The sequence below is a fragment of the Physcomitrium patens genome, chromosome 22, assembly GCF_059467195.1.
Source record: "Physcomitrium patens ecotype Gransden chromosome 22, ASM5946719v1, whole genome shotgun sequence".
NCBI lineage: Eukaryota > Viridiplantae > Streptophyta > Bryopsida > Funariales > Funariaceae > Physcomitrium > Physcomitrium patens.
This window is the reverse complement of record NC_143431.1, coordinates 4,082,399-4,145,357: the sequence shown is the minus strand read 5'-3', so window position 1 is coordinate 4,145,357 and position 62,959 is coordinate 4,082,399. Positions and strand designations below refer to the sequence as shown.

The 62,959-nt window shown below is 31.5% G+C and overlaps 1 protein-coding gene and 1 long non-coding RNA gene across 6 annotated transcripts; both read right to left on the bottom strand.

Moving 5' to 3' along the window:
• Positions 1-3,269: 3,269 nt before the first annotated feature.
• On the bottom strand, positions 3,270-5,633 carry LOC112275270 (uncharacterized). Its single transcript, XR_002967672.3, has 3 exons — positions 5,336-5,633; positions 4,433-4,720; positions 3,270-3,872 (listed from the first exon to the last, which is right to left on the bottom strand). It is a non-coding gene; the product is annotated as an uncharacterized LOC112275270 (long non-coding RNA).
• A 23,782-nt stretch (positions 5,634-29,415) lies between these two features.
• LOC141044780 (uncharacterized) lies at positions 29,416-31,146 on the bottom strand. Of its 5 annotated transcripts, none has more exons than XM_073530327.2 (2): positions 30,389-31,145; positions 29,416-29,958 (listed from the first exon to the last, which is right to left on the bottom strand). In XM_073530327.2, the coding sequence occupies exon 1, from the start codon at positions 30,765-30,767 to the stop codon at positions 30,408-30,410; it is 360 nt and encodes a 119-aa protein (XP_073386428.1). In that variant the 5' UTR covers positions 30,768-31,145; the 3' UTR covers positions 29,416-29,958; positions 30,389-30,407. The 5 variants fall into 5 exon arrangements, with proteins under 5 accessions (XP_073386428.1, XP_073386429.1, XP_090102414.1 ...); XM_073530328.2 differs by having other exon boundaries at positions 29,416-29,836; XM_090246288.1 differs by having other exon boundaries at positions 29,940-30,104; positions 30,389-31,146.
• Positions 31,147-62,959: the final 31,813 nt, after the last annotated feature.

Genomic DNA, 62,959 nt, shown 5'->3' with positions numbered 1-62,959 from the left:
TGCACACTCAACACCAATATGGAGTAAGAATAGACTCAAATGTGTGAAAACATGGATGATTTTCTTGATCTTTCATACATCATCCATCCAAAGGCTAGTGTAGAAATGGAAGAATGTGAAGACTCAAGGACAATGGAGCTTGGATAGGATGTGAAGCACTACAATCTATTCACTATGCTATACATATTTTCATATAGAACAAAAAAAAACAAAAAAAACAACATTGATATATATATATATATATATATCCAAGAATGATAAAGCAACCCATATTAAAGCTTCTCATTCTTACAAAATCATCATTACATTTTGTATGCCTTGTCTTGATTCCTACCATGCCTTGTCTTGATTCCTACCATATCTTGTATCCGTAACTAATTCCTTATTCTTCAATCAATCCTCTCTGACCCTATTTACAACCTTCTTTCATACACAATTAAGTTTTTCCACCCAAGCTAAAAGTTGAATCTTAGAGCTCTAAGCTATGTATTACTTGCCTTGCTCTTCAATGTCACACATCTCAACAACACGGATCCAATCATATTTTCAACAAGCTTGAAAACTGGATATAGGAATATATCTTAGACAAGTTGTACTCAACTATAATCAAGACTTTATTGACGACTACTTAAAATATGGAGCTGATATAAACACATTGCTATTATTAATGGCAACATGGATATGATGAGTTTTTTAGTACCCCAAAGGACAAACCTTTATATTAAGCTTGGTGATAAGACTACCCTTATATCATCTTATCAAAAAAGCTTGGAGATAAGTATATTGATGGTTTTGTAAGGATGGATTTTTTTACTAAAAAAATTAACTTTTTTATTATTTTCATGTATATATATATATATATATATATATATAATTGGCGCTCTGATTTCTTTGATTTTGGCCAAATTATACAAAAATTCTCTTGTTGCTTCAAGACAAGGAAGCCAAATTCGGTTCTAGAACTCACAAGTTGAAGTTACCTCCTCCTATCAAATACATCATCTTCTTCTTCTAGGTGTCGCTAGCTCTACTCCATAAGCCTCCCTCTTCACCATCTTTTTTCTTCTACACATTGCATCTCCATCTACTATCATCTTCGCTGCTCTAAAAAATACTCTCTATGCCTCAATAGGTGCTTTCAAATCCCACCTCCTTCTACAATTCACACTTTATGTAATCACAACTGCATCTTTTTTGGCAAAGTAGACCAATTCTAACATATCATATACTACACCATTAAAAGAAATTTTCTATCCAACATTCTTTAGTGTTTCTTAAAGACAAACTTGATTAATAAGTTTCTGCATCAATCTTCTCTGTTTAAAAATTATATCTTCAAAGTATTTGTGACTTCATCCATTGACAAAAAATTCTCCTCACTAAATAAAAGCCTTAACTTTGAAAGTTACAATCATATCATTTCTATTGTGATTAAATTTCTTTTGCATACGTACATATATGCATATATATATATATATATATATATTATTAAATTTATCTAAGTATTTATTAAATTGATCCACTCATTCTAACCATTATCAAAATATTTTCTACAATTAGATCTATACTAGTCAAAATCAATGAAAAATTGATTGGATCTTCAACCAATGATGATGGATAGATTAATTTAGTACATATCTAGATCAATTTAATAATTATATATATATGTATATATAGAAAATTTACAAGAATAAAAAAATATGACATTTTGTACAATAAAATTTATTACTTGAAGAGAATAATTAAAGGTGGATAGTCTTATGAAATGTAATATGTTACTAATGAATACATACGTGCAAAATAACAAAATGAAATTGATGTTGATAGATGTAGCACTAGTGTTAAGATTAAAATGTAATAATAATAATTATAATAATATATATATTTTTCATATTATTTTTATTCTTCAGAGAAAAAAAGTTATATATTTGAAAATAATAATAATAATAATAATAATATCATCATCATCATCATCAGATATAACAGCTTATAGAATATGTGTTTGTCATGATTATTTTTTTATAAGACAAATGAAGCTATTATGGTATTTTACAAACTTTTTATTCCATAAAAAAAGTATGTTAATTTAAATATTTTAGACCAATAAATTAAGTAGGACTAATCATCAATTTCTTTCTTAGAAATAATTCATAAAAGAATCTTAATACAAGGACATTTTATCAAAACAATGTCTATTAGATGATAAATCATATAAAAGAAAAAAAATCAATAAAAAGGGTATATATAAATATATATATATATATATATATATGCATACACTTTGCATATTAAAAGACATTGGTGCATATCTTTTTTTATACATATAATTATTTATGAGTTCATTCAAAAATATTATGCATATTTTGCATCATTTAAGTGTTTCAATAATAAGAAAAGTAGAAAGACACTCAATAAGTAAGTTTGATGCTCATAGCCACATTCTATGAGCTTTGACTATTTTTTGTGTTATCTAGAGCTGCATTCTATGAGCTTTAATTATATTAAGGGGATTTAAACTTAAGGTTTATGGATGATATTTCACTTGTGATGATATCTCAAAGAATTATATAATATTTTGAAATATCACTTGATACTTCCAAATCACCCACCTTACAAAGTAGATGATTTTAAAATCCAAATATCAAAAGAGGGACCGGTGAAATATCAAAAACTTCCTTAATTGCCTTAATTATCTTTTCTTTGCCTTAAGTGCCTTGACTTTTTTAAATTACCAAAATATCAAGTGATACTTCAAAAACTTGAATGGGGTAATGAAGTTTGAACAGTGATATTTTGAGTGATCTGTAATATTTGGATTTCTAAAAACCAAAAACATGTGATATTTGGTTATCCAAAAACACTAAGTCTAAATCCCCTTACTGTGTGTTGTCCACTTTGCAAAAGACATGTGCCATTGTTTTATTTTAGTTGTATTGTTATGATGTTACTTTATAATAAAAAAAATAAAATAAAATAAAATAAACTTTTATAGCAATTGATTTTCACTTCTCCAACAACATTTAGGACCACATTCTTTTGACATGTACTTCCAAAGCAATATAAGGAATCTTAATGCTAATATATACATATAAATAAGAAACTTTGAATTTTTGTATGGCTCAAATTTCAGAAGAGAATGTATGTATCTTCGAAAGAATTTTAAATCCAAAAAATACATGTTAAAAAGTCAAATTTAAAGTAAATATTGTTCAATTTTTAAGTTCATCACCAAATGATATTGTAGGTTTTTAAACTTAGAGAATGATCATATGTACATTGTACAGTGAAAAGAAGTTCTTATTACTTAATTGATTAAGAAAAATAAACAATAGAATAAAATGTTATTTAGTAAAGTACTGTAGGTACTTAATTAAAAACTCTTATTGGTTTCATATGCTGGAAATTGAACTGACACAGGTTTTTCACCATTGAAAAGCTCATGGGTGGCTTTGGGGTTGTTGCACCAACAACAATGGCAAACTTGGGTCTCTACAATTTGCCAACTAAATCCACGTGTACGAAAGGTGCATGGACTTTTCCAACCGATTGAAGCGCAATTCTCAAGGTCTGTCAACTTGGAGAGTTTGGCGAGGACTGCACTTTCAATGAAGCAATCAGTAGAGCCCAGGAATAGCATCCCACGGCAGAATTTAGCTTCTTGACAACCCCCCTCCAGATCCTGCTTACCACGCACTAGACTCTCTTGCTCCATTCTAATTGCATCACCCACCGTCCCACAGTCCCCTTGTAGTTTGGTATTTGAAGAGCCCAAACTTAGACTTTGGGACTCGCTCCAACTACCCTACACTTCTGGTTCACTGCTCTCTTCCCACCCTCGTGATGGCCACCGGCTGCGCTCCACAACTAGCCAACTAACCAACAAACCCACATTCAATCAAAGCAGCTTAAAGGAAAACAAACAAAGTAACAAACAAAGAAACAAACAAACTGCTATTGTCGTGGCATCAAACTGAGCCTTCTACTAGTAACCTTGTCAAAGTATCATTCGAAGAAGAAGAAAGAGGAGTAGGAATGATATGAGAAGGGGAGAAGTAAATACACTGAGTAGAAATCAGGATGGGGCGTGTATGAATACCAGACAATACACGAATCAGTCTGCATCCAACTAGGTATGAATCCAGGTTTAATGCACTGGCTTGCCGAATCTCTTGGATAGCTCTAACGGTATCTGACACCCGTAAGGTTCACATACTGTATGGATAGAAAGCACACGTATAGGAAGATTTTTCGGAGTATAAAAAGGACGTCCAATGCCTGACATAACCAGGCTCCTGGGTTTGAAATAAGAGATGTGGAGTATCGATAAAATATAAAAAGGACGTCGAATGCCTGACATAACCAGGCTCCTGGGTTTGAAATAAGAGATGTGGAGTATCGATAAAAACAAAGCAAGTGCCAAGAAATTGCGTACCACCCTCACTTCGCCACGAGTTGTCTTGTTTTCAGGAAGTAGTGACAGAGTAATTCTGGACGCACCAACTTTGGAAATACGCTGGTGGGAGGAAAAGAGTCACTTCGAAACCATTCGCTCTGCGATACCTCAACCTCATCTCATTTACAATAGGATAATCGTGCTTGTATGACGGTTATAGGCTTTTGTAATAAGTAGAAAGAGCTATAGTACAAAATACCCAGCCACCGAAGCTCCCAAAGCTCTCAAAGCTCGGGCTTTCCAACAAAAGGTCGCAACGTGAGCAGCCTGCCAGGAGGAAATTGATGAAAGTGAGCAGACAGGTGCCGGCATTAAGTCCCTCAGTCGAGACATTCTAGCCGACAAGTCAAAGAATGTAGGTGTGCAAGTATCCAATTCAAACGAATTTGGCTGCCCTCTCAAATTAGGATTCTGTTAAGATTTCAATTACTGCAATTCCACTTTATATCTGATTTCCAGAACCATTGATATTACCCTGGCAGTCCTCTGCATAGTTCTGGATCTAGGCCCGAGAGGAATTGCAGTCCACTGCCTTCGAGGAGACAAAGCTTTAGTGCGCCACGTGGATCCCATCATGACTAAAAATTCATGCACTGATTCGCGAAATTTTAGAATGCGTTTCGAGCAATGATCGGAGGGAACCACTACGCTATTTATACGGTGCCGAGTTGAAATCGAAGTTTAACGAGTTCATGGGCAAGCAAAATCTGCGCGTGAGAGTCGACACGAAAAACTCGAACGAAGATGACTAATTACGACCAGGTGCGGAGGACAAATTCTCAACTGCAATGTGAGACGAACAATGGAGAAGCGAATGGGCTCGAACCCATGGTGAACAAAATTATGCCATCCCACATTCTTCTGTGTTAGATAGATGCTCACCGTAAGGCTGTTGCCAGGCATCCAATGGAGCTCATCTCATCCCATCCCATCCCGGAAGTTGATGGGTTTAGAAAATTGCTTTTCTCGTCTCCTCCCGCTCACCACGAGCACTTCCAAATTCTAACCTGCGAGCCATCGCTTCGCTACCAATCTAAACCGAGAAGCAGAGCCCCCAGGCCACAACGAAGTGCCTCCTCCCAAACTAGGGTTTCCAGAAGAAAGGAAGGCTGTGGTGTGGTGGAGGTGATGCTGCTGCACTAATCTAGCCCCAATCCAACACTAAATACTAAATCGTGTGTTTTTATAATACCAAATCGTGTGTTTTTTTAATACCAAATCGTGAGTTTTTAAAAAAAGTATGTTAAAAACAAAAAGACTGCAGAAACATGACACACTATTATGTTGCCCACATTTATGTAATCTATCAACTTCAGACTTTCTTATTTAAAGTTACACTGTGCTACAAAAAGTCATCCTAAAACTAACAGTTGTCATTTTAACATTCCTTAAATTAGTATAGTTATTTTTAAAAATACATTTATTGATTAAAATTCCTTTAGAAAAAAGCCAGTATATGTATCTTACTTTTAAAATTTAGATTATTGAACTTTTTCAAGAGCTTGTGGATGTAATAGTTTCATTGTTTGAAAACTATGCTAATTATAAAATGTTAACATGTTTATAAGTAAGATTTACCTCTTTGAAAGCTCAAGTATATATTTTTTTAATAATTTCATGAGTTTACATGAGCAAAAAAAGACTACACAATCAAGTACAACTTAATATTTTACATATTTGATAATTGATAACTATTTGATAATTTTAAGTTCAACTTATTGTAATTTGAAGGTATTATAATCTTAAATCAATCTTAATTTTATATTTGATTTCAAATATATATATATATATATATATATATATATATTTTAAATATTTAGCACTATGAATATTCAGATTTTTTAAAATCAAATCATGTTCTAATTATTAATGGAGTTATTATTTTTTATTTTTTACTATTTTTTACTATTTTTTTAAATATATCAAGAAACAAGTAATTATAAATATAAAAAAATTTTAAATTAATCTTATTTAAAATATTAATCATTAGTAAATTTGTAAAAATATTTAATCAATATAATTAATCCGAAATCATTAATAAGTCTTTAAGTTAATTTTTTTTAAACATCCATGTTAATATATCAACTTTTATATGATATATTAGATAATGCTTTAATCCTTCTATTTTACTTTTAAAATATTGCAAATAAAATAATGGTATATGTAAAATTATTTGCCAAATAATGTAGAAAAGATTTTATAAATTATATGCATTTTAAATTATTAAATATAAAATTATATATGCATAAAAAATATGTAAAAAGTTTATTTTTTTTAATTTTTATATTAAGAAGCAAACATACACATATAATTATAGTTATCTTAAATACAATACAAAAAAATTATGTTTATGAGATCTCAATTATTTATTAATTAAAGTATACACCATGTAATAGAAGCATCATGAGAGTCTTGTTTTAAAACATGTCACAAACATACATATTTATCTAAATAAGAAATATTAGATAGAAGATAAATGTAGGTAGATTTGATATTATCTTATGGCATAGCTTCTTAGAAGCTTTATAGACATGTATTTGACTTTATATATGTTTATAGTTGATTAATAGATTAGAAACTTGACTAACAAGTTGGCCATGTGTTATATGTATAGATAGATTGTAGTACAAGTTAATAATAAGGCACGTATATAAAAAACTTGCTTTGTAAGTAAAGACACATATCTTGCAAATTAGATTCATGTTGGAGTTCCTATTGAACATTGCCATACAACTCCCAATTAGATAGTATGTATGGAGGGAAGGATGAAGCCTTCTTTAGTTTTGTCAATGCCTTTCTAGTTCTAGTCTTATTTCAAGACTTTCTAGTTTTTTTATTTTCAGCAATAGATATGCTAGTTTAATATTATAATATCTTTGAGTGATTCTCTAATTTCTTTGAGTGACACAAGAATGTATTGTTCTTATTATTCTTTGAAATTTATGTCCTTGATAATTTAAAAGGAGTGCTAACTCATTGTTTTTGTTTTGCTTTTAGAAGTGAGAAACTTCTATTGTTGTATTTTGAAAGTTACGAATCATCCACCTTTAAACTAACATTTAATTTTTTAAAAATAAGTTTTTTTAAAAGAGAAATAATTATCTCTCTTTATAGGATATTCATTTGGTATTAGAAATTACAAATTATCTTGCTTTAATTTGAGTCATGAATTTGTTTGAATTTTTTATTAAAAAAATTATTGATGTTATTTTTGATAGAAGTGGGAATAGATTTGCAACTATTATAGATCTTTATAAACTTTTCAATATTTTTAGAGTAGAAATATTATGTATTTCTAATGTAAATCATATAAGTATTATTTCTATGCTTATGGAAGAAATCAACAATAAATTCAAAGATTATGTCAAGAAGTTGTGCAATTAAGAGAAGTAAATAATTAATCAAATACAAGAAGCATTACTACTATAAATATAAAAGAGATAAACATAAGTATGCTAGAGAAGTTTGATGAAACAAGACCAAAGAAGTTTTGAAGGTTTTTATGACAAGTAAAGGTCTATATAAGTTTGCATTCTATCTATTATTCTAATGGATTTACTCAAATCAAATACATAGGCACACTTCTATGTCAGAGTGTTTTTTCTTAATTTATACCTTTGATGGAAAAAGATTGACAATTATTTTATGATTTGAATTTTTTCTTGAAAGTCTTTATAGCCTTATTTGGAGAAAGTTATCAAATAAAGATAGAATAAATTAAACTTGTATTTTTACAACAAGGATCATATTTAGCTACCATATATGTTGCTGAATTCCAAAACCTTGCATATAACATTGATTGAAATGATAAAGCCTTTATCAATAAATTTTTAAATGAGTTAAAAGATAATATCAAAGATTTATTATTGACAATGGTTAGAGCAAATTTATTGACGCAATTTATTATTCAAGCCATTGCAAGCGATAATTGACTCTTTGAAAGATGCAAAAGAATAAAAATTTGATTAAAGAGGTAGAAGTCAAGTTATGGCAATACCTTATAAGTTTCAAAGGATTATTTGTCTTAGCTGGAATCTATGCAAATTAATACGATATGTTTTAAATCTCTTATTGAGTAAGAAAAGACTCAACATCGTTAAAAAGATATGTACCTATATTGTGGAGAATCCAAGCATACTACTCAATATTATCCAAAAAAATAGCATAATTACAAAATAATGAGCATGGTTGCCAAAGATGATAATGTATCAAAAAATAAGTTTCTTCAACTAGAATAGAAATTGTGCAACTCAAATCTTATATAATACTTAATAAAGATCTTATTGTTTCCTCATATCTCTCACCTTATTTTACAATAGAAGTTTGTTTTGGACCAAAAAATCAAAAAATCTTTGTCTTATTAAATTGAAGAGCCTCAATTTCTTTTATAGACAAAGATTTTATCAAAAAACAAGAAATACCTTTAATCAAGAAAATCAAACATGTGCATGTAGAAGTCATAGATAGTTGTTTATTTTCCTTTTAAGAAATTATCTATGGAATAATTTTTTTAGATATAATGATTCAAGATTGTAATAGCTTAGTAATATTTAATATCATTAGATCTTGTTTCAATTTATTTATTTTAGGATTATTGTGATTAAAAAATTATAACCTTCAAATAGATTGGATTTCTTATAACTTTTATTTTACTTGTTGTTTTGTCTAAGATTTTACCAATCAAGTAAAAATCCATAAGTTTAATACAACTAAATTCTTATTTATAGATGTAAGATCTTTTATATATGTTATAAAAGAAGGTTCAACTTTTGTTATATATGCCACATCTATTTTTGACAAAACAAAACAGACTTTAAGTGGCATTTCAAGCCATTATAAAGATTATCTAGATATTTATAAAAAATATAAATATTCTTTTAAAATATTTTTTCAATGACTGTTCCATTGATCTTCAAGAACAAATTTAACTATCATTTAGACCAATCTAAAGCTTGTTGCAAAATGCATTAGCTACTTTTAAGGAGTACACTAATAAGAACTTGACTAAGAACTTCATATACTATTTTAAACTTCTAGTAGAAGCTCTTATCTTATTTGTAAAGAAAAAAGATAGATCTTTGAAGATAAATGTCTTCTACGAAGGTCTCAAGAAGATGACCATGAAAAATAAGTATCTCTTACCTTTGATTTTTTTATTTTATGATTAATCTAATCAAAAAAGATTTGTATAAAAATAGATCTACGAGGAATATATAATTTGGTACTGTTAGGGACATAGTCCTTAGAACCTTCTAGAGACAAGTTTCTAGAACTTTCTAGAAGCAAGTCTCTGGAACCTTCTAGAAGCTTTCTAGTTGGTAGAAGTTGCTTGAGAAGCTTCTTAAATAGGAGTATATATTAGAATCAAGGCTGAAGAGTTCTTCAGTCTCGACAACACATGTCTTGGAGCTCTAGCTCACCTCTCTGGTGTTGTTCTTGTATTCATCTGATTAATCTAGTTCTTGTCAGTTCTTCTTGAACTTCTTGTTAGATCTCGAGTCTGTATTTATGTGTCCATGACAGTTTGTTGAAACTTCACTCACCTCAGATATCACAGCTAGTTTCTTCCTCGTTAGAGTGCGGATTACCCCTCTGCTTGGAAGTGTACTAGCATTTTAGAGGTTGCTAATTACCCTCCTCTAAACCGATACTTCTTTTGTTACAATATTGGAGTCTTATTCTTCTTGGAAAGAGTGGATTATCTCTTTTCTTGAAGCTCTTAAGGCATTTTAGAGGTTGCGGAGTACCCTCCTCTAAACCAATATTGTCTTCTTGTACAGTCATTTTTGTCCTCAGAATGGCCGGAGGCCAAGATATTAATTTGACAGAAAGTTCAGAGTTCAAGTTAGATGCTATCAAGAATGCCCTCGCTACGTTATCGCAAAGAACTGCAGAGATTGAAGGAGTGATGGCAAGGCTTCATAATGATGGAGCATCTGGGATGGCACAATCTAGGTTGTACGAGCCTCAAACTTCTGCACTTGAAGAAGCAACTTTGCCTCAGGTTCGACAAGCACCGCTGGTTCTACAACATAAGGAGCCCCAAATTAGCCTTCCAGACAAGTTCAATGGTACGCGTTCCAAGTTTTGAGGATTTGTCAATCAAATTAGGTTGATAACAGTTTTACAGCCCGAAAGTTATCCAACAGAGGAGTCACGTGTTAGGCTTGTTGGAACCTTACTTACAGGGCAAGCTCTATCATGGTTTGCTCCTTTGTTTGAGAAACGATCGTCCATACTAAACAACTTTGAAACCTTTTTGGAAGCGTTTGCGGAAGCATTTGGTGAACACGATAAGGTTTGATGGACTACAACAAAGATCCGGTCACTACAAGAAGGGATGCGCTCTATATCAGTCTATGCATCGGACTTCAGACAATTAGCATGCGACATCAATTGGGATGAAGAAGCATTGATGAGTCAATTCTATTGGGGTTTAAGGGATGATATGAAGGATTTGCTGTTAACTCTTCCTGATCCACAAATGCTCAACGAAGCTATTAGCCAAGTTGTGAAGTGCGATAATCGCCTATTCCAACGCCGCCAAGATCAACATTCAAGATAACATACGGTTTGCCATGCCCCAACTATGTCGGCAAGTAGCGTGAATTCACATTTAGAGGTAGAAGACATGCAAATTGATGCGGTACGTGTCAAATTCCTTACCCTAGAAGAAAAAAAGTCGCGTATGGAGGAAGGTCTATGCCTGTATTGTGGTGAAGAAGGCCACAAAGTTGGAAACTATGCCAAGAAGCAAAATTGACGTATTGTCAAGACTAGGGGCGCATTTGTTCAGAGAAACAAGGATGCCCAGCCACAATAGGAACCGTGCGGCTAGACAGTGAAATATGACAACAACAACAAGGTTCCTTTCTTTCCGCTCAACTTGCCCTTTGCTTTACAATCTCTTTGCTTATTGGCCCTCAGAAACTAAGAACCTTAGCATTATTAGATTCTAAAGCATCTGCTTGTTTCTTAGACGAAGAATTTACGAAGTGTCGTAAGATCCCTCTAATACAAAAATCCAAACCTGTTCACATTGAGGTCATAGATGGGCGACCTTTATTGTCTAATAGTGTCACCCATGAATCAAAACCTATAGAAGTGATGTTTAAGGGCCATAGTAGTTATATTATTTTCAATATTATTAGAACTCCATCAAATCCTGTTATTCTTGGTCTTTCCTGGTTAAAAAAGCATAACCTATCCATAGATTGGAGATTTCAGAAGATGACCTTTCCGACAAAACCACCCAAGAGCAAGCATAGTACAAAACCTCGAATAGAGAAATCCTTATTCATTGAAGTAAGAGCGTTTATAAGATCGTCTAAAGAAGGCACACCATTTGTCATTTATACGACTCCATCTACCAAGCAGAAGATCTCGATAGCAAGTATACCTGAGTAATATAAAGATTTTAAAGACGTGTTTCAAAAGAAGAATGCCGACATGCTACCGGAATACCGACCATATGATTGCGCCATAGCCTTGTAGGAAGGAGCACAACCGCCTTTTGGCCCAATCTATAATCTATTGTAGACGGAGTTGGTAGAGTGCGGAAGTACATCGACGAGAATCTAGCCAAGAACTTCATCCGTCATTCAAAATCGTTAGCTGGAGCACTCATCTTATTTGTGAAGAAGAAAGATGGCTCGTTGTGGATGTACATGGACTATCGAGGCCTCAACAAGGTAACGAAGAAGAATCGTTACCCGTTATCCTTGATTTCTGGTCTCTTAGAACAACTTGGACATGCAAGGATCTTTACAAAAATTGATCTAAGGATAGCTTATAACCTCATATGAATCAAAATAGGAGATGAGAGGAAGACAGCGTTCCGTACAAGGTATGGCCATTTTGAGTATAATGTCATACTCTTTGGTCTTACCAATGCTCCAGTGGACTTTCAACATATGATGAATGACATTTTTCGAGAGCACCCTGATGATTTTGTTGTCATCTATTTGGATGATATCTTGATATTCGCAAAAAAAGAGGAAGAGCATGAAAAGATCGTTCGTTTGGTCTTGGAGAAACTATGCAAGCAAGGACTATATGTCAAGTTAGAGAAGTGTTTATTTCACTAAATGGAGATGGAATTTTTGGGGTTCATTGTAACTACAGAAGGCTTGAAGATGGACCCCAAGAAGGTGGAAGCAATCGTGTCCTGAGAGGTTCCGAAGATGGTTAGAGACATATAATGCTTTCTTGGTTTTGTCAACTTCTATCTGATCTTCATCAAGAATTACTCTCAAGTTGCTGCTCTTCTTACTCGGTTGACATGCAAGGATAAGCTGGAATGGAGACCTCTAGGGGAGAAGGCATTTCAAGACCTGAAGATCGTATTTACTATGGCTCCAATCTTGGTACATCCAGACTTTACAAAGGCCTTTTATTTAGAAACTGATGCTTTGGATTTTGCTCTAGGAACTGTACTTTCACAAATGGGAGAAGACAAGAAGCTCCAGCTGGTTGCATTCTATTCTCGAAAGTTCTTTGCTACTGAAATCAATTATGAGATCCACGATAAGAAACTTCTTACTATAATGGATTCTTTCCAAGAATGGCGTCACTTTCTTGAAAGAACTGCACACCCAGTAACCATATATACAGATCACAAGAATTTGGAGTATTTCATGTCGGCTCGAGTTTTAAATCGACGTCAAACTCGGTGGAGTATGTCGCTATCTAGGTTTGATTTTGTTATCACTTATCGACCTGGAATGCAGCAAGGACTATCTGATGCCTTATCGAGGAGATCGTATCTTATACCAAAGGCTGGAGAAGTAGTGTTTGATCAATAATGTACGACGTTGTTGAAGCTAGAGCAATTTTGGCTTTGCACCATAATTGTGCCAATTGATGCTGACTTCTTAAATCAGGTACATGTCGTGACCATTGAAGATTCAGTAGCCATTGATATCAAGCAGCGTACCAATGACGACAAGTTCAAGGTGGAGGGAGATCTTTTATACTTTGAGGAGCGGTTGTATATTCCAAAAGGACCAACACGACTGTGAGTTCTTCAATCTTGCCACGATTCTCCAATTGCGGGACATTTTGGATTCAACAAGACCTTGGAGCTTATTTCTCAAGATTTTTGGTGGCCTCAAATATAGAAGGATGTGAAAGATTTTTTCCTCTCCTGCGACATCTGTTCAAGATCCAAGAATCCTCGGCATCGCCCTTATGGACTCCTACAACCATTGTTGATTCTACATCGATCATAGTCTTCAATTTCCATGGACTTCATCACGGACCTACCATCATCAAACTCATTTGACAGCATCTTTGTCGTGGTAGATCATGTTACAAAGATGGCACACTTTGTTCCTTACAAGAAGACATTATCTAGTGAAGTCACAGCAAGACTCTTTCTCTATAATGTGTATCGATATCATGGACTACCAGATGATATCGTATCAGATCGAGGAACACAGTTTGTATCAAAGTTTTGGAGATCTCTCTTTGAGATACTGAAGGTGGATATCAAGCTTTCTTTGGCTTTTCATCCTCAAACTGACGACCAAACGGAACGAGTGAACTAAGTCTTGGAACAATACTTACGATACAGCATCAACTATCAACAAGACAATTGGACCACATATCTACTGCTAGTCGAGTTTGCATATAACAACACCCTCCATGCGTCGACTCAATACACACCATTCTTTTCCAACTATGGATATTATCCAAAGCTTGATTTATTGAGTCCATCAACAAATAACAATCTAGCAGCTGAAGTATTTGCAAAACAACTATCAGAGCTTCAAAATACATTGAAGCTTCAATTACAATCCGCTCAAGAATCTTACAAGGCGTCTGCAGATAGAGTTTGGAATCAAGCACCTACTTTCAAAATTAGAGATAACATATGGCTTCTTCAATGGAATATCAAGACCTAGCGACTATATCATAAGTTGGACTATCAAAGATTGAGACCATTTATCATCTAGAAGCAAATCAATCCAATGGCGTACTGTCTGAAATTACTGGCTTCTATGAAGGTACATCCTGTCTTTCATGTTTCTCTGTTGGAGCCTTATCGAGAGTCATCTATTCTTGGAAGAGTGCAATGTCTGCCACCTAGTATTGAGATCGAGAACCACGAGGAATACAAGGTTGAAAAGGTACTGGATTCACTGCGAAGGTGGGGCAAGTTGGAGTATCTTGTTCATTGGTGCGGCTTTGACATTAATGAGCGAACGTGGGAGCCAACTGAAAATCTTACCAATGCGCCGCAAAAGGTACAGAAGTTTCATCAACAACATCTTCATAAACCTAAGCCGGTTTGACGATAGCTTCTTTCTGAAGCTTGCTCACTCAAGAATATAAGAAAGGGAGAGAGCACCACCAAAATTCGTAGTTGATGTAGTTATTTTCTCCAAGATAAAGTAGAATTTTTTCAGTAGCCATAGTTTGGTCTTTTGATATGGATAGCCAAAAGATAGATACTATGCCAGTCAGATTATCTCAACCAATTAATTCACGAAGGCAACCTCGAAATGAAGAATTGCCTACACCATGATGACCACGGAGGATACCGAGTAACTGATCATTGGTTATTGTATTTGAGTTTGAGCTTGCTTACGATGGTCAGCCAAAAGGCGTATTTGCAAGACAATTTCACAATGAGGATACGGAAGTTTATGCTTGGTCAGAAGTCGAAGGCGAAGGCCACTACCATTGGCTTCAAGGGCCAATGAACCACTTGCCTCGTGATCAACAGTTGGAGTTCATAGCAGACGTTATGCAACAGATCTTGATTTTCTTACATTGGTACTGATTAATGATAACATTGCTTCTCAGAGACCTCAAAGGTAAAGGAGGGGGTGATGTTAGGGACATAGTCTTTAGAACCTTCTAGAGACAAGTTTTTAGAACCTTCTAGAAGCAAGTCTCTGGAACCTTCTAGAAGCTTCCTAGTTGATAGAAGATGTTAGGGACATAGTCCTTAGAACCTTCTAGAGATAAGTTTCTAAAACCTTCTAGAAACAAGTCTTTGAAACCTTCTAGAAGCTTCTTGTTAGATCTCGAGTCTTTTTTTATGTGTCCATGACAAGTACATATTAAAAAGTGGATAAATTAAAGATTTATCAAACATCCTTTTTAGACATTTGTATCTTATATTCAAAGAAGGTGATGCATCTTTTGATAAAAAAAGAACAATTTTCTTGAAGTTGGTGCATTTTCATCTTTGAGTAATAAAATCAACATTAATTGTTGATTCAAGTTTTCTTAAGAAAGTTCAATTGAATATGTCCTTAGATTGTCTTGATCATGATATTAAAAATAATTGCTTTAAGTCTTATGATACTTCAAAGTTTGAATTCAAGGATATTCTATTTTATTTTAAGGAAAAATCATATAATTTAGAAGACAAAGTACAATTACATATTCTTCAAGAGTGTCATGACTATCTAATAAGACAACATTTTGAATACAATAAGACTTTGGAGCTAATATCTAGAGATTTTTAGTGGCTTCAAATGTAGAAGGTAGTCAAAGACTTTATATAATTATGTGATTTTAATTCAAAATTAATAATTCCTTGTCATCAATCTTATGGACTTTTTCAGCCATTACCTATTTTAGAACAACCTTGATCTTTTATTTTTATGGATTTTATTATGAATCTTTTATTCTTAAATTTTTTTGATTCTATATTTGTAATAGAAGATTGTTTATTAAAGTGGCATATTTTATATTATATAAAAAATCTATTACATGAAAAAAAATATCTAAATTTTTTTTAATAATATCTATCAATATCATAGATTATTCAATGATATTACATTCAATAAGATAACTCAATTTGTATCAAGTTTTTAAAAAAAGTTTTCAAGATTTTAAAGGTAGATATCAACTTTTTTGACTTTTTATACTCAAATTAATAGACAAATAAAGCAAGTAGATTAAATTTTGGAACAATATTTAAGGTATACCATCAACTATCAAAAAAATAATTGAATAATTTTTTTACCATTTATAAAATTTACTTATAATAATACAATATATCCTTTTATATAATAAATATTTTTTTACTAATTATAGCTATCATCCATGATTTGATGCTTTTGATTTTATAAAAATTCATAATCTTGCAGCGAAAGTTTTTAAAATTTTTTTATATGAGCTACATACAACAATGAAGGTACAATTAAAAGAAATTCAAGAACAACAAAAAACCAATATAGATGCCTATTACAAGGAGCAACTTCAATTCTATGTTGGCAATAAGATATGATTACTTTATTGTAATATCAAGACTAGCCATCTTTATGACAAATTGAACTATTGCAGGGTTGGATTATTTTTTATATATAAAAAAATTAATTATATTACTTATAGATTATATCTATCAAAGTCTATAAAAATTTATCTAGTATTCTATGTATCTCTTCTTGAGTCATATAAGATAGTGAATATCTCCAAAAGAAGAAAAATACCACTTCTTTGTGTAAAAGTGGATAATAGTCAAGAAGTTGAGGTAGAAGAAATTTTAGACTCAAGGTAGTGCTGAAATAGGTTGAAATATCTTGTTCATTAGTACAAATATAATATTAATGAATGTATATAGAAACTTGTCAAGAAACTTATAAATATAGTAAAGAAGGTTAATTCTTTTTATTGACAACATCCATCAAAACCAAAATAAAGAATGACTAATCTTTATTATAAAAGAAATAAGATATTATAAAAAATTGCATTCTACTTTCTATCCTTGTTTGTAATTTTTGTGTATTTGTAGCATTAAACAATAGGAGAACCAATAGCCAAGAAGTTCAACTAATTGCTATTATTTATTAACTTATCAAATGAGACATTGCAATTGCCACAACTTTTAAGACAACATAATAGATTCGAAGATCATTAAAAATAACATATTTTTCTATGAATAGATGGCAATATATAATATGCTTGATATCATGACCTTGAAAGAAAATCTTGATATTCGGTGATTTTATTAAAAGTAGAAATGAGTCTTGACAAGATTCCAAATGTTTTATTTGAAGAAGGTTATGAAGGCCAAAACAATGATCAAATAGTAAGGTGATTATCCTACTTTGATATGGGATACTATTGAAAGCTGAAAAGACCTATCAACCACCTTCAAATGGAACAAAGATCAAAGTATGTGACAAACATAATTTTAATATAATAATTATTATTATTTTAAAGGCTAGTTACTAAAATATTTAAATTTAATATCAAATCTTTAATCAAAGTTACCTTATACATATACCATGCTACATTATTATTTTTGATTTAATAAATTTCTAATATCAAATTTAAATCAATATTATTATTTTAAAAAAATTATCATCATTTAAAAATTATATTTATAAATATAAATATTTTAAATTTTAATATGAATTAAATAAAATGGACAAAAAATTACATTAAAAAACCACATATAAAATCTGAATACTTTATTTGTAAAAGAAATTTTAATTATTATGTTTTATTTATATTCTTTTTTCTTAACTTTCTTAAAAAAATTAATTTGATATAATATATTCTTAGTTGACTTGTATTTTTTTAAATTAAGTTTTTACTCATAAATTTATTTATTTATTATAAATTTATAAAACAAAATTATTTTGATGGTCTAAAAAACTTATTTTTTTGTAAATTTAACATTGGAAAAATAATACAACCTAGTAAAATATGTCATTAATACTTAATTAAAAAATAATATTTTAAAAAATATAATGATTGATCAAGATTACAAAAAAAATTATTTAATAGATTATTAACAACAATAGACTTTTATTTTGTATTGAAAAAAGAGAATTGTTAATAAAAAAATTCCCAATTAATATTGCTACATTCTATATGATCTCTTTATAAATAACTATCTAATAATATGTCTCTTTCTTTTCAGCATTTTTTTCTTTCTTTGTTATTAGAAATGGTGCTGGTTAAGAAAGAGACAATAGATATTTGATGAAAAAACAAATAGCAAGCTATTTTTTTTAAAAAAAAATAAAACAAATAGCAAGCTATTTTTTAAAAAAACATAGTATTTGCTTTAAGAATTTTTTAATTTATTTTTTATGTATTTTATTTTATTTATTATATATTTGAATACCAAAATAATAAAAAATTTATTTTTTAAATTATTATATTTTTGACTCGATACAAGAGTTAAATATTAGGCTACCAAGCATGCCACAAGCATAGAAGCAATATTTTTGGTCAATTTAAGTTGTATGGAGTTCACATAGGGTATGGCAATAACAATTTGGAATGTAGCATTAATAATTCTATAAAAAAAAAAAATACAAGTTATGATTTGTAGCAGCTTGCATTCAAGATGTTCTTTTTTGCACAAAAAATTTCTAATTTTTGTATCTTTTTTTAAACTTATCTTTTGAAAATACAATTTTATTATATACTTGATAGATTTAAAAATCTAGTGCAGAAAGAATTACAAGCATATTTTGAATAGTAGTGAATTTGGCCATAGATGCAAAAATCCAGGTTTCTTTCTTTTCTCTTTTTGATTATATATATATATATATATATATATATATTAATTATAATATTTTCAAAAAAATATGGAATTTGTTACTACTTTTACTTGAATGTATCTCCAGTAAATTGCTAAGTGTAACGGCCACTAGTGGTCGTCCTAATATATGAATACATAGTTGTATATGCAGCTTCTGCCTAAAGTTATATTTATACAGTAAAAAGTGTTCCTGTATAAACAACTGAATGTGATTATTTTTATCATTTCTATGTTCCAGGTTTTGGTTAGACTACTGTATAAATTCAACCAATTATCATCATGTATCTAACATTTTGTAAGACCAATTTTGATGGTCCAATATAATACTAGTGTACCACTAAAAATGTTGGATCAATTTCCTATAACAACTAAAACAAATAATTGTACTGATTTTTGTATTAAATAAATCTCAAATATTATTCTAACTTATGAAAGGCCTTAGTAATAATAATGATGAATCTCTCCAGACTATGGTTTAAAAATAATTACTTGGATTGAAGAAAAACTTCATTAATTACTTATTTAGTTTTAATCCTCATTTTAAAATATTACATAAATTTTCATATATATATTTTTCAGTATTATTTTTAAAAAATATTATTTTTCATTTGCACAATTTGTGCTTTACGAAAGCCAATTCTTTTGTGAAATCAAATTTGTCTTCTAAAGTCTTTTTCATGACTTTTGTATTATTTTAGAAGAATCTCACAAGGAGAGGTTATCTTTATTAAACTATGGATGGATGGATGTATGTATATATATATATATATATATATATATATATATAATACAAATTAACTATAAAAAGAATTATTTTTTAATTTTTAATTTTTATTTCTTTAGGTTTTTATGATATATTTTTATTATGATTTTTATAAAATAAGTATTAAATTTTATCATTTTATTAAGAATGTTATGAAATAAATAAAATATTACTAGGGCTCTAGAAACTCTTATCAAATTTTATATTAATTCTTAAGTTTAAAGAATCTTATATGGTTTCTAAAATCTTTTTTTTATAATATTTTTTTAGATTTCTAAGATATTAAATAACTATGAAAACCTCTTCAAGTTTTTACAGTTTAAATAAAAAGCCAAGAAAAGGAATTCCTCAATCTTGCTAACTTAAACATGAAAGAAAATCTAGAAGAGTTTTTAGACTTGAGAGAAAAGATAAAAGGCCACAATTTTTTGAGCTTGTGATTGATTGAAATTGAGAAGCTTTGTTTTAGATAGTTTTATATTGAAAAAATAAACAAAGAATCTATAAGAAACAAAAATAGTATAATTTTTTTTTTTTTTTTTTTTTTTTCTACATGGCTTGAATAGTGTTGACAGATAGTATTTGTATTTGGCCTAATGTAAAGAAGTAAGTTTTACAAAGATTTAGAAAGGTATGTCAAAATTTTCAAAATTTTCATTAAAATCATTAAATTTTGAAATAAACTTGATATGAAAAACTTTGAAACAATAAGAAGAATAAATATAAAAAACCTTAAACTTTTATGCAATAATGATGTACTAAATATCATAAAACAATTATTTTTTTATTATTATTTTTATTATATATATCTTCAATTTTAATTTAAAAAATTCGTAATTTATTAATATATAATTTTTCATAAAATATGATAAAATTATTTTTAATTTACTAATTATAAAAATAAGATAAAATATTTAAATCAATAGATGATAGTTTGTATATTTTTTTGTGTCTTTCTTCTTCTTTTTCTTTTTAAAAAAAATCATGATCACCAAATCGAATTTTTGATTTTTTAATGACATTTTTAAATTTCAAAATAATTTAACATCTTAAAAAGTTTGTATAAAATTTATTTTATATTATAATAAAATTAGATTACTCACTTCAAAGAAAAAAGTGCACTTATATCCTCTCAAGTCCTCTAAATTTTATGCCAAATTTGAAAAAAGTATAGATAAGAGCCAACAAAGAAGGATTAGTTTTCTCAGATAGTGTTGTTACATGCAATAAAATTTCCATGCTAAAGTTTGCCTATTCTATCTCAAATTTGATCCTTGAAAACTTGGATCAACAATTTTATGTAAATTATGAAATGCATAAAACCTTAAAAATTTTAATAGTAAGATTATATACCTCTCTATATTTCAAAAATAAAAGATTTTATGGTGTATTATTAGAATATTTTATAATACATGACAATTACATATAAATTTATTTTTAATTTTTTTTTAATTTGATATACATAATTAATTAAAAATAATTAAAAATAATAATTTAGATGTAAATATATAATTATGTCGTAAATGAAAGTAGAAAAAATTAAAGATTATTTAATTATTTTTTTACAAGTTTAATTAATAATTTCAAACTAATTTAGATTTAGTGATATTATTTTAAAGCTAAAGAATTAATTAAGATAAAATTTTATAGAATCAAAACCTCATAAGATATTATGTGTTACATGTATTAAAGTATGAAGACATACATGCATACATCCAATTAAGTAAAAATTAACTTTTGGAAACTACATAAGATTTGATTTCAAAATTATATAAATGCATAGTGAGTTTCTTTGTCTACAGATGTACTATTAATGATTTTTATTTTTATTTTTAAAAAATAGATTAAATTTTGTATTACTTCTAGTTTTGAAAGGTTTAAATTCACTAATTTAACAAGAGTATCAATGTAATAAATTTGCATTGATTTGCACTGAAGAACAAGAAAAATATTTTACATTATAATATGTATCATTCTTGAAAATTATCACACAATCAATATCTTAATATAAAACTTTGTTTTATATATGTGTTCTAAAAATTATGTATATTTTATGATGATGGTTTTATTATTTTTAATTTTAAAATAAAATAAATAAATAAATAAATATTTTTTAAACATTACTTATTTTATGTTGAAATAAAATAAAAAATAAATTAATTAAATATAACTTTTTGATTATGTTATTTTTATAATTTTTAGAGAATTTACAACTATTTTTCAAAATAAAAAGTAGAATACATTATATAATATTGTAAAAATTTATAATTGGAACACAATAACTACTATTACCTAAAAACATAAAAATAAAGAAATAGCATCATGCACCTCATTTCAATGTAATAGAATTTGTAAATTTTTATCTCTATTTTTTCAAAAAGAATGAAAAAATTCTACCATATAATATTATTATTCTATTTTTAGTATTTTGTAATGATGTAGGTATTTTTACATTATATATATATATATATATATATATAATTAGATAATATTTTTAGTTTTTGAAAATTCTGTAAAAATAAACAACTTCAATAAATTCTATTTATAATTATTTATCTAAATTTTTCCACCTTGAGAATTAAAAATATTCCTTCTATGTTTTTACATAGGAGCTATCCATGTACTTACATCAACTTTTGATGAAGATCATTCTTTGTCTTCCAAAAGTCGTGACCTTAATTTAAGTTCTTGGAGTTGAAGTCAATGTCAAAGTTGAGGTCAATCATTTAAATTCTAAATCTATGTTTGACATCATTGTTCTTCAATCTCTTCTTTATTTTCTTCATGTCTTTATTAGCATTGAAGAAGTCTATTGATGTCATTCACTTCAAAGCAAAATATATCTTTTACTTGATGAATCTTATCTTGTCATTATCAGTCTTGTCTTCTAAGTTCTTTTTTTCTTTGTATTGAATATCCCAAAGATCTTCATAAACCTTGACTTATCTTTGTTAATCTTGTCTTCTAAGTTTTTTGTTTTTGTTTTTTTTTTTTTTTGGGTGTGTATTGAGAATCACAAAGATCTTCATGAACCTTGTATTATAATATTTATGACTTGTTAATAGATCAAAAGCATTTAATGCAATGATAGAATGTAAATTATAATTTCTTTATTATGATTTTCTTATGATATCTATAACATCACTTTGTGGCTATTTAGTAACCACCTTATCTTTTTAACACATGAGTGGCTAACTAAATTTGTCTTTTATACTAACTTCTCTTTTTTAATTGTAATTACACTAGCTTTCTTTTAAATTTCTTTTACACCAAGTCTTTTTTTTTTTTTTTTTTTTTTTTTTTCCTTCTTTTAATATGAAGGTTTTCCTTCTTCTTCTTCTTTTCATATTAATTTATATCTAAAGTTTCTCTAAAATATATCTCCTAAAGAATGTAAAATATTTATTAAATATAAGTATATTTTTAAGGTTAACAATAATTTTCTTGTAACTTCTCCATATAAATTTTTGCTAATTGTATTTGTCAGATGCTCTATTTCTATCTTGCCAATACAAAAAAAAAAATTAAGAATTATTTTATCTTTTATTCAAATAAAATGCCTAAATGAGCTAAGTGGAACAGTTATATTCAATTAGTCTACAAAGTTAGAATTTATTATTTCTTCATAACTTTTTATTTTATGCTCTCTAAAAAGTTTAAATAATAATTTGTAGCTTTTAATATTCTACAAAATATGCTTAAATGTTGTAGGATGATTTTGTGCTTTACAATTTCCATATTATACCAAATTTAAAGTACATGTTGTAGTCTGCATGACTTATCGTTGTGATACAGAATTTCATGATTTGTTTGTGTGCACATGTGCATGGAGAGAGAAAAAAATAAATAAAAAAATAAAAAATCTTAGTGATTTAAAATTATATAAATGTGTGCGTGAATATATATATATACATAGAATTGTATTTTTTCAATAATTAAATAAAATACCTGATGTTAAATCTGATTGAATCAACATCATTACATTTTTTAAAGCTTTTTGAAAGTATAATATACAAAAAGAAATGAATTTTCTTTTTCTTTTCATAAGTGCAGTTTTAATATATAGAAAAATCCCAGCACACCAAAATAATCAACTGTACCAATTGCACAATGTGTGAAGTTTAAATAGGAGTTGCAATTGGTACAGTTGATTATTTTTGGTGTGCTGGGATTTTTTTATTAGAACTACACAAATGAAAAGAAAATCACCATGGTATGCACATTGTATACTTGGCTTCTTTACTGTTTGCAATAAAAACTGAAATGAATGAACGGGGGATTTGTTCGAGAAACACAAAGATTCAAGTTCAGCACTTGGATGGTATTGTCTTTTTTTTCTTTCTGTCTGTCTGTCTGTCTATCTATTTGTTTGGGTGAGAAGGGGCTTGTTATGAGGGGTTAGACAGCATTTGTCAGAGGCTGCTCTTTAGGGTCAGACATACAAGATTGTTCTATCTCTTTTACTGCTACTGCTTCTGCTGTTAGTTGTTGTCAGTTGTTGGTTGTTATTTTTGAGGTCATGAGGCATTGAGCACTCCTTGGTGGAGAACAGCCGTGGCTCCTTCTTTTTCATTCTACATGTCTTGAAGTTTCCAGGTTCAAGCATGCAACTTAGTTCTTATGACGGGAATACCATAATGCCAACCTGAAGAGGGTTAGGGAGCCTCTTGGCACTGAGAGCTGGTAAAGCCACCAACATAAAACACCATGTGCTAGTGTGAACAAGTTTATGTGTAAATATAAATATAAAGTGGAAAGGGAAGATGAGAGGGACACTCAGCAGAGCAATGGCAGACACTCTTTCTCCACAATGGCTTTGTCTCACCAAAAGAGGAACCCTACATGACCCAAGGACCAGTCAAAGCCAAGCCCAGTATGGACTCAGTCTCTCAGCCTCTCAAGTCTCTCTCTTGCCATTTTGCTGGAGGAAACTTAACTCAGTCCAAGTGCCCCCATCTGCCCATCTGGCAGCCAGTGGATGGGTTCCAACTTCTGTATCTATTGCACACTTGTAATGATTATCTTGGTTGCAAGATTACATTACCAGATCTACCTCAGGTTTATGATAAAACAAACAAAGGCACACACACACACACACACACTTAGACTGATACATTCCACTGCAAATCAGATTTTGAGTCTAATGTATATTGTATATATGTGTGTTTAAATAAATATATATATATATATATATATATATGCACACACACACTAGATGTAGTGCCATCCTTGGAAACTGTAGAAGACATGCTCCACAAGTTTGTTTTTATTTGAACTGTTTATACAAGGATTTAGAACCTACCAAGCTACTCCAGATGGTCACCATGGGGTTGTGCTCAAAGACAGCAGGGCTGATTTTTTATTTTTTTTTTATTTTTTTTTATTTTGGCATTCAACTTCTTACCAATCATATTTCCCCTGCTAATGCTCTTCTTTTTCTTTTTGTATGGTAAGTGATATATATATATATATATATATATATATTCTATTTTTATTTTGGCTGACAAAGAAGAGAGCTGCCTCCAAACATGTGCAGAAGAGACAACTCATGTGCCAGAGCCAAGAGAATCCTATCCATAACTCCAAATGATCACATTTTGTCGTGGCTCCTTCACTTATTCCATAGCTCTCCAGTAGACGTGCCAAAGCAAGATTTCTGACAGCATAACAAGAAAAAGCTTTGCAAACATGAAGAATGTCTGATGGGCTGACATTCATCATGTGGTGGATGGAATGCCTCCCATGTTGATGTCATATGTGCAGACCAAGTCCTTGTCCTGTAGAGACACTCTCCCACACCCAAGAAAAGTTGAAGCAAGGGAAACATATCCTTCATGCCATTTGTCCATGGCTGCCAAGAGTCCAAGTTACATTTCATCACCCACATGGCTTGGCTGCCCAAGAAAAATGCTCTCCTCTCTTCTCTCCTTTTCTTGGCATTAGATGGAGGATGGACAATGAAAAAACAACAACATCTATGTTGTCTCCTGCATGGATATTTTGAAGCTTAAAATGTGAAACTTGGATCAAATGTGAAAAAATATGAAGAATGTGTAGTTATTGAAAATGATCTTATTGATGTGTAGTGCTCAAAGATTCATCCCTTATTTAAAAGATGATACAAAAAATAATAACATCTTCAAGGAAGCCTTTAGATTAAGTTATTAGAGCATAAATCTATATTTTGATAATAAGGGTTTCTTTTAGTGCATATATACTCACAAATAGGTGACTATTAAGATCTATTTGATTAATAGAAAATTGTCTTGATAGGCCATATGATTGCTATAAGTTGTTACTTGACATCTTATAGCTAACTTGACTTATTGTTTTCAAAGTTAGAATTTTAATCAAAAAATTTACGATTTTATTGTGAAGTATTCAAGAAATTAGGTTAGTATGTTTTTTTAAAATATTACATAAATAACATCAAAATTTAACATAATTATTAGGTGTTTATAATGTGACATTATTTTATTAAATGTTTGAATCTTAAATAATTTAGTATTGCCTTATAATATAAAATTTGATGTACTTTTTAAATATTAAATAAAAGATTTGAATTGTTCAATATTATAAACTATAATTTTTAGTATATTAGCCATCAATCCTTATTTTATTTTGAATATTAATGGCATATTTTATCATCACACTAATTAAACTTCAAATGACTACTTTTTATTAACTTTAATAAATCTAAAGATTAATTTTTCTAATATAATTATTTATAAATTTAAAAATAAAATAAATCATGTTTTATCATATAATATTAAAAATACATGAATTTAATATATATATATATATATATATATTATTTTTTTTCTATGGTTTTCATATTCAAGTCAAATTATATTTTTTTTTAAATATCTTTATTAAATACTATTAATAAAAAAATAATTCTAAAAACTTGTTATATAGTTTTGCTACAAATTCTTTTTAATCAAAGTATATTTTTTTTAAGAAATAGAACAAAACCTTTTTCATAGAGTTTTTAAACTGTATAAATGAGTTATTGTGGGTGATTAATTAAAACTTATCAATATCCAACTAACAACATATTATTAAATTAGATAGCATATTTAAGTAATTTAAAAAATAAAATTATTTTAATCTAATATAAATATTAAAATTAATTACTGCTAATATCTAAATTATAAAATAAAATTAAGACTCCTTACAAAAAGAATTAAAATTATTATTAAATTTACATTTTATTTAAGGATACATCTCTTATAATTTTAAAAAATGTAGAAAATCATTATTTCTAAAACTAATTAATATTTTCTAAAATCCCTGTAATGTTTAGAAAAAATTATACCCAACGTTTCTTTAACTAACATAATTAAAAGTATGATTTAAAATATCCTCAATCTCGCCATTATTTTTCTCAGAAGTCTTTTCTCTCGAACTTCAAATATAATTTCATGCCTCTTGGATTTTTAATCTCATTAATTATTCTACAGTACTTTTTGGAAATTATTTTTAGATTATCATAATAATTGGTATTTAAAGTATTTTTATAAATTTTGATAGCATAAAAGAATTAAATAAAATAAATTATGCATATCATACAATTACACGTAAAAATAGATAAAATATTTTTTATTTTTATATAAAAAATGAAGTTTTATTTTAAAAATAATATGTTTGAAATATTAAACTTAAAGTATATTTTATTAAAAATACATTTATTTATTGTTTAAGTAGTTTTTAACATTTTTTAAATAGACTTGACTTTCTTTGAAGTATTCATAATTATGAAATCGAATAATACAAAACTTAATTTTTATTGAAAAAAATTAAACTAATATACTAAGCTTTAAACAAAAAATAAAAATAAAAAGAATAACTTTATCACTTGTTTTAGTTTAGATTATTATAATGTTTAAAATATGTTTCTAGATAAGAATTAGTTATAATAGAATAAATTTATTATTTTTATTTTAATACTTAATATCTTAATTTAAATTTAATATTTTTAATAAAATCGAGTACTTAAAATATGATTTTGTAAAAACAAATATTTTATCATAATGTATTTTCAAAATAAATATAAAATTAAGATATTATATTTTAATATGCTAAAATTTTATTATATATATACTTTAAAGATATGATTCTTTTGTAATTATATTAAAAACGTCTTAAAATTGTATTGGCAAAAATTGTACTTGTTTTAATATTATTTAAATAAATTTATTCAAATTTATCCATTAATTCTTTTGAATTTTATTTTTGAAATAATTTTATAAGATTTATTATGATTATATTAAATTTTAAGATAATACAATCTATTTTAAAAGATATTTATATATTTTAGGAGGTCAAATGTTACTATAGTCTCTATGTAGTAAAAGGGGAGTTTCCACCTAGTGATTTTCAAAGTTTAAATTAGTTACTCTTACTACAATATTACAAAAAGGTTTTTTTAGGTTAATAAAGACTTATATTAAATTTATTCTGATATTTATCATATTATAAATTCCATATAAATACTTATTCATTGAAAATAAGATGAATTTTATAACATGATATAAACTTAGAAGAATTTAATAAAATTTAAGAAGTCTTCACAGTACTTTCTATAATTATTTTCTTTAATCCTGTTTTTTTCTACAGCTTTTTCTTTAATGACATAGAGAATAAATTAAAATTTTGATTAATTTAATAGAAAATTTAAATTAAAATATTAATAAATGTAATTATTTTCATACTACTTACAATATTATTGCCTTGAATAAATAATTTTTTTTTTTTTTTTTTTTTATTTAAATATTTTTTTAATAGATAGTAAGATATGGTGAATTTGGTACTACAACCTTAGAAGCTGCTTTTAATATGTGGTGATAGTATTAAAGTTTGGTATAAAATTTAATTTTGTTATAATTTTATATTATAGAATTAAAATTAATTCCTCAACTATCAAATATAAAAGTCATTTTTCTAAAATATAAAAAAGGAGGAAAAGAAAAAAAAATGAAAAAAGAAAAAAAAAACAACTATCAGCTATCTTACTCATAAGTTAGAATATATAGAAATTAATATGGAATCAATATTGAACTATCTTAAATTATGATTTAAATTAGACCTTTGTTTCTCTATATGAAATACATTACCAAAAAAATAATACAAAGTAGAATTTTTTTAACTATCTAAATAAATATTAGAAAATTTAAATATATATAATTACAAAATATTGATGATATGTTTCTTGAAAAATATAAAAATAAAATAAAAATAACAATAAAATATTTTAGATATGAAAGATTTAATATCTAAATTTTTATTACATATTGAATGATATTTAAATCAACTTATCATTTCTATTATTGAAAATAATGATAATATTAATATAATACATTGAATAAAATATTAAAATATTTTTATTTTTAGAATATTAAAAAATATGTATTAATTAAATTACTGTTATAAAAAATTAATATTAATATTTTTTTTGATAAATATATTAATATAAATTTTAATTTTATAAAAAATAAATATTATTATTTATTTAAAATTAGTATTTAATGTGATATGATTTATAATTTTTAAAAAATACTATATTTATTTTTTTGGTATTTAAAAATTTGATGCAATAATAAGCATTACTTTGACTTTTAATTTGACACAAACATTACCTTTTATATTCTTGTTCGGTTGATTTTGGTTTCAATTTTGCAACCAAATTAATACATACAATGTTTTAATATTCAAATAGAGTAAAACATTTTTAAAATAATTTTATTTACTAAAATATATGTAATTAAAGGAGAAAAAATTTATAAACCAAAGACAAGAATTTAATGGATAAAATAATGTCTAATCAGTGCTCTCATATAATCTAAAGTACAAAATTTTACAATCAAGTAGTATTACTCCTCTATTCATTAAGTTATTATTGTTATTATTGTTTTTATTTTTACATGTTTGCATGTTTGCATGTACTGGAATACCTCATTTCCCAAATTTTTATATAACAAAATGATTGGATTCTGTGGGTTTGTGTGGGGATGCAATGAAGAAGAAATTCATCAGTGTTCCATGCAGGACTTGGTTACATGACAACATGTGCTCTGTATCAACATCACATGCTCTTCATATCCTGGTACACATTCAACCAATGCTACCCAGTAAGGTGGGAGACAGGATCCAGATGATGTAGTCTTTACTTTCTGATATGGGAAGGCACAACTTTCAGATCTAGGGTCTTAGATTCTGCACCCCCTGTATATCTTTGTTTTCAGTTTATTATGATGCTTGCATCTCTGCAGACCAGTTTAAGAGCAGAAATCCATACAAACAGAATCCCACAGGAAAATCACTTGATCTCTGCAGGCTCCCCTCTGCAAATTGCTTGGCTATTCTGAACACTAAAAACAAGATAAAGAGTGGAAGAAGAAACACTACCCATTTAGGAGAATTAGGGTTAATTGGAATTAGGGTTTCTTAGTAGGTACAGCTGTATAACCAGTTATCAGTGAGTAATGTTGGAAGGTAAAGACTTGAAACGTTTGAATGGAGTAAATATACAACTTCCCATTGTTACCACAAAAGCCTTTGTAGTCATTGATAAACACGCACACACACATAATTTGTGTATATAAATATACAATTGGGTAGCAATTTTGACTTTTGTGGGGTTGAGGGAACATACCTATATTATTTTTTTCTGCCTACTCTGCTTGCTTTGTCTTCAGCTTTTGCAGGGTAGCAGCCCAGATGGCCCCACAGAGGAGACATTTCTTCTGCAAAGGCAAAGCTGCACCCAGTCTTGTTTTTGTTGGTCCCACTGCATGACTGCTGTGCGACCTCTGGCCCAATGAACCCAAAACCCTAAACTGATCTCCCTGACTGAATCCAACCACAAAGCCCTTGCAGTGAGAATTTGAGGGCACACCAAACTTAAAAACACCATGGGAATCTGTATTTGGTTTTTCAACATTGGATGAGGGGTTGCGAGCTATATTTGGAGTTGGGTGAAGGGAAGGAGTTGCAATATGGATAGACTGCAGAATAATAGTGCATGTGGACATGGTGAATGTCTTGACAATGGAGTGGTTAGTGCAATTGGTTTGTGTTGATTGACATATTTTCTAGGTTTTTGGAAGGTGTAATTAATAATGGAAGAAATAGGATAATTGCAAGTAATATTGGCTTCTTTTTTATATTTTAAAGTGGAACTATACTAGGTCAGTTTGATATGATCTTTCATTGAGATGTTCCAAAGATGTCAACCTATAATGGGAGTCTAGTATATATTCAATACTATTGCATATGAAAGAACAGAAAAAAAAAGAAATAAGAAATAAGAAAAATTATTCATTTTAATACGTTATAAATCAGAATAACCATTGGTTATTATTTTTATGAAAATCAGTCCAGTACTTATATTTTAGCATATATATATATATATATATATATGTTCCATAAAACCCTAAATTTTAAAATTAAACAATTACAAAAAGAAACATTGTAAAGACTATAAGAACCAACTACTAAACTTATGTTAAAAATATATATATATATATATATATATATATATATATATTTTGGTTATTAAAAATTAATTTTTTAGAGTTGATCTAAAATCAAAATACAACTAAAGTCCTCGAAAAGATTTGTACTATAGCATAAATAGAAGGTTTAAAGAATAAACTAGGACCTTCATAGGATGCTTTTCTATCAGAATTGAGTTGGATTGTTAAAATTATACCAATGCAAATTTGTTTTCTTTAAAAATTATATATTTTTTTATAGTTAAGGCCCATTTTTTTGGTTTTATTTATATTATAAAAATATTTTATTGTTAAATTTATAAAAAGAAAAGCACAAATCTACTTTTTGACAAATTTTAAAGTTTTATCATTCTTATTATTTTATGTCAAAATTTTAAATATAGTACACTAATATGAAAATCTAATATTTATTTTTTACATACCTGAAATTGTAAAAACATTTACAAAAAAATATAAAATTCTAAATTTAAATAAATAAATATTATTTTTAATGTAAAAAAATGAGTTAATAAACCTGAAAGTTGAGGACCGAATAACTAGTAACTAAAGACTAATTTATGCCATATTGAAGTTTGTAAGAAAACTGGAAAATTGGTGCAACATTATAACACCTAACATTGATTTATAATTAAAGAAATTGTAAAGCATATATTTTAGAAGTTTATTTTAAAATAAAAAAATGATACATATTTTTTTTATTTCACTACATTCTTCTTTAATTACCCCTTGTGTTACAAATTTTTTTGTTGAATTTCTCACTACAAGCTTTAACATCTTTAATATATTAAAATTCTATTTTAAACTATTAGTATATGTTCATGAAGATGTTGCTTTCAATCTTCAAAAGTTTTTTAGCTACTCTCTTACACCTTTTAATATCTGTTCTTAGTCATTATATAGTTATGATTTTAGCATCAATCAAAATCTATGGTTTTTTGAGAGTTGTATTTTTTATGTTCACTTTAAATCTAAAATTTAATATAAAAATATACTTTTGACAATTACATAATTTTTTTAAACGATGTAAAAAAATGAAAATTAAAAAATCATTCAAAATTAAAAATTCATTCTCATAATTATTATGAAAAAAATTGGCTTAGAATCCAATCTCATATACTAAAATATCAAATCTACCATTAAGATTTTTGTAAAACTTAAATATTTTATTACGAAAAGAGGCCTTAGAAATAATTCTGTTTTTAGAATGATTATTGGAAGGTGGATGTTAGTTATGTGTATTTTATTGTTGTACATATTTGAGCAATACTCTTACTGGATATTCTAATTAGATTTTATAGCTATTTAAGTACTTGAATAAATCTTATTATATGTTGTAGTTTCACCTTATATATATTATTTTAAACTTTCTGCAAGATTCTTGTTGACATTTCTTGAAATGTTTAAAAATATTTACTTAAAAAAATTTTAAAAATTAAAATATATACATATTGAAGAATTAAATTTCAATATTTTATAACCACAACAATCTGAAATATCTAGAATTTAAGATCTAGTACAACAAGTATAATTAACTAATATTTGAAAAAAATTACTAAAAAAATTATAATACTGTTAGAATTGTTGTTAATAAAGCTTTTATATGTTCAAATAATTTAAAATTTATTACCTTTTAAGATAAAAAATTATTAATATTATTGTAGCCACCTCTTTTATATTTTAAATAGCTAATAAAAATATCACTCATAATTTCAGATAATTCTATTGTAATAAAAGTATTTTTTTTATTAACACTCAAGTTTTCTATTATATAGTAAATATATTTTATTATGTTATTATGTTTAATAAATATTATTTTTTTATTTTAAAATTTAATAAAATCATAAAAAAAGAAAAACATAATGATAAATTGTAAAAAACAAAAGGAAAGAAAATACTCTATTATCTTTTTCTGTATAACTCTATGAGCTATTTTGGATGTAAGTAGGATGCAACATCAAATATAATAGTGATAGTTTAATACAAAGTTTAATACATGATTAATTAGTAGAATAGATGTTTGTGAAGTCAAAGACATTGACTACTACTCACTTCAATAATAACTTACTACAAGAGCTAATTTTACAAAAGTAATTTATTCTATTACATTAAGCTGCAAGAAACTGACCTTATTTATAAACATAAAGCACTTGCTAATTTAAACTTAGTTTTTAGAAAAATAAATTAAAATTTTATTATATTAATAAAATTCTTTTGAATTTTAGATTTTATAAATATGTTAATGTATTATAAGATAAACTATATAAAAAATCTTTTAAAAATATCTAAATACACTTAAATTTAAAGTATTATGAGTTGAAATAATATAACTAAATCTTATATATTTTAATTATTTTCACGTTTTTATTTATCACAAAGAAACATGTACTAAATGGTTATTATATATGTAGTAATGGTTATCATTGAAGCTTCTAAAGTTATATATATATATATATATATATATTAAATGGTTATAATTGAAGCTTCTAAAGTTTGATATATATATATTAAATGGTTATAATTGAAGCTTCTAAAGTTTGATATATATATATATATATATATATATATATTAAATGGTTATAATTGAAGCTTCTAAAGTTTAATATATGTATATGTATATATATATATATATATATATATGAATTGATAAAGTTATTGTGCGTGGTTATGGTTCAATAATGTTCTTATCATCTGTATTTTTTATTATTAATAAATCTTTAAAATATTTCAAAATTTCGAAAGCTTATTTATAACAAAAAAAACTATTTTAGTTGATTTATCTTTTGAATGTACTTTTGACATTATTTATCACTTTACTAGCAATAATAATTAAATAATCATATTTTCTTATAAAATATAATATAAAATATTATTCTTTTAATATAAATATTATAATATTTTCTCAAATCTTATTTTAAATATTTCTAATTTTCCATTCATAATGCTTTTGAGTTCTTGGTTCTATATAGATAATAAATCATGTAATGTCATAGAGCTTTAAATAAAACATGATCTTTTTTTAACTAAAAAATTATTTAACATGATATATATATATATATATATATATATATATATATATATTTTCTTTTTATATCAAAATTCAAGAAAACTTAACAAAAAGATATATATGTAAAATTTTACATTTATAAGATAAATTCATGTATACTAATATAATATCATATCCTAGATTCTCTCACCAAATTATATATATTATTTTAAGAAGAATATTTAATTTGGATATCTTAACAATTAAAATTTAAAAATCCTAAATTATTAAATTATTAGCATAGTTTTTTTTTTTTTTTTTTTTTTTTTTTTAATTTAATTTTTTTATTATCTTTTTATTTATAATGATATGGTAAAAAAAATAAAATAATTACTATTAAGTCCTAAAATTTTAAAAACATATTAAACAAACTTCTAATATATAACAAATTTTTTATATTTTTTTAATTCAAAGTTTTTTTTTGGAAATTTTTACTATTCTTATTTCCAATTAAAATTTCTTACTTTGATTATATATGCAAAAGATATAACTATCTTTAATTTATTTTTATATATTAAAATAATAAAAAATTACATTAAATTCTATTATCTATATTTAAACAAATATAATATAACAACTAAAAAATAAACTAAGAAAAGAAAAATATAACAACAAATAAGTTCATAAAGATATTATTTAGGTTGCATATAGATGCAAATAAAATGTAGAGGATTATATTGATTATATTTATACACACATATAATATATAATTTCTATTCTTATTTATTTAATTAGTTTAAATAACTCAAAAAGAAACAAACCAATTGAATAAATAAGAAGAGAAAAAAATCATCTCTAATTAGCTATATGCATCATTCAATTATTATTGTTGTTATCAAAAAATTTACTTTAATGTTTTCATCAAATTTAACTTAATTTGCCAATTCATAGGGCTATGACATGCATGAATTTTTTTTGTTTATGCTACAAGACATCATGTATACATGTCTGTGCATTGTTGTCACAAACATGCAAATTTATTTAAATAAGAAGTGCTAGATAATGGAAAAATATAAATAGATTTGATATCATGTTATGGAAAAAGCTTCATAGATATGTATTTGACTTTATACATATTTATATTTGATTCATAGGTTAGAAACTTGGCCAATAAGTTAGCCATGTATTGCATGTGTAGATAGCTTATGATACAAGATAATGATGTGGTATACATGTAGGAAACTTACATTACAAGTTAAAATATATATCCTACAAATTAAACATGTGTTGGAGGTCTTGTAAAATATTACCACTTAGCTCGTAGTTAGATGGTATTTATAGAGGCAAGAGTGAAGCATTTTTTACTCTTATTAATGCCTTTCTAGTCCTTAGTTTAATTTCAAGACTTCCTAGTTTTCTTATCTTTGGCAATAGTCATTCTAGTTTAATATTATACTATCTTTGAGTGATTTTTGAGTTTGTTTGAATGACACAAACATTTATTGATCTTTTAGTTCTTTAAAATTCATATCCTTTATAATTTGATAAGAGTATTAATTTATTATTCTTGTTTTTTTTAGAAGTGAGTGAATTATCTAACTTCTATTATTATATTTTGAAGGTTGCAGATTACCTATCTTTAAATCAATTTTTAATTATCTAAATACTGATTATTTGTTTTTAAAAAGAGAAAAATATTCTTCTTTACAATCTTTTTTATTTGATATTAGAAGTTTCAAATTACTCTATTTAAATTTCACTTGTGAATTTACTTGAGATTTCTATGGAAGGAAAAATTATGGATGCAATTCATCCTAGAAGTGAGAATAGATTTTCAACTATTACAAATCTTCATAAACTTATCAATACTCTTAGTGATAAAATCTCACGTATTTCTAATGTATACCATGGAGGTACTATTTCTATACCTATGAAAGAAGTCAACAATGAAATTGACTTTTAATGCCAAAAAATTGTGCAATTAAGAGACGTAAGTAGATTAAATTCACAATCAAATTCAAAAAGATTTCCTACTATAAGTATGAGAGAGATAAGCATAAGTATGCTAGAGAAGTTTGAAAAAACAAGATCAAAATTTTGACAATTTTTATAACAAATATAGCTCTATGTAATGTTTCATCCTATTTAATATTCTAATGGATTTACTTAAGTGATATATATGCACTTCTATCTTAAAATATTTTTTCTTTATTTATATCTTTGATAGAAAAAATTCATGACTATTTTATGATCTAAATTTATTCTTAAAAGTTTGTATCGCTACGTTTGGAGAAAGTAGTCAAGAAAGGATAGCAAAAACCAAAATTATATCTTTATAATAAAGATCATATTTATCCACCATATATGCTAAAAATTTCAAAACTTTACCTATGACGTGGATTGAAATAACAAAGTTCTTGTCAATTAATTTTGATATAAGTTAAAAGATAATATCAAAGATTTATTATTGATAATGTCAAGAGCATATCTGTTGGATTAATTTATTGTTCAAGCCATTACATATAATAAAAAAATCTTTAAAAGATATCAAGAAGAAAGACTTGATTGAAAAAATACAAGTTAAGTCATAGCAATATCTTATAAGTTTTTAGAAGCTTATTCATTGAAGCCAAAATCTATGCAAATTGATACAATACGTTTTAAATTTCTTATTGAGCAAAAAAAAAACTCTATGTCATTAAGAAAGTTTATGCACATATTATGAAGAATCCAAACATACTATTTAACATTGTCCAAAGAAGCAACATAGTTACAATATAAAGAACATAGTTGCTATAAAAGACAATGTATTAAAAAATGAATTCTTCTAGCTATAATAAGGACCATGTGGCTTAAATTTGACATTATATCTAATAATTTTTTTATTATTTCCTTAAATTATTCACCTCATTTTATAATAGAAGTTTATTTAGGACCAAAAAATCACAAAATCTTTGCTTTGTTAGATTCAAGAATCTCAACATGTTTTATAGACAAAGCCTTTATTAAAAAATAAAAAAATATCTTGAGCTAAGAAAAATAAATCCTATGTCAAGAATAAAAACTCAATTAAAATAAATAAATAAGTGATACTTTCTTAAGAAAATATAAAAAAATATAAATAAAAAACAACTATTCTCAAAAGACTAAAAAACTAGAGACTTCTTGAAACTAGACTAGAAATAAGAAAGAACTTGACAAAAATGAAGAAAGCTTCATTCTTGCTTCTATCTATACTATATATCTTAGATCTAAATGGCAACGTTCTGTCATGGACAAAGAAATACAGACTCGAGATCTAACAAGAAGTTCAAGAAGAACTGGAAAGAACTAGATTAATCAGATGAATATAAGAACAACACCAGAGAGGTGAGCTAGAGCTCTAAGAGATGTGTTGTCGAGACTGAAGAGCTCTTCAGCCTCGATTCCAATATATACTCCTATTTAAAAAGCTTCTCTAGCAACTTCTACCAACTAGGAAGCTTCTAGAAGGTTCTAGAGACTTGCTTCTAGAAGGTTCTAAGGACTATGTCCCTAACATCTTCTACTAACTAAAAAGCTTCTAGAAGGTTCCAGAGACTTGCTTCTAGAAGATTCTAAAAACTTGTCTCTAGAAGGTTCTAAGGACTATGTTCCTAACATCACCCCCTCCTTTAGCTTCGAGGTCTCTGAGAAGCAATGTTATTGTTAATCAGTATGAATGCAAGAAAATGAAGATCTGTCGCATAACGTTTGCTATGAACTCCAATTGTTGTTCACGAGGCAAGTGGTTCATCGACCCTTGAAGCCAATGGTAGTGGCCCACTCCTTCGACTTTTGACCAAGCATGAACTTCCGTGTCCTCATTGTGAAATTATCCTGCAAACACGCCTTCTGGCTGACCATCGTAAGCAGGCTCGAACTCAAATACAATCACCAGTGATCGGTTACTCGATATCCTCCGTTGTCATCATAGTGTAGGCAATTTTTCATCTCGGGGTTGCCTTCGTGAGCTAATCGGTTGAGATAATCTGATTGGCATAGTATCTATCTCTTGGCTATCTATATCAGAAGACCAAACTATGGCTACTAAAAAAATTCTACTTTATCTTGGAGAAAATAACTATATCAACTACGAATTTTGGTGGTGCTCTTCTCCTTTCTTATATTCTTGGGTGAACAAGCTTCAGAAGGAAGCTATCGTCGAACTGGCTTAGGTTTATGAGGATGTTGTTGATGAAACTCCTGTACCTTTTGCGACGCATTGGCAAGATTTTCAGCTGGCTCCCACGTTGTCGTGTTGTAACACGAGTATACAGTGAAAATAAAAAATAAAAAAGAAAAAAAAAAAAAAAAAAAAAAAAAGAAGAAGAAGAAGAAAGGGAATTTTATTAATATTCAGTTACCTCGAATATTAGGAGCATCGACCAACTCCAGCGCAAATACTGAGTGGTCAGGTTCAGTCACCCCGTTACAGTCAGCCGAGGCATACTGAAATCCTCCGTTCGATTCTAATAACGGGAGTAAGCAGGATGAGAAGGACCAATTCACACAACGGGTTTGAAGAGCCAATTGGATCCAATTTCGAGAATCCAATCCGGGTCCTCTTACCCAATATGAGACCTGTATTGGTGGAGCAACCCAATGCAGTCTAGTTACGGGAAAATCCAGGTTTTACTATGGGCCTCAGCCAGTCTGACGCGAAGACCAATTTGACCCAATTACGCGAGCATCCAGGTTACTACGGGCATCTTACCCAATATAGGACCTAAATTGGTCGGGCGACTCGATGTGGTCCCGATTACGGGGTTTCGATTCTGTTTCGGGCCATCCTATTCTCTGTGCCATTTCAAAGAACGTTGTTTACGATAAATGGATCTCTTAAAGGTAAAAATTGAGGAGAAGGCCTTGATGACGTGAGCCAATTTCGGATCTAAGCTCTGACGGCGGGAGCCAATTCCGGATCTAAAATGGAAGATTGAAGAAATTCAGAGGATAAGGTTAGGGGGGAATCGGGGGGGGAGCTAGTTTTTCAAGCTTTTGGAAGGTTACTAGTTCGGGTTTTTCATTGGAGGGTTTTGAAGATCAAGGGAATTAGAGAGAGGAGCTTCTTGCTTCGGGTCGAGGAAGGAAAGACATAGAATTTGGATTTTTCTTCTTCGTAGAGTTTTGGGAAGACTGAGGCAATCGCTGCTGAAGTCAGTGTTGTAATGGTGAATCGGGATTTTTAAATGAAGTGGGTTTGAATACTCTTGACTGTTTTATAAAATCGAGTTACGTCTGTGATTGAAGGATAAAAAGGGTGTCTATAAGATTGAGTATGCGGAGTGAATGAAATTTATTGAGTTAATCTAACAGGATAGTCAGTGGATACAAGTTCGTAAGTACAAAGGGGTATTAAAGATTAACAGTTTGGATTGTTCGGGGTTCTCTGTAACGTCTAGAGACCTACCGGCTGGGGCAAAAAAAAAAAAAAAAGACTTCGACAAGCAGTCGAAGAGCATCCGTATAGATTTACGGTACATTGTTGCAGTCGTTTATATTCCAGCAGTCAAAAATTGATAGACTGCTTGACTATCGGCAAATCTCCATACTACCTTCTACAGCCAGACGCCCGGCACATTCTCGAGCAGGAAAGCACGTAATACGACATAAGTGGTGAACCCGACGTGAAAGCTTGAGGTAGAAGGTATTGGATTTCGGTTGATTTTATCTTTATTTTTATGGAAAACGAAAATAAAAATTTTGAAGGATTTTTGGGAGAAGTTTCTGGTGGGGAGTCTTCTAAAGGACAACGTATACACATGGATCTGTCTATTGCTAGTTTGTTTCAAGCCTTCTCATTGTCAATGCAGCAACAGCAAAGCAATGATCGAAAGGAAGCTTTGGCAACCAAAGCATTGCAAGCAGTGGTCAATAAAATTGATCAATTTGATGGGAGGAATATTTTAAGGTATTTAAGAGACTTTTGAAGAATTGAAGATTGGTTCTGATGGTTCTTTATTGCCGGAAGAAATTACTTGCTTCAAAAAGATGTTGGCTAAACAAGGTAGATCGTTTGCTTTCGAATCTCATGAAATTGGGTGTGTGGATCCAAATATTATAACACCTATGGTTATCTTCACTGTACCGCATGTACCTTAGAATCTAAGACCGATTCCAGTACCGAGGACACATTTACCGAAATTGGTGGAACTATTGAAAGAAAAGATAAAGATGAAAATATTAGAACCTTCATTTGCGCCGTATTCTATTCGATGGTTTACGGTACCTAAGAAGAATGGGTCACTACGGTTTATTCAAGATATGCAACCGGTGAATGTTGTAACTGTCAGGAATGCAGGAATTGGACCTATTGTGGATGAATTTGCTGAGGCGTTGGCTGGAAGGGCGATCTATTCAATGGGTGATTTGTATTCAGGTTATGATCAATTTCAACTTGTCGAAGGAAGTAGAGATATTACAACGATGAGGACACCACTTGGATTGGTTAGAATGTGCACTCTTCCTCAAGGTGCGACCAACTCAGTTGCGCATATGATGAATGGGATGAATAAGGTATTGAGAGATTTTATTCCGGAAAAGACTATGCCTTTTCTGGATGATGTTCCTATAAAAGGGTGCAGAGAAGGAGACAAGGATGAAACTTTAGATACGAGGGGGTGTCGCAAATATGTTGTTGATCATATACAAGATTGTTAAAAGATTTTAACTCGGCTTGGAGAAGTTCATCTTACATTATCGGATATGAAGTCCGTATTTGGAGTACGAGAGGTTGTGATTGTTGGACATTTATGTGGATCTTATGGAAGAAAACCAGATCCGACTAAAGTTGATGCAATTGGAAGGATGAAAGAGAATTGTGGTTCTTTAACAGAGGTTCGCAGGTTTTTGGGTGCATGTGTATTTTATCGAATCTGGATCCCTCATTTTGCTCACATAGCGGATCCATTATATGAACTGTTACGCAAGGGTTACCGATTTGAATGGAAAGAAAGGCATATTCAGGCAATGCAAAGATTGAAGAAATTATTGATGTCACCTCCAATATTGAGGAAGGTTGATTATAAGTGCAATAGACCAGTGATTCTTACTGTAGACGCTAGTCCAATTGCCGTTGGATGGGCGGTGGGTCAAGATGATTCAAATGGTAGTAGATTTGCAGTTCGATTTGGGGCTAAAGTTTTAAGTATTCGTCAGCGTGCATATTCGCAAGTCAAAAGAGAACTTTGGGGAGTTGTTTCGGCTATGAAAGCTGAAAAGGACTATTTGATTGGGGCAGTAGTAGTAATTGAAACAGATTGCTTGCCATTGCTTGGAATGATTATTAACTGTTCAACGCCAGATATTGCAATGTTGAGATGGATTGCTTTTATTAAGTCACTAAATCTAGAATTTAAGCATATCACTGGAAAGGACAATTTAGTAGCAGACATGCTATCTTGAGCAAGATACGAGAGGGAGGACGAAATGGTTGAAGACATTGATGATGTCGGATTGAAATTCTATTCAATATCGAATCTCAACAGAGAAGACAAGCTATTTCTTGAAGAATCTTATGAAGGAGAATTATTGGATATTGGTCATTATTTGAATACCTTGTCTAAGCAGAAGAATTGGTCTATAGAAAAAATCAAACAAATAAGAAAAAAAGCATATGGATTTTTACTTCGAGATGGATGCTTATGGAAGAGACCGAAGAAAGGAATTGGGATGCCACAGTGAGTGATAGGCAAAAAGGAAGAAAGACTAAAATTATTAAAGGGGTTTCATGATAGTTTATGGGCAGGGCATAGAGGAATTTGGGCTACTTTTGCTACACTCAAGGAACGATATTGGTGGAAAAATATGTATCGAGATGTGCTCTCATTTGTAGAGTCATGTGAAATCTGTCAATCGTATTCTAATATCCGACATCGAGATGGTCTTCATCCTACGTATCCTCTGGCTATTCATTTTAAATGGGTTGTTGATTTGGTTATTATGTCGGTTGGGTTATGGCAGATGAGATATTTGGTTTTAGCTCGTGAAGATTTATCAAATCAAGTAGAAGGAAGAGCATTGAGGACAAAATCTACAAAGGAGATTTGTAGGTTTTTGCTTGAAGATGTCATTCGCCATTACGGGTGCGTAGGAAAAATCACTGCAGATCGTGGAGAATTAAATGCACAAGAAGCTCGTAAGTTCTTTGAAAAATGTGGAGTTAAACTATCACTGACTACTGCTTATAATCCGGAAGGGAATGCGAAAAGCGAACGCGGTCACCCGCCGATTGTGAAAGCATTGGTTAAAGCTTGTAATGGGAAGGTTAAAGAGTGGCCACGGCTTTTGTCATTTGCATTATGGGCTGATCGAACAACACATAGTTCGGTGATAGGATATATGCCAGTAGAACTTATGACAGGTCAAAAATCAATTATGCCGATTGAAGAAAGGGTACTTACTTGGAGTATGCTACCATGGGAAGATGGATTGACAAGAGAAGAACTTCTGGCTATTAGGATTCGACAATTGAAGCAAAGAATGGAAGATGTCCAGATAGCATTGGAAAGGTTAAAAAGAGCAAGGTTACAAAACAAGGCGCGATTCGATAAGCAACATCGATTGAGACCAAAAGCAATCGAGGAAGGTGACTGGGTACTTGTTTATGACAATAGTCTGGATAATCAACATAGTACTTTGCGGAAATTTTCAAAACGTTGGTTTGGACCATATGTTGTAACAACTGTTCATGATAATGCGACTTAGTCATTACAGGAGTTAGATGGTACAAAATTGAAAATACCAATTGCAGGGAAGCGAGTAAAAATATTTAAACGAAGACACGGAGAGATGAATATGGAAGACCTTAATGAAGGTATAGAGATTCCGCAGCAAGAAGATGAAAGTGATTTGGATAATGAAGGTGACGAAGACGAACTAGACAAAGACGTAGGGGATATATTCTGAATCAAACAACAATTGGATAAATTGGTGCATACCGGAGGATGCACAGGTTCAGAGGGGGTGGATGTCATGTTGTAACACAAGTATATAGTAAAAATAAAAAGAAAAAAAAAAAAAAAGAAAAAAAAGAAGAGGAATTTTATTAATATTCAGTTACCTCGAATATTAGGAGCATCAACCAACTCCAGCGCAAATACTGAGTGGTCAGGTTCAGTCACCCCGTTACAATCAGCCGGGGCATACTGAAATGCTCCGTTCGATTCTAATAACGGGAGTTAGCAGGATGAGATGGACCAACTACACGACGGGTTTGAAGAGCCAATTGGATCCAATTCCAAGAATCCAATCCGGGTCCTCTTACCCAATATGAGACCTGTATTGGTGGGGCAACCCAATGCAGTCTAGTTACGGGAAAATCCAGGTCTTACTACGGGCCTCAGCCAGTCTGACGCGAAGACCAATTTGACCCAATTACGCGAGCATCTAGGTTACTACGGGCATCTTATCCAATATGGGACCTGAATTGGTCGGGCGACTCGATGTGGTCTCGATTACGGGGTTTCGATTCTGTTTCGGGCCGTCCTGTTCTCTGTGCCATTTCAAGGAACGTTGTTTACGGTATATGGATCTCTTAAAGGTAAAAATTGAGGAGAAGGCCTTGATGACGTGAGCCAATTTCAGATCTAAGCTCTGACGGCTGGAGCCAATTCCGGATCTAAGATGGAAGATTGAAGAAATTCAGAGGATAAAGTTAGGGGGGAATCGGGGGGGGAGCTAGTTTTTCAAGCTTTTGGAAGGTTACTAGTTCGGGTTTTTCATTGGAGGGTTTTGAAGATCAAGGGAATTAGAGAGAGGAGCTTCATGCTTCGGGTCGGGGAAGGAAAGACATAGAATTTGGATTTTTCTTCTTCGTAGAGTTTTGGGAAGACTGAGGCAATCGCTGCTGAAGTCAGTGTTGTAATGGTGAATCGGGATTTTTAAATGAAGTGGGTTTGAATACTCTTGACTGTTTTATAAAATCGAGTTACGTCTGTGATTGAAGGATTAAAAGGGTGTCTATAGGATTGAGTATGCGGAGTGAATGAAATTTATTGGGTTAATCTAACAGGATAGTCAGTGGATACAAGTTCGTAAGTACAAAGGGGTATTGAAGATTAACAGTTTGGATTGTTCGGGGTTCTCTATAACGTCTAGAGACCTACCGGCTGGGGCAAAAAAAAAAAAAAAGACTTCGACAAGCAGTCGAAGAGCATCCGTATAGATTTACGGTACATTGTTGCAGTCGTTTATATTCCAGCAGTCAAAAACTGATAGACTGCTTGACTATCGGCGAATCTCCATACTACCTTCTACAGCCAGACGCCCGGTGCTTTCTTGAGAAGGAAAGCACGTAATACGACAACGTTCGCTGATTAATATCATATCCACACCAATGAACAAGATACTCCAACTTGCCCCACCTTCACCGTGAATTCAACACCTTTTCAACCTCGTATTCCTCATGGTTCTTGATCTCAATACTAGGTGGCAGACATTGCACTCTTTCAGGAAAAGACGTTTCTCGATAAGGCTCCAATAAAAAAATATGAAAGACAGGATGTACCTTCATAGAAGCCAGTAATTCCAGACGGTACGCCACTTGATTGATTTGCTTGTGAATGATAAATGGTCCCAATCTTTGATAGTCCAACTTATCACATGGTCGCTTGGTCTTGATATTCTATCGAAGAAGCCATGTTTTATCTCCAATTTTGAAAGTAAGTGCTTGATTCAGAAATCTATCTGCAGTCGCCTTGTAGGATTCTTGAGCAGATTGTAATTGAAGCTTCAACGTAGTTTGAAGCTCTTATAGTTGCTTCGCAAATCTTTTAGCAGCTGGATTGTTATTTGTTGATGGACTCAATAAATCAAGCTTCGAATGATACCCATAGTTGGAAAAGAATGGTGTGTATTGAGTCGACTCATGGATGATGTTGTTATATGCAAACTCGGCTAGCGATAGATATGTGATCCAATTGTCTTGCTGATAGTTGATGCTGTATTGTAAGTATTGTTTCAAGACTTAGTTCATCCATTCCGTTTGGCCATCAGTTTGAGGATAAAAAGTTGAAGAAAGCTTGATATCCACCTTCAGTATTTCAAAAAGAGATCTCCAAAACTTTGACATGAATTGGATTCCTCGATCTAATACGATATCATATGGTAGTCCATGATATTGATACACATTATCCAGAAAGAGCCTTGCTGTGACTTCACTGGACGATGTCTTCTTGCAAGGGACAAAGTGTGCCATCTTTGTAAGCCGATCTACCACGATAAAGATGCTGTCAAATGAGTTTGATGATGGCAAGTCCATGATAAAGTCCATAGAAACTGAAGACCATGGTCGACATGGAATTCATAATGGCTGTAAGAGTCTATAAAGGCGATGTCAAGGATTCTTGGATCTTGAACAAATGTTGCAGGAGAGAAAAAAATCTTTTACATCCTTCCACATTTGGGACCACCAAAAATCTTGAGAAATAAGCTCTAAGGTCTTGTTGAATCCAAAATGTCCCGCAGCTAGAAAATCGTGGCGAAATTGAAGAACTCGGAGTCGTGCTGGTCCTTTTGGGATATACAACCGCTTCTCAAAGTATAAAAGATCTCCCTCCACCTTGAACTTGTCGTCATTGGCATGGTGCTTGATATCAATGGCTACTGAATCTTCAATGGTCACGACACATACCTGATTTAAGAAGTCAGCATCAATTGGAACAATAGTAGCACAAAGCCGAAATTGCTCTGGCTTCAACAACGTCATACATTGTTGATCAAACGCTACTTCTCCAGCCTTTGGTACAAGATACGATCTCCTCGATAAGGCATCAGACAGTCCTTGCTGCTTTCTAGGTCGATAAGTGATAACAAAATTGAACCTAGATAGCAACATACCCCACTGAGCTTCACGTCGATTTAGAACTCGAGCCGATATGAAATACTTCAAATTCTTGTGATCTGTGTATATGGTCACTGGATGTGCAGCTCCTTCAAGAAAGTGATGCCATTCTTGGAAAGAATCCACTATAGCAAGAAGTTCCTTATCGTAGATCTCATAATTGATTTCAGTAGCAGAGAACTTTCAAGAATAGAATGCAACCAGATGGAGCTTCTTATCTTCTCCCATTTATAAAAATACAGCTCCCAAGGCAAAATCTGAAGCATCGGTTTCTAAATAAAAGGCCTTTGTAAAGTCTGGATGTACCAAGATTGGAGCTGTAGTAAATGCGGTCTTCATGTCTTGAAACGCCTTCTCTATTAGAGGTCTCCATTCCAGCTTATCCTTGCATGTCAATCGAATGAGAGGAGCAACAACTTGAGAGTAATTCTTCATGAAGATCCGATAGAAGTTGGCAAAACTAACAAAGCATTGTACGTCTCTAACAGTCTTTGGAACCTTCCATGACATGATTGCTTCTACCTTCTTGGGGTCCATCTTCAAGCCTTCCGTAGTCGCAACAAATTCCAAAAATTCCATCTCTATTTGGTGAAATAAATACTTTTCCAACTTGGCATATAGTCCTCGCTCGCATAATTTCTCCAAGACCAAATGAACGTGCTTTTCATTCTCTTCGTTGTTTTTGGAGAATATCAGAATATCATCCAAATAGATGACAACAAAATCATCAAGGTGCTCTTGGAAAATGTCATTCATCATATGTTGAAAGACCACTGGAGCATTGGTAAGACCAAAGGACATGACATTATACTCAAAATGGCCATACCTTGTACGGAACGCTGTCATCAACTCATCTCCTTCCTTGATTCGTACGAGGTTGTAAGCTCCCCTTAGATTAATTTTTGTAAAGATCCTTGCACGTCCAAGTTGTTCTAAGAGACCAAAAATCTACGGTAATGGATAACGATTCTTCTTTGTTACCTTGTTGAGGCCTCGATAGTCCACGCACATCCACAATGAGCCATCTTTCTTCTTCACAAATAAGATGGGTGCTCCAGCTGACGATTTTGAATGATGGATGAAGTTCTTAGCTAAATTCTTGTTGATATACTTTTGTAACTCCGCCAACTCTGTCTGCGATAGATTGTAGATTGGGCCAAAAGGCGATTGTGCTCCTTCCTGCAAGTCTATGGTGTAATCATATGGTCGGTGTTCCAGTAGCATGTCGGCATTCTCCTTTTGAAACACGTCTTTAAAATCCTTATATTGCTCAGGTATACTTGCTATTGAGATCTTCTCCCCGGTAGTTGGAGCCGTATAAATGACAAACGGTGTGCCTTCCTTGGACGATCTTATAAACGCTCTTGCTCCAATGAATAAGGATTTCTCTATTCATGGTTTTTTACTAGGCTTGCTCTTGGGTGGTTTTGTGGAAAAGGTCATCTTCCACAACTTCCAATCTATGGTTGGATTATGCTATTTCAACCAGGAAATACCAAGAATAACAAGATTTGATGGAGTTCTAATAATATTGAAAATAATATGACTAATATGGCCTTTAAATATCACTTCTATAGGTTCTGATTCATGGGTGACACTACCAAACAATAAAGGTCGCCCATCTATGACCTCAATGTGAACAGGTTTGGATTTTTGTACTAAAAGGATCTTATGATGCTTCGTAAATTCTTTGTCTAAGAAATAAGCAGATGCTCTTGAATCTTATAATGTTAAGGTTCTCAGTTTTTGAGGGCTAATAAGCAAAGGGAATTTAAAGCAAAGAGCAGGTTGAGCGAAAAGAAAGGAACCTGGTTGTTGTTGTGATATTTCACTGTCCAGCCGTACGGTTCTTATTGCAATTGGGCATCCTCGTTATCCTGAACAAACGCATCCTTAGTCCTGACAATATGTCAATTTTGCTTCTTGGGACAGTTTCCAAGTTTGTGGCCTTCTTCACCTCAATACAAGCATAGACCTTCCTCCATACTCGACTTTTTTTCTTCCAGAGTAAGGGATTTGACACGTACCATATTAATTTATATGTCTTCTACCTCTGAATGTGAATTCACGCTGCTTGCCGACATAGTTGGGGCGTGGTGAACCGTATGTTGTCTTGAATATTGATCTTGGCAGCGTTGGAATAGGCGGTTATAGCACTACACAGCTTGACTAATAGCTTCATTGAGCGTTTACGGATTAGGAAGAGTTAATACCAAATCCTTCACATCGTCCTATAAACCCCAATAGAATTGACACATCAATGCTTCTTCATCCCAATTGATGTCGCATGCTAATTATCTGAAGTCCGATGTATAGACTGATGTAGAGCGCATCCCTTGTCGTAGTGATCGAATCTTTGTTGTAGCCCATCGAACCTTGTCATGTTTACCTAATGCTTCTGCAAATGCCTCCAAAAAGATTTCAAAGTTGTTTAGTATGGACGATCATTTCTCAAAGAAAGGAGCAAACCATGATAGAGCTTGCCCTGTAAGTAAGGTTCCAACAAGCTCAACATGTGACTCCTCCGTTGGATAGCGTTGGCACTGTAAAACTGTTATCAACCTGATTTGGTTGACGAATCCTCGAAAATTAGAACGCGTACCATCGAACTTGTCCGGAAGGCTAACTTGAGGCTTCTTATGTTGTAGAACCAGCGGTGCTTGTCGAACCTGAGGCAAAGTTGCTTTTCCAAGTGCAGAAATGTGAGGCTGATGGAACCTAGATTGTCCCATCTCAGATGCTCCATCATTATGCAGCCTTGCCACGACTCCTTCAATCTCTACATTTCTTTGCGATAACGTAGCGAGGACATTCATGATAGCATCTAACTTGGACTCCAAACTTTTCGTCATACTAATGTCATGGCCTCCGGCCATTTTAAAAGAAGGACAGAAATGACTCTATAAGAAGAGAATATTGGTTTAGAGGAGGGTACTCCGTAACCTCTAAAATGCCTTAAGAGCTTCAAGAAAAGGGGTAATCCACTCTCTCCAAGAAGAATAAGACTCCAATATTGTAACAAAAGATGTATCAGTGTAGAGGAGGGTAATCCGCAACCTCTAAAATGCTAGTACACTTCCGAACAGAGAGATAGTCCATACTCTAATGAGGAAGAAACTAGCTCTGATATCTGAGGTGAGTGAAGTCTCGACAAACTATCACGGACAAAGAAATACAAACTTGAGATCTAACAAGAAGTTCAAGAAGAACTGGAAAGAACTAGATTAATCAGATGAATATAAGAACAACACCAAAGAGGTGAACTAGAGCTCTAAGAGATGTGTTGTCGAGACTGAAGAGCTCTTCAGCCTCGATTCCAATATATACTCCTATTTAAGAAGCTTCTCTAGCAACTTCTACCAACTAGGAAGCTTCTAGAAGGTTCTAGAGACTTGCTTCTAGAAGGTTCTAGAAACTTGTCTCTAGAAGGTTCTAAGGACTATGTCCCTAACATCTTCTACTAACTAAAAAGCTTCTAGAAGGTTCTAGAAACTTGTTTCTAGAAGGTTCTAAGGACTATGTCCCTAACATCTTCTACTAACTAAAAAGCTTCTAGAAGGTTCCAGAGACTTGCTTCTAGAAGATTCTAGAAACTTGTCTCTAGAAGGTTCTAAGGACTATGTCCCTAACATGTTGTCATGTTGTAACACAAGTATACCATGAAAATATAAAGAAAGGGACTTTTATTAATATTCAGTTACCTTGAATATTGGGAGCAACGACCAATTCCAGTGCAAATACTGAGTGGCCAGGTTCAATCACCCCGTTACAGTCAGCCGGGGCATACTGAAATGCTCCGTTCGATTCCAATAATGAGAGTCAACAAAAAAGGAAAAAGACCAATTCAACGACGGGTGAACCTGGTTCGAAGAGCCAATTGGATCAAATTTCAAGACATCCAATCCGGATCCTCTTACCCAATATGAGACCTGAATTGGTCAGGTAACCCAATGCAGTCTAATTACGGGAAAATCCAGGTCTTACTAAGAGCCTCAGCCAATCTGACGTGAAGGACCAATTTGACCCAGTTACGGAAACATTTAGGTCTTACTACGGGCCTCTTAGCCAATATGAGACCGAAATTGGTCGGGCGACTCAATGTGGTCCCGATTACGGGGTTTCAATTCTGTTTCAGGCTGTCCTGTTCTCTGTGCCGTTTCAGGGAACGTTATTTACAGTAAAAGGATCTCTTAAAGGTAAAAACGGAAGAAAGAACTCTAACGACAGGAGCCAATTCTAGATCCAAGACGAAAGATTGAAGAAATTCAGAGGTTAGGGTTTGAAAGAGGGGAGAATTAGGATTAAAGAGCAGGATAGGTAAAGAAATGAAGGGAGAGAATAAATTTTTGAGGGTTTTGAAGGATCGGGGAGTTAGCTTCATGCTTCGGGTCGGGGAAGGAAAGACATAGAATTTGGATTTTTCTTCTTCGTAGAGTTTTGGGAAGACTGAGGCAATCGCTGTTGAAGTCATTGTTGTAATGGTGAATCGGGATTTTTAAATGAAGTGGGTTTGAATACTCTTGACTGTTTTGTAAAATCGAGTTACGTCTGTGATTGAAGGATTAAAGGGGTGTCTATAGGATTGAGTATGCGGAGTGAATGAAATTTATTGGGTTAATCTAACAGGACAGTCAGTGGATACAAGATCGTAAGTACAAAGGGGTATTGAAGATTAGCAGTTTGGGTTGTTCGGGGTTCTCTGTAACGTCTAGAGATCTACCGGTGTCATGTTGTAATACGAGTATACAATGAAAATAAAAAGAAAGGGAAATTTTATTAATATTCAGTTACCTCGAATATTGGGAGCATCAACCAACTCCAGTACAAATACTGAGTGGTCAGGTTCAGTCACTCCGTTACAGTCAGCCGGGGCATACTGAAATGCTCTGTTCGATTCCAATAACGGGAGTCAGCAGGAAGTGAAGGACCAATTCACACGACGGGTTCGAGGAGCCAATTGGATCCAATTTCGATAATCCAATCCGGGTCCTCTTATCCAATATGAGACCTGAATTGGCCGGTCAACCCAATGCAGTCTAATTACGGGAAATCCAGGTCTTACTACGGGTCTCAGCCAATCTGACGCGAGGACCAATTTGACCCAATTACGGGAACATCCAGGTTACTACGGGCATCTTTCCCAATATAGGACCTGAATTGGTCGGGCGACTCAATGTGGTCCCGATTACGGGGTTCGATTCTGTTTCAGGCTGTCTTGTTCTCTGTGCCGTTTCAGGGAACGTTGTTTTCGGTAAATGGATTTCTTAAAGGTAAAAACGGAGGAGAAAGCTTGACGGCGAGAGCCAATTTCGGATCCAAGCTTGAGGTGGGAGCCAATTCCGGATCTAAGACGGAAGATTGAAGAAATTCAGAGGATAAGGTTAGGGGGGGATATAGTTTTGAGGGCGGAGGTTTTTTTTCGGGGGAATCGGGGGGGGAGCGAGTTTTCAAGCTTTTGCAAGGTTACCAGTTCGGTTTTTCATTGGAGGTTTTTGGAAGATCAAGGGAATTAGAGAGAGGAGCTTCATGCTTCGGGTCGGAGAAGGAAAGACATAGAATTTGGATTTTTCTTCTTCGTAGAGTTTTGGGAAGACTGAGGCAATCGCTGCTGAAGTCAGTGTTGTAATGGTGAATCGGGATTTTTAAATGAAGTGGGTTTGAATACTCTTGACTGTTTTGTAAAATCGAGTTACGTCTGTGATTGAAGGATTAAAAGGGTGTCTATAAGATTGAGTATGCGGAGTGAATGAAATTTATTGAGTTAATCTAACAGGATAGTCAGTGGATACAAGTTCGTAAGTACAAAGGGGTATTGAAGATTAACAGTTTGGGTTGTTCGGGGTTCTCTGTAACGTCTAGAGACCTACCGGCTGGGGCAAAAAAAAACAAAAAAGACTTTGTCAAGCAGTCGAAGAGTTCCCGTATAGATTTACGGTACATTATTGCAGTCGTTTATATTCCAGCAGTCAAAAATTGATAGACTGCTTGACTATCGGCAAATCTCCATACTACCTTCTACAGCCAGACGCCCGGCGCATACTCGAGCAGGAAAGCACGTAATACAACATAAGTGGTGAACCCGACGTGAAAGCTTGAGGTAGAAGGTATTGGATTTCGATTGATTTTATCTTTATTTTTATGAAAAACGAAAATAAAAATTTTGAAGGATTTTTGGGAGAAGTTTCTGGTGGGGAGTCTTCTAAAGGACAAGGTATGCACATGGATTCGTCTATTGCTAGTTTGTTTCAAGCCTTCTCATTGTCAATGCAGCAACAGCAAAGCAATGATCGAAAGGAAGCTTTGGCAACCAAAGCATTGCAAGCAGTGGTCAATAAAATTGATCAATTTGATGGGAGGAATATTTTAAGGTATTTAAGATGCTATGTTCGTGAAATGGAATTAAATCTGGTTTCTGAGAAAAAAATGGTTGCACTATTTGGACTTGCCACGATACCAGAGATAAGGGACCACATTACATCAATTACGGATCGTTGTGGGAATTCATGGGAGGATTTTTCACATGCATTGAAAGACGAATATTTCTTGGAAGATGCTGATCACGTTACTAAGAAGCTGTTTCTGGGATGGATTGAACGACCCAATAAGAATTTGCAAGCAACAGAGCTACTAAGGGAATTTGAGAGGCAGTACTTTCAATTATCGAAGGTAGAAAAATTGACATTGGAGCCGAACAAAGTTGATCTATTTCTTCAAGCTGCTGATGGAGAATTGCAAGAGAAATTAGAACCCCTTCTTGAAGACAAAGAAGAAGATGAAGGATTGACAACGAAGTGGAAGAACGTTGAAGATGCGGTGGGGTTGCTTACAAAAAAAGAAAGGAGGAAGGATAGGAGCAATATTCTGAAAACAGTACAAGCATCCAAAGCTCCAGTACGTACAACACCACCGACAATGCCTACAGTTCAACCTTCGACATCCTTGTCAAAGAAAGCAGATATGGATATGGAAGAAATTATACGAGGAATGCGAGATCTTTAAATCAAATTGGCAAGACTTGAAGAGAATACTTCTATAAACAATTCGAAGAATGTTTCAAAACAAGGATATGTACAAAGATGCATTTGGTGTGATGATGCTTCACACACTAAAAAAGATTGCAATGAATTTAATAATATGATACGGCAGGGAATTATTTGCTGGAAAGATGGAAAGATAGCATTGAAAGATAGGGAGGATCTTCTTCAAACCAATTTTGGCAAGGGAGGAATGAGAGCATTGGTTCAAGATTACTTAAAAGAGCATGAAACAGTAGTACGAGAAAGTGCAAGTTATGGTGCTAGAGTAGATGATGAAATTGGTGGAAGTACGGAAACTAGTGAGTTTTGGGCTTCTGCCGTTTCTACAATGCAAGAAGGGAAATTACCTCGAGAAGCGTTATTGAGAACTGCAGCTACAATACGAGGAAGAACAAGTTGGGAGGATCCTGTTGAGTCTCTTTCAGTTCATGCATATATTGCTAAGAGCCAACATGAAGCTTTGATGGAAGAAAAAAGACGAGGAAATTTTGATGATACAAGAGAAGGAAATTCTTTTAAGAGGCAAACTCGAGGAGACAAGGCTCAGGAGGCAGCTTCACAAGAATTGCCTGTAAAGGATACCTCAGCATCATTGGGAGAAAAAACAACGGAGACAAAAGATAAGGGCAAATCAATTGCTTATAAGCTACTTTCTGATATTGAAGCGGCAACAAATTTGAAAAGGGTGTTGGAAGAACGTATATTAAACGCTAAGGTGGAATTCACATTGAAAGAAGTCTTAAAAATTGCAAAGAAGGAATTTCATGATGTTATCATTGACAGCATTAAGCGAAAGAGGCAATTAATGAGCGAAACTGGAATGAGTCATGCTATTGATGCAAGAATATGTAGAGATGAAGAAGAGGTTGATATTGGTTACAAGCAACCAACAAATGAAAAGAATGGGTATAATCAGCGAGTACGTTTCGAAGATTCTAGTGACAAGGAAATGGAAACTTTGAGCCATTATACTCGAAAGCATTGGGCAAGGGTAACTACTGAGGTATTGGTGAAGGTAGGAGATATAGAAGAACCAATAGTTGCCTTGGTGGACCATAGTTCTGAAATAAATCTCATGTCTAAAGATCTTTATAAGAAGCAAAAATGGCCAATTGATATGGAACATGGATGGGCAATACGAGCAGCTAATAACACACAAGGCGAATTATATGGAGCTTGTCCAGATGTCAAAATTTGGATTGGAGATGTTGCGACGGAGCAACATTTTTTCGTTCAAGATACAACGTCTTATCCGTTGATTTTAGGACAACCTTATATCACGGCAACACGGATGGAAACAAAGGTACTTGACGATGGTTCTGCTTATGCAAGGGTACGGAGCGAAGATGGGAGGAAAGCTGTACAATTTCTAACATTACCTCCTAACCATGAATGGAATCGAGATAGGTTGAGGGAGAAACCATTGCCAAAGATTGTTGAAGGATTTAAGGATTTTGGGGAGGTACCACCTTAAAGCGAGATTATGGAAGTACAGAAGAGGAGGTACTCTCATGAGATGAAGGTACCTTTGATGCGAGTTTTATTGGGATATCAAAGAATGGAAATATTATGTATAAGAAAGTTGATGATTTTAAAAGAAAAGAAAGAAAAAGATTATATAATATTGAAAGAGAATTATGCAAGTTAGGTACATTGCAAGATGATGAGAGGATTTTAGGTGTTTATGAAGAAAATGGACTGGAAGATTCATTGGAATTGATTACATTTATTGGGTTAGGGGATAATGATAAGATTGTTGAGATTCATTCGAGAGAGGTTTATACCATGCTTGAATCTTTTCAAGCACCAGAAGTCACTGTAGAGACGAGATATAAAATGGCAGATAAGAAGGTAAAGGCTGTTGCCAGACTATTGCCAGAAGATTCTAAAGAACAAATGGGGGAAGCATCAAAAGAAGCAAGTTTAAGAGATCCAATGAGTATTGGACATCAGTTTACTGAAGAGACTTTTGAAGAATTGAAGATTGGTTCTGATGGTTCTTTATTGCCGGAAGAAATTACTTGCTTCAAAAAGATGTTGGCTAAACAAGGTAGATCGTTTGCTTTCGAATCTCATGAAATTGGGTGTGTGGATCCAAATATTATAACACCTATGGTTATCTTCATTGTATCGCATGTACCTTGGAATCTAAGATCAATTCCAATACCAAGGGCACATTTACCTAAATTGGTGGAACTATTGAAAGAAAAGATAAAGATGAAAATATTAGAACCTTCATTTGCGCCGTATTCTATTCGATGGTTTACGGTACCTAAGAAGAATGGGTCACTACGGTTTATTCAAGATATGCAACCGATGAATGCTGTAACTGTCAGGAATGCAGGAATTGGACCTATTGTGGATGAATTTGCTGAGGCGTTGGCTGGAAGGGCGATCTATTCAATGGGTGATTTGTATTCAGGTTATGATCAATTTCAACTTGTCGAAGGAAGTAGAGATATTACAACGATGAGGACACCACTTGGATTGGTTAGAATGTGCACTCTTCCTCAAGGCGCGACCAACTCAGTTGCGCATATGATGAATGGGATGAATAAGGTATTAAGAGATTTTATTCCGGAAAAGACTATGCCTTTTCTGGATGATGTTCCTATAAAAGGGTGCAGAGAAGGAGACAAGGATGAAACTTTAGATACGAGGGGGTGTCGCAAATATGTTGTTGATCATATACAAGATTGTTAAAAGATTTTAACTCGGCTTGGAGAAGTTCATCTTACATTATCGGATATGAAGTCCGTATTTGGAGTACGAGAGGTTGTGATTGTTGGACATTTATGTAGATCTTATGGAAGAAAACCAGATCCGACTAAAGTTGATGCAATTGGAAGGATGAAAGAGGATTGTGATTCTTTAACAGAGGTTCGAAGGTTTTTAGGTGCATGTGTATTTTATCGAATATGGATCCCTCATTATGCTCACATAGCGGATCCATTATATGAACTGTTACGCAAGGGTTACCAATTTAAATGGAAAGAAAGGCATATTCAGGTAATGCAAAGATTGAAGAAATTATTGATGTCACCTCCAATATTGAGGAAGGTTGATTATAAGTGCAATAGACCAGTGATTCTTATTGTGGACGCTAGTCGAATTGCCGTTGGATGGGCTGTGGGTCAAGATGATTCTAGTGGGATTAGATTTGCAGTTCAATTTGGAGCTAAAGTTTTAAGTATTCATCAGCGTGCATATTCGCAAGTCAAAAGAGAAATTTGGGGAGTTTTTTCGTCTATGAAAGCTGAAAAGGACTATTTGATTGGGGCAGTAGTAGTAATTGAAACAAATTTCTTGCCATTGCTTAGAATGATTATTAACTATTCAATGCCAGATATTGCAATGTTGAGATAGATTGCTTATATTAAGTCAATAAATCTAGAATTTAAGCATGTTACTGGGAAGGACAATTTAGTAGCAAACATGCTATCTTGAGCAAGATACGAGAAGGAAGACAAAATGGTTGAAGACATTGATGATGTCGGATTGAAATTCTATTCAATATCAAATCTCAACAGGGAAGACAAGCTATTTCTTGAAGAATCTTATGAAGGAAAATTATTGGATATTGGTCATTATTTGAATACCTTGACTAAGCAGGGGAATTGGTCTACAGAAAAATTCAAACAAATAAGAAAAAAAGCATATGGATTTTTACTTCAAGATGGATTCTTATGGAAGAGACCAAAGAAAGGAATTGGGATGCCACAACGAGTGATAGGCAAAAAAGAATAAAAACTAAAATTATTAAAGGAGTTTCATGATAGTTTATGGACAGGGCATAGAAGAATCTGGGCTACTTTTGCTAAACTCAAGGAACGATATTGGTGGAAAAATATGTATCAAGATGTGCTCTCATTTGTAGAGTCATGTAAAATCTATCAATCGTATTCTAATATCCGACATCGAGATGGTCTTCATCCTACGTATCCTCTGGCTATTCATTTTAAATGGGTTATTGATTTGGTTATTATGCCAGTTGGGTTATGGCAGATGAGATATTTGGTTTTAGCTCGTGAAGATTTATCAAATCAAGTAGAAGGAAGAGCATTGAGGACAAAATCTACAGAGGGGATTTGTAGGGTTTTGCTTGAAGATATCATTTGTCACTATGGATGCGTAGGAAAAATCACTGCCGATCATGGAGAATTAAATGCACAAGAAGCTCGTAAGTTCATTGAAAGATGTAGAGTTAAACTATCACTGACTACTGCTTATAATCCGGAAGGGAATGCAAAAAGCGAACGCGGTCACCCACCGATTGTAAAAGCATTAGTTAAAGCTTGTAATGGAAAAGTTAGAGAGTGGCCACGACTTTTGTCATTTGCATTATGGGCTGATCGAACAATACATAGTTTGGTGACAGGATATATGCCAATAGAACTTATGATAGGTTGAAAACCAATTATGCTGATTGAAGAAAAGGTACTTACTTGGAGTATGCTACCATGGGAAGATGGATTGACATGAGAAGAACTTTTGGCTATTAGGATTTGATAATTGGAGCAAAGATCTGAATATATGCAACTAGCATTGGAAAGGTTAAAGAGAGCAAGGTTATAAAACAAGGCGCGATTCGATAAGCAACATCGATTGAGACCTAAAGCAATCGAGGAAGGTGACAGGGTATTTGTTTATTACAGTAGTCTGGATAATCAACATAGTACTTTGCGGAAATTTTCAAAATGTTGGTTTGGACTATATGTAGTAACAACTATTCATGATAATGCGACTTACTCATTACGGGAGTTAGATGGTACAAAATTAAAAATACCAATTGCAGAGAAGCGAGTAAAAATATTTAAACGAAGACACACGGAGATGAATATGGAAGACCTTAATGAAGGTATAGAGATTCCGCAGCAAGAAGATGAAAGTGATTTGGATAATGAAGGTGACGAAGACGAACTGGACAAAGTCGTAGAGGATATATTCTAAATCAAACAACAATTGGGTAAATTGGTGCATACCAGAGGATGCACAGGTTCAGAGGGGGTGGATGTTGTGTTGTAACACGAGTATACCATGAAAATATAAAGAAAGGGACTTTTATTAATATTCAGTTACCTCGAATATTGGAAGCAACAACCAATTCTAGTGCAAATACTGAGTGGCCAGGTTCAGTCATCCCGTTCTAGTCAACCGGGGCATACTGAAACTTTCCGTTCGATTTCAATAACGAGAGTCAGTAAAAAAGGGAAAGGACCAATTCGACGACGGGTGAGCTTGGTTTGAAGAGCCAATTGGATCGAATTTCAAGACATCCAATCCGGATCCTCTTACCCAATATGAGACGTAAATTGGTCAGGCAATCCAATGTAGTCTAATTACGGAAAAATCCAGGTCTTACTATGGACCTCAGCCAATCTGATGCGAAGGACCAATTTGACCTAGTTACGGAAACATCCAGGTCTTAGTATGGGCCTCTTAGCCAATATGAGACCTGAATTGGTCGGGCGACTCAATGTGGTCTCGATTATGGGGTTTCGATTCTGTTTCAGGCTGTCCTGTTATCTGTGCCATTTCAGGGAACGTTGTTTCAGTAAAAGGATCTCTTAAAGGTAAAAACGGAAGAAAGAACTCTAACGGCGGGAGCCAATTCTAGATCCAAGATGAAAGATTGAAGAAATTCAGAGGTTAGGATTTGAAAGAGGGGAGAATTAGGGTTAAAGAGGAGGATAGGTTAAGAAATGAAGGGAGAGAATAAGTTTTTGGGGGTTTTGAAGGATCGGGGAGTTAGCTTCATGCTTCGGGGCAGGGAAAAAAAGACAGAGATTGGGGTTTTTTTTCTTCATAGGACTTTGGGAAGATTGAGGCAATCGTTGCTGAAGTTAGTGTTGTAATGGTGAATCGGGATTTTTAATGAAGTGGGTTTGATTACTCTTGACTGTTTTATGAAATCGAGTTACGTCTGTGATGAAGAATTAAAAGGATGTCTATAGGATTGAGTATGCAGAGTGAATGAAATTTATTGGGTTAATCTAACAAGACAGTCAGTGGATATAAGATTGTGAGTATAAAGCAGTATCGAAGATTAGCAGTTTGGATTGTTCGGGGTTCTTTGTAATGTCTAGAGACCTACCGGCTGGGGCAAAAAGGACTTCGGTAAGCAGTCGAAGATCATCTGTATAAATTTACGGTACATTGTTGCAGTCGTTTATATTCTAACAGTCAAAAATCGATAGACTACTTGAATATTGGCGAATCTCTATACTACCTTCTACAGCCAGACGCTCGGTGCATTCTGGAGCAGGAAAGCACGTAATACGACAATGTTCTATAGGATCTTCAAAACATGCTAACTTTGTTTGGCATATATCTTAACTTATAAAACAAGTTTTTTATATGGATGCTATATAGTTAGATTGTTTTACAAGCTATCAATACATATAGTATGTGGTTAACTTGTTGATTAAGTTTCTAACCTATGAATCAATCACAAATGTATATAAAGTCAACGCATTATCTATAAAGCTTCTAAGAAGCTTTTTTAGAGGATATTATAAAATTAATGTACTTCAACCTATTCATATTATGTTAATAACAATTATAAGAAATATATATCCGTGATATTATCTTCCTTTCTAAGAATGAGTTCTACAAAGAATGATGATCACATGTTGAAAATGTTTAAGATATGGCAAATTGTATCGCATTTTAGGATGAAAAGACTACCATGTTATTTGATCATTGTTGAGACTTTTGTAACTTCCTTCAAACAAAATATTTGTAATATCATCAAGAGTTGTTTCTACCTTCAATAAAATCACTAAACATCAAGACTTTTATCTTAGATTGTGATATCAAATATATTATATTTTGCCATTTTTTGGAAGAAGAATATATTCTTAAAAATCTTTATCACTATTACATTGTCTTGAAAGGTGTGATAATTGCAATGCCTTAATATGGATGGCATATGAATAACTTTTTGACCAATTTTTTAACCTACTAATCAACTACAAACATATGTAAAGTCAAAAAAATATCTAAAAAGCTTTTAGGAAGTTTTTTTTTGAAGGTATTATGAAATTAATCTATTTTTATCTAATTCTATATACTTAAGTAATAATTACAATAAGTATACATTGGTGACATTATTCCTCCTTCTAGAGACGAATTCCACAAAGAGAGGTGATCATATGTTGAAGAAGTCTAAAATGCGACAAATTGTATTTGCCATATACTCTAATCTTTGTTTCCTTTGAAGATAGTTGATAGGCCCTTCAAAAGATGCTTTGGATTTTTTGCTCCAATCAAGTTTATCTTTGCATGTAAGATGTATAAAAAGAGTTACAACTTGAGATGAATTCTTCATGAAGATTTAATAGTAATTGGCAAAGTCCAAAAAATATTACATATCTCTTACTGTTTTTGAAAACTTCCAATCTATAATAGTTTGAACCTTCTTTGGATCTATTATAAGTCTTTTATTGGAAATAATATATCCTAAGAAAATAACTTGAATAGTATGAAATATATACTTTTTCAACTTAATATACAATTCTGCATCTTTAAGTTTTTATAATATACAACAAATATGAACTTCATGTTCTTTAGTATTCTTAAAATAGATTAGAATGTTATTTAAGTAAAAGATAAAAAAATCATCTAAAAATTCACAAAAAATATCATTCATAAGATATTAAAAAGTAACTGGAGTATTTGTGAGTTCAAAAGGCATGACATTATATTCAAAGTGCCCATACCTTGTTTGAAATGTACTCTTCTATTCAACTATTTTTTTTAATGTGGACTAAGTTGTATGCTTCTTAGAGATCTATTTTATATAGATCTTAGCTTGATTTAGATGATCAAAAAGTCTAGATATTAATAATAAAGGATACTTATTCTTGATGGTAATCTTTTTGACTCTTCAATAATTTATACATATTTGTAGTGATTCATCTTTTTTCTTCACAAATAAGATAGGAGTTCCAAAAAAAGATTTCAAATGACATGTGAAATTCTTGGTCAAGTCCTCGTCAATGTACTTCTTAAATACAACTAATTCATTTTGTAATAAATTATAGATTAGATCAAGTGGTCACCAAATTTCCTCTTTAAGATCGATTCAGCAATCATATTGTAGGCTAAAAATCCTCTCTATCCACTTTTAGAGGAAAAATAACTATACAACAAGTTTAAAAGGTAATAGGTACTAATTGTGTGATAACTTTAATGATTGGTTAATTAATAAAGAGATTATAAATTAAATTTTTTAGATAATGGCTTCCAAATAATAGTTACTATTTACTTAAACTTATAACAAGTGATAAAAAATAAAATAATAATAATAAAAATTAGATAGAACTAACAAAATAAAAGTAGTCAAATGAAAAAAAGATGGATAGAACAAGCACTTAGATGAAAACAGTGCCACTAGATAAAAACAAGCCTACTTAGATGGAAACAATAATGTTTGATGAAAACAAGTGCAGTTACATAGAAATAGCACTGTTAGATGAAAATAGGCCCACTTAAATAGAAATAGCACTGCTAGATGAAACTAGGCACTATTAGATTAAAACAATGTTGTTAAATAAAAACATGTACGATTGGATAAAAATAATGTTCTAGAGCAGAGTAGCAGTAGCAGCAACCTCCAAGGCACAACAACAACAACCTCAACAAAAACCTCTCAACTTCAAACTCTCATAACGTTTTTATTTCAACTCCAAATTTGATGATTCTTTCACCTAACCTTACTAACTCTCTCTCTTCTACATAATAGATATGTCTAAATAAGAAAATAATTCCACTAACAGTGAGCTCTAAGAGGACCAGCAAGAGTATGAAACAAACAACTTATAATATAAGTTTATAACAAATAAGAATACTACAACTTTTTGGTGCCTCAATGGGCCATTCTTACCTAGGGCTCAAAGCAAAGATGAGAAAGGAAGAAAAAGGCTTTGAAAGGGCATTATATATCTAAGCCCTTAAACTATTTATTGGCAATTACCATTGCTAGTAACTTACAAGTAAAAACTAATTTAAGAGCCTTTTTGCAAGCTAATCCATGCAAGTAGTATAATTTATCATTAAGAAGTCAACCTACATCTCCTCTGATCTTGAACCAATGTCTTTTATAGAAAGGACCAATGGTTGGCATCCATTTGTCATAAGGTGATGAAAAATCACTATGGATATCAATCAATGCATAGATTTTTAGTTCCTAATAACTTAATTAGCTAAAACTTATGCAAAATAATTTACTAACTTAAAAATATTAATCTTTGAAAGAGATACTTTAAGAAACTTGATTTGTTATTATCGAAGTAATGGTTGAAGAATAGAATATCTCTCCATCTTCTTCCTTCACTATTACTTGTGGCTTCAAGAAGAAAGTAATCCTCTATCTTCTTCCTTCACTACCACTTATGGCTTCAAGAACAAAATAACTCTCTATTTTCTTCTACTATACTATAACTATAAATAACTTCATTTTTCTTAACAACCTCTATTTTTTCACAATTAAAAAATAAATAATATTATATCTTATCAAAACACCAAAAATTAACTAAATAAAATTTTGATACATAATTTATGGCTCAAGTATATGGACAATGCTATTTAAGAATATCTACATTTTTTTTTCAAAAATATCTTAAAAATCTTTATATTGACTTGAAATGCCACTTAAAGTCTTTTTATCATTAAAAATGGTTGTGGCATAAATAAAAAAAGACAATCTTTCTTTTGCTGCATGTAAGTAAGCTTTTGTAGCTATGAGTATAGATTTGGCTATACTAGATTCATGACTTTATACAAAACTCTTAATAGGACTATGACAAAAGTTAAGTTTATAAAA

Coding starts and splice junctions, on each gene's coding strand:
- LOC141044780 (XM_090246288.1), bottom strand. CDS start 30,767: ATGTCCACATGCACTATTATTCTGCAGTCTATCCATATTGCAACTCCT.